This window comes from Quercus robur, chromosome 5 (assembly GCF_932294415.1).
Source record: "Quercus robur chromosome 5, dhQueRobu3.1, whole genome shotgun sequence".
NCBI lineage: Eukaryota > Viridiplantae > Streptophyta > Magnoliopsida > Fagales > Fagaceae > Quercus > Quercus robur.
In genome coordinates this window covers 5591152-5652099 of record NC_065538.1, presented here as the reverse complement: position 1 = coordinate 5652099, position 60948 = coordinate 5591152, and the positions used below count along the sequence as shown (strand labels likewise).

At 34.0% G+C, this 60948-nt stretch overlaps 3 protein-coding genes, 3 long non-coding RNA genes and 1 other non-coding gene across 42 annotated transcripts; 4 read left to right on the top strand and 3 right to left on the bottom strand.

Annotated features, from left to right (window-relative positions):
* The first annotated feature begins 861 nt into the window (after window positions 1-861).
* Window positions 862-4006, top strand: LOC126724918 (zinc finger BED domain-containing protein RICESLEEPER 3-like). 4 transcript variants are annotated; one of them, XR_007655187.1, is made up of 3 exons: window positions 879-1048; window positions 3369-3457; window positions 3618-4006. XR_007655187.1 is itself a non-coding variant. In XM_050429339.1 (3 exons), the coding sequence occupies exons 1-2, from the start codon at window positions 2923-2925 to the stop codon at window positions 3455-3457; spliced, it is 393 nt and encodes a 130-aa protein (XP_050285296.1). In that variant the 5' UTR covers window positions 2664-2922; the 3' UTR covers window positions 3618-4006. The 4 variants fall into 4 exon arrangements, 2 of the variants coding, with proteins under 2 accessions (XP_050285296.1, XP_050285297.1); XM_050429339.1 differs by lacking the exon at window positions 879-1048 and adding an exon at window positions 2664-3226; XM_050429340.1 differs by lacking the exon at window positions 879-1048 and adding an exon at window positions 2665-3226 and having other exon boundaries at window positions 3369-3478.
* A 4921-nt stretch (window positions 4007-8927) lies between these two features.
* Window positions 8928-15945, top strand: LOC126724915 (uncharacterized). 14 transcript variants are annotated; one of them, XR_007655184.1, is made up of 9 exons: window positions 9207-9484; window positions 9792-10468; window positions 10590-10637; window positions 11374-11482; window positions 12048-12097; window positions 13587-13739; window positions 13900-14024; window positions 15086-15299; window positions 15609-15945. It is a non-coding gene; the product is annotated as an uncharacterized LOC126724915 (long non-coding RNA). The 14 variants fall into 14 exon arrangements; XR_007655181.1 differs by having other exon boundaries at window positions 9208-9484; window positions 13608-13739; XR_007655173.1 differs by lacking the exon at window positions 11374-11482 and having other exon boundaries at window positions 9212-9484.
* A 5056-nt stretch (window positions 15946-21001) lies between these two features.
* Window positions 21002-22043, top strand: LOC126724917 (uncharacterized). Its single transcript, XR_007655185.1, has 3 exons — window positions 21002-21116; window positions 21244-21380; window positions 21850-22043. It is a non-coding gene; the product is annotated as an uncharacterized LOC126724917 (long non-coding RNA).
* Window positions 22044-36749: 14706 nt separating this feature from the next.
* Window positions 36750-37853, top strand: LOC126727715 (uncharacterized). Its single transcript, XM_050433640.1, has one exon. The coding sequence runs from the start codon at window positions 36750-36752 to the stop codon at window positions 37851-37853; it is 1104 nt and encodes a 367-aa protein (XP_050289597.1).
* LOC126731988 (small nucleolar RNA R71) lies at window positions 37242-37348 on the bottom strand. The gene has a single exon (XR_007659181.1). It is a non-coding gene; the product is annotated as a small nucleolar RNA R71 (small nucleolar RNA).
* A 5165-nt stretch (window positions 37854-43018) lies between the features above and the next one.
* Window positions 43019-53483, bottom strand: LOC126724913 (uncharacterized). Of its 20 annotated transcripts, XR_007655162.1 has the most exons (8): window positions 53304-53483; window positions 52745-52784; window positions 52430-52504; window positions 52094-52284; window positions 51573-51660; window positions 49295-50365; window positions 45298-48166; window positions 44260-44500 (listed from the first exon to the last, which is right to left on the bottom strand). It is a non-coding gene; the product is annotated as an uncharacterized LOC126724913 (long non-coding RNA). The 20 variants fall into 20 exon arrangements; XR_007655155.1 differs by adding an exon at window positions 49025-49136 and having other exon boundaries at window positions 52430-53483; XR_007655154.1 differs by adding an exon at window positions 49025-49136 and having other exon boundaries at window positions 45298-48161; window positions 52430-53483.
* Window positions 53484-57330: 3847 nt separating this feature from the next.
* Window positions 57331-57867, bottom strand: LOC126727714 (secreted RxLR effector protein 161-like). Its single transcript, XM_050433639.1, has one exon. The coding sequence runs from the start codon at window positions 57865-57867 to the stop codon at window positions 57331-57333; it is 537 nt and encodes a 178-aa protein (XP_050289596.1).
* Window positions 57868-60948: the final 3081 nt, after the last annotated feature.

The following is a 60948-nucleotide window of genomic DNA, read 5'->3' as shown; positions in this document are numbered from 1 at the left end:
AAATTTCACCTATAGTGGCGTTTTTAAGCCTTTCAGTGACGTTTTAAAGCTCTATAGCGGCGTTTTCCTGAAATTTTTTTTTTCTTAAGTACAGATTTATGGAGTCCTATAGTGGCGTTTTTAAGCCCTATAGCGAGGTTTTATAGACCTATAGCGGCGTTTTTATTCAATTTATGGAAATCGAGTCTTTAAAACTCGATTTTCAGCTTAATTTTTTTCCACTTTAAACTAATCCACATACAAATCGAGATTTAAAAACTCGATTTTTATCTTGGAACTCGAGTTTTAGACACTCGAGATGCTAGTTTTCAATATTGTTTTGAAATATGACAATTAACTAAAATTTTTAATATTTATTGTTATTTAGAAAAAAAATTCCTATATCATTACTTTGGCACATTGACATTATGTTGTTAAACTAACAAAAAAGTAAATGTTTTGTTTGTTTTTTTATTTTTTTTTAATTAAAATTAAAATTTCTGTTTTGCCTTTTTTTGTTTTAATTTTGTTTTATTAATTTCAATTTGATGTGGTATTTAAAAATGTCAAATAATTTTTTTAATAATATTTTAATGGTCATGTTAGCGATATGTTAGCAAGCAGAGTACTTCATTTGCCATTAGGGGTGGCAAAATGAGCCCAAACCCATTTGCCCACCCAAACCCACCCACCCAATTATTAGTTGGGTTAAATGAGTATCAACCCAATTAAACCCAGTAATAATTGGGTTTTAACTTAAAGCCCATTCAACCCCATTAAACCCAATATCAATTAACCCAAACTCAACCGGTCAACCCAGCACTCACCTCAGACGTTTTAGGATTAGGTTTTCATTTTACCCCTCATTTTCTCAGCCTCCAATCACGTTTCAGAGTTAGGTTTTCATTTTCCCCCTCACTTTCTCGGCCTCCAATCACTCATCGGTAAGCTTCGAATCTTAGATTTGGACCTTCTGGTTCGACAACCAGTCCAAACCCAAACAAGGTGCGGCGTGGGGCACCTCTCTCCGCAAGGTCTACACCTTCGACACCGTCGAAGATTTCTGGTGGTACCTTTCTAACCTTCCTCAATTCCATGATTTATTCATGTTTTTGTGTCTATTACTATGATTCTTGATCTGGGTTCCTCTTCATCTTTGCCCTCTTTCGTTTTTGTATGTGTTAAGGATAGAAATATAGCTTGCTTTTCGAGGCTTTTCATTTTTTTTTTAAGATCCAGAACAATAGTGGGTTTTGTATTAATTTCGATTGCCTGAACCTTTTTTTTTGGTAATTTAAATCTGTGAAAGTAGTTAGTAGATGTCAAATTTCTTTCACATTTCCAAATTTTATAGATATGTAAATGCATTACAAGGTATGAGTTTGCTTGCTAACATGGTTTAAAATTACAGCGTGTATATACTTAAAAATGGATTAGAAACCTGACTTGCAATGCCAATGTGGGCACCAACCCCATGATATAATAATTAAATTGAAGTTTTCTAACTTGTTTGAAGAGATTTTAACTCATTAGGGTAGTAATGCTACACAGCATTAAGGATATATTTAGTACATGTGTCAAAGGGGGAGTCGAGTAAAGGGAAGAAGACAGTTGTAGTGGGTAGTGGTATGAGGAGGGGGGCGGGGGCCACAGAGTTGGGAAAGTTGGATTTGAATGTGGAGTTTAGTAATGAGGTGGAGGAGCCGATTGCAGCTGGGGTTAGTGAAGGGAATGGGGCGGGGCATGGAGTGGAGGATAACGTTGAAGGGATTGGATTTTTCGAGGGTCTCGATGAGTTTTTGAGTAGCTTGCCTATTCTTAAAGGTTAAGGCGTACTAGTTACTCGATGAAGTAAGACTCGATCCTTTCCTCCTTGTTGTTGTTGTTGTTGTGCTTCAATTTTTGTAATCCTCCATTATTCGTTTCCAATAGTGTCCACGCTAGAGAAAGTTCATAAAAATATTTTAAAATGACTAGTATGGCAATTTGTTACTAGTAGATAAAAGAAAAAAAAAAAGTTACATTAGTGGTTGATTTATATGAGAACTAATAAAAACTTGCCAAATTAACTTATTTAAAAAATTCTGTGAAATTTTATGTCTATAACATTACTCTCCACGATATCATTAGCACACTAGCTTAATCCATTCTACCATTAGCCATCCTAAAATCCTTTATAATGGAGGTAATATTTTATGTAATTGTTGTATACAATCTCTCTCAAAAGGGAGATAGATCTCACAGATGTGAAACCCACTAGGGATATTGCATGTTACTATTACACAAAATAATAAATCCTAGTAGTGCATGCCCCAAATCAAAGTTTTAAAAAAAGGTCAAATGCTACTTATTAGTTATCACCTAGTCCTTTTCATTGCATCATATTGTCCTATTCATAATACACAAACATTCCGGCCTAATTAATGCGTTTAATCCACCAATTCATTTCCAAAGCTCAATTTCCAATAAAAACGTAGGGTCTATCTGGATATCGCTTATTGCTAAAAACTAAAAATTTATTGCTAAAAATACTGTAAAAAAATAATTTTTAAATGTGTAAATAGTGTCGTGAAACCCAGTTTTAAAGAAGAATTTGTTGAATTACGTACTTGCGGATCCCGTGAACAGTACATGGGACCCAACCAAAAAAAGGCAGACGTGCAAAACGCCATTCCTGCCACTATCCAAACTCACACAGTCTCAATTGGAATTACTCCAATTAAACTGGCTTAAAGTAACCCCATCTGCAAGGTTTTGATGGGAAAGAGAGAGCAAAGTGTAAAAAATGTCAAAATTCTTTTGTTGCCGGGTCTAATGGCACTACTTCTTTGTTGCGTCATAGAGCAAAATGCCATGAGGTTGCCAATGAAATTGTGTCTCGTCAGCCTTTAGATCAAGCTACGTATAGGGAAATGGTTGCATTGACAATCATTAGGCACAACAATGAGTCAACTTATTGGCTCAGATTCAAGCAAGCCACAGTTGGATTTATACTTTGAAGAGGCTCGATTTGACTATAAGTTGCACGAGGATTTGAATGTTATGGGGTATTGGAAGTCTCACAGTAATCGTTTCCCAGAACTTTCCTTGATGGCACGTGATATTTTGAGCATTCCCATTACTACTATTGCCTCGGACTCTGCATTCAGCATTGGTGGCCGCATTCTTGATAAGTTTTGCAGTTCTCTTTTGCCACAAACTACAGAAGCTTTGTTATGTGCTCGTGATTGGCTATATGGAGTACCAGGTATATCATATTTTTTAGTTGTTTGTGTAAATGCTTTGCTTTGCTTTTTTAGCTGTACAATTGTTTGGGTAATAAATGCTTTGCTTTGCTTTTTCAGCTATACAATTGTTTGGGTAATAAATGCTTTGCTTTCCTTTTTCAGCTGTACATGATTTTGAGGAAGAAAGCCTTGTGGAGGATTTTGGCAACTTGTGCCTATCTCAATCTAGTTCATATGTTGATGAGGATTAGGTGAAAGGAAGCTATTTTAAGGTAAATTTTTCTGTTGTTTGTGTAATTTTTCTATAGGTTTTGGTAGTGGGAGCTAATTGTTCTTGTTTTAATTATTATGCCTTCTGAGATTTCTTAAATATAGGTCCATTATGTGTGATTTTGTGAATTTTGAATGCAGATGGCCATTGCTTCCATTGTTCACCTCTATGTATTTCCGGCAAAACCTTATGAGCTAATGGGAACTGCTTCACTGAAAATATTTCAGTTCTTGGAGACTATTTTACTGACTGTCCTTTTGAGTTTGATGTGATGTTTAAGTTATTTATTTTTCATAAAGTCAGTGTTAACTAATATCTCTAGTCATATTTGATTTATTCATAGACATTTTTTCTTGTACATTTTCCAGAAATTGGACAGAGAAATTGCTCAGTTTGTTGGCTTAGAGTTTGGTCATTTTTGAGTGTTTGTTTCCAACATTATCTAGAACATGTAAGAATTATGGCAGGACATCTTTTGCTTCATGTTTTGACTTCCGTCATCTAATGAAAATTTTCCTTGGTTTGGTAACTTTGGTTTATTTTTGGGCAGAAAATTTATTTATTTATGGTAATTATGCAGAACATTGATCTGCTCTCTTACCTTTCCTTGTAAAACAGGATCTATAAAATCTTCCTAGTTTGGTCTTATAATTGCTTTTTTTTTTTTCTCGTTAAATTTATTGTATGATTGCAAACCATACATGGTGAGTAATTGAAATTGGGGAATAAAGATTGATAAGCATTATCTAGTGGAATGAATTGATTGCTTGAAAAAGTGATTTTTTTTTTTTTTTTTCCCTTTTGCTTGTGATAGTAGTAGATGTTTCTCAAAACATTTATCTTCATCCCATTTTCCATAAAGCCGAAAGGCCCCTGTAATAGAAAATTATTAGTGACATGCATTACTAGGAAACTTTCTTCTCTCGCTCAAGGCCTTTGTCACTTGAATCTTTTTGTAGAAAGAATCATTTGAGTGGGATCACTTTTATTCAAGTCTCAAACCTCAGAGTTTTGTATACCTTTGGATTGAAATAACAAAGTTATGGGAGTTGGGTCCTGAATATTTTTATGCATGCACTAACCTATGGCAACTAACATTTATTTAGTTTTATTTTTGGGTCTTGGGTTTATTGTTTGTGCACAGATTAGGTCTAGCAGATTAAGGTCATTCCACAGAAGAGTCAGCCCCGACTCACCCCATAAAAGTGGTTTTTCTTTTTCTATTCCAATTGTGGTTTTTTTTTTTTTTTTTTTTAGTATTTAAATTTGGTAACTTGTGTGGCTAGCTCGTAGAACCTTCTTTCATTTTTGTTATTGAATTATTGGATGGACCTGGTAGTCGAACCAGTTTTCGTTTTTCGTTTTTTGAGTTTTGGGGGTATTTTGGTAATTTTTGAGCTTCGGGAGTATTTTGGTCATTTTTTGGGTTTTGGAGGTATTTTGGTCATTTTTTGGGTTTCGGGGGTATTTTGGCCATTTTTGGGTTTCGGGGGTATTTTAGTAATTTTTTGGGTTTTGGGGGGTATTTTGGTCGTTTTTGGGTTTTGGGGGTATTTTGGTCATTTTTGAAGATTTTAGAGTACTTTGGTCATTTTTGGGTTTCGAGGGTATTTTGGTCATTTTTGGGTTTCGGGGGTATTTTGGTCATTTTTTGGGTTCTGGGGTATTTTAGTAATTTTTTGGGTTTTGGGGGGTATTTTGGTCGTTTTCTGGGTTTTAGGGCTATTTTGGTCATTTTTGAAGATTTTAGAGTACTTTGGTCATTTTTGGGTTTTGAGGGTATTTTGGTCATTTTTGGGTTTCGGGGGTATTTTGGTCATTTTTTGGGTTTCGGGAGGTATTTTGGTCATTTTTGAAGATTTTAGAGTACTTTGGTCATTTTCACTTTAGTGGCATTTTAGTAATTTTGATAATTTGGTAATTGGGTGGGTTGGGGCTTACCCATAATAATTGGGTTGGGTTGGATTTGGGTTAGAAGCAATTAGTTAAATGGGTTTTACATGCCCAACCCAATTAGGCCCACTCCAAACCCACCCAAACCCACCCATTTGCCACCCCTATTTGCCATGTAGGAGTTTTCTATTAGAGCATCAGCATCAGGAAATGCTATCTCATCCCATTTTACCATTTCAAAAAGTTACTTTATCAATTATACCATACTATTTTACAACACACCCAACATTCCAAAATTCTATTTTTTTCCCATTTTATTTAAATATTCTATTTTATTCTTTTTTTTAATATTTCTCTCTCTCTCTCTCTCTCTCTCTCTCTTTTCCTTTTCGTCTCTCTCCCTTAACCTCTGGCACAAGAACAGATAAGAAAAAAAAAAAAAAAAAACCCAGCAAGGTTTCTCTAAGTCTAAAACATCACCACCACTGTAACCCCTATGGCAAAACCACACCATAACCCCCACAACAAAACCACCACATTAGCCACCTGCTAATCTAAACAAACCCAATCAGCACCCAGAGCACGCCATGGAGAGATTGGCTCTATCCCAAAGGCTCTGCACGCCACTGAGAGATTGGCTCGTGTCGCTCCAAGCACTAGCGATTTGCACGGACTCAACAGCAGCGATGGACCGAAATCCATGTTTGGTTTTTGGACCTTGCATCGGAGACTCGACATCGGAGATTTCCACACAGACGCTGCGCTCACCGTCCTGATTGTCTCGGCTGAGTTCGTATCTGAGAAAGTGTGAGCTCCAATCCAATGTGAGCTCCGATCTGGTGCATGATGCTCAACGCCATGTAGTCTATGAGAAAGTGTGATAGAGCAGAGGGAGAAAGAGAGGAAAGGGAGTGAGAGACAGAGAAAGATAGAGAGAGATGAGAGATGAGAGAGAAAAGTATGAATAAAATATTAATATTATTTTTGGCATAGTGCTACAGTGCCAAAAAAATTTGCACTTCCCCACTTTTAGCCTTCCAGCTGCTGAGCATATTTTTAGCCTAAATGCCAAATGCTGCTTACATTTGACATTTCCAAGGCCGACTGGGGATGCTCTTAGTAGGTTGATGGTAAGAACCAAAATAGAATTTATTTTATGTTTTTAGAGACTGAAATAGTAGCAAAATTAAAATAAGGACCAGAATAGGACGACTCAAAATGTAGAGATGAAAAGTCATATTTTCCTAATATGAATAGGTGGACATGAATTTGAAATCCAATTGTAATGAGGTGGCCAACGCCAAGTTTTTAATTGAGAACAATTCAGGAGTGTGCGGTTATAGGAATAAAGCACACATGTACCCTCACAGTATGGCAATCGAAGCTGAAGTTTAAATTTGGTAAGTCACCACCCAGATATGTAAGCACGCTGACATTTTTTTTTGTTTTTAATTCGCAAGGAGGACATAATTTCCTACTTCACTTAGCCAAACACTAAACTTTTTTCAATTTCACTGTATCTTATATTAATTATATACTTGGTAAACTTCATAATTAGGTTATCTTATTTTGTTATCTGAATGAATGGTATGTGCAATGCAATGAAATTTCATCTCTTGGTAACAGGAAGAATTTTAAATTTCATTCATTTTATGTCCTAATTACGATGGAAATAAGAAAAAAATCATTAAAAAAAAAAATCTAAATCTACAAAAAGAAAAAAAAATGAATTAAAGAAATGTTTCTTGTAGCACCATCTCCTAAACCTAGCCCTGATTTGGGTGACGTGAAGATGAAGATAGCAGCCGCTCTTTTGGGAGATGCTGAGGAGAGAGAGCCCAGTATCTCAAAGAGAGTTCCCCAAAAATCAAGCATGGATCCTAATTTGTATAAGGCTGTAAAGAGTAAAAATATTGATTTCATCAAAGCTCAAGATACGGAACAGTCTGCTCTCTCCGACAAAACCCCCGAATTAAATACAATCCTGCAAGCTCAGACGATGATCAACAATTTGTACAAGCGACCCTGGAGATCCAACTATGCCAAAAATTTGTCACGGAAAAGAACTCCAATGGGCCATTGGTGGCTCCACATGTAGTTCAAGTTGGTCATAGCTAGCAAAATAATTAATTATTATATATGAATTTTAAAATTTTAGAATTTTATTATCCTTAAAAAATATTTGTGCCCACCCTAAAATTTTTTAGGCCTAACATATTTAATTTTTGGACAAAATTTGGTAACAAACTTTATTGTAGACTAAAATTATAACTCTACTCAATATTTTTTTATTGGACGTGAATTGTGAAAAATTTACCATTGGATTATATTTTTTTCTTATATCCTGGCCTCCATATTTACAAAATTTCAAGAAAATCAAAGATCAATAATTATGTCATCAATCAAATCTTTAAATTTTGAGTTTTTATAGTCTAAAATTACATAAAAATTTAAGTTTATAAATCAAATAATAAATAACATCTGATTAACATAAAATTCGACATGCCTTTTAAGAACATAATGAACACGCAATTAACAGTTAAATTTTCAAAATATATAATCATATTAGTTTGTTTAGTGAGAGTTGTAGTCTTAGGCTACAACTAAGTTTGTAGCCAAATGTTATCTTTAAATTTTGGTTCCTTTAACAATATACTAGGTCCTTACAAACAAAAAGAAAAATCCCAATAAATTTTTTATCTAACTAAATTTTTGAAAGAGATGTAACTATAACATTAAATAATGAGACTATTATACAAAGATTTAAAAAAAGAAAATTCCTATAAGAAAATTGTCAAACTGTACATGCATGTGTGTGTTTTGGTCAATATATAAAGTTCTCTTTTTATTAAATTTTGGTCAATAATGACAACCCTGAAAAATATTTCTAGAGCTGCCCCTGCCAATGGCGACCTTCCTCTTCATGTAGCCGCAAGTGCTAGGAATATGCAAATAGTGGAACATTTAGTCAAGTTGTCTAACGAGCAGTTGAAAGATTACTGCGATTGTGTACCACTAGTGGAGAAATATATGGAGGAGAATACACCTCTGCCCCTAGTCTTGATAAAAAAAAAAAAAATAATAAATAAATAAATAAAATCCAAGTGGGTCGTAATTCGGCTTTGAAAGCCAAGTACAATAAGGTGGCTAAGTTCTTGGTCGAGAAATGTCCAGAAGAGTCCTATTATCCAAATAAGGAACGTGAGTCTCCTTTCTATTTGGCGGCAGAAGGAGAAGATGAGAAACTCATGAAGCTCATGATAACTACAAATCGCCTGCCATATCCCAAATCAATTGTTCACGCTGCCATTTATTAACTCATGACAATTGCCAACCTACCATATGGAAAATCAATTGTTCATACTGCCATTTATGGTTCTTTTACTGCGACAAAAAAAAAAAAAAAAAAAAAAAAAAAAAAAAAAAAAAAAAAAAAAAAAGGTGATTTTCAATTTCAGGTGTCTCAATGGTCGATACACTTACTTCTTTTTCTTTTCCCCTTCAATCTATCTCATACAAGTAAACATTGATTAGGTTATCTGGGTGTGAACATTTACGGCAGCTGTTCAAAGAGGAAAAAAGGTAATTATGAATTTCAGGTTTGTCAATACACATACTTCCTTTTTTTTTTTCACCTTCAATGTGTTCATGCATATACAGGTAAAATTATATATATATATATATATATATCATATCTAATCTAATCTAATCTAATACTATATATAAAAAGCAGAAGCCTTTAAGGAGGTGCTGCCACGTTAGGAAAAGAGGCCACCTAAAAAACAGCCACATATACAGCTTTTAAGTTAAACCAGCCGCACGTTGCAACGTTTGGCTTTTTAAAACTTTGCCACGCTTGCAGTTAAAAAAAGGATAGATTATATTGCTTCGTTAGGTTAACACACCATTTGATAGCAACTTAGTATAAAAGGAAAAATAATCGGTTAAAATACAAGGCTTGCAATTCTCTCAAAGAAAAAATGCAGCATACATAGAGAGTTCTTCGTTCCTTCGCCAGACTTAGAGCACCGCTGCAAGCAGAAAGAAAAATCTATGGGCATCAACACCATTAGGCTGTATATCTGCCACCATTAGATCGTTGGATTCGGTTCCGGTACGTTTTTTTTTTTTTTTTCATTTTTCTAGATTTGGGTATGAAATATTACTTTTTATTGAGTTTTTTTGTTGGATAGGTTTAGATTTGATTTTTTCTTTTTTTTTTGATTCCTTTTTGTTTCAGGCTTTTGGGTTCTCCATGAAAATGTTTGTTTTCTCAATTTTTCGATATATATATATATATATATATATATCGCTAAGCCTTTCCCGGTTCTCTAATATCTGCGTTCATATATATATATATATATATATATATATTTTCCTGGGGTTTTGATTTGGAAAACACCTTTTGATTTGTTTCACAGGGTTATAGCCTTCAGTATAAAAGAAGACAAACCGCTTAAATCAGAAAATTGCAATCAAAAGGAAAGGGGAAAGAGAATAGAGTTCGTCGAAACCATAACCCGATAGCTTAAAAGAGAATTTTCTGGAATCATTGGTTTCCCCACCACTGAAAACAAAACCTGATAGATACTTATTTAGTTGTTATTAATTTTTGGGATTTGGGGGTTTCTAATTAGGGTTTGCTGCAATTGTAGATTTCAATTCCTAATATGTTTTCCTCTCTCTCTCTCTCTTTTCTTCTTTTTTTTCATGGAAACACCATAGATGATCAAATTCCACTTTAAAATCTGCCACGCGTCTAAAAACCCAAAACAATGAAAACGTTAATGCCATCCGCTGTATCCATTGGTCAAATCATATAAATTCAATCCAAACCGCATGTACGTTCACATTCACTGATTCATTTCTTCAAACACCGATAAAGTCCCTCACTCTTGCTTCTCAAAAAAAAAAAAAAAAAAAAAAAAAAAAATCCCTCACTCTCGATTAAAAGTAGTTACCTTCACTGATATGAGTAATCCCTTCAAAATCTCAAAAATCTTCACTCAACCTTGCCTCTAACCATCACCTATTTTCCATTCCCAAAACACTGCCTCTTACGCCGTTTACAAAGTTTAGCCTACCGGACCTACTACTGGTATTTTATTTTTTTTGGGTTATGTTTTAAAATTAGGTCATTAAAAATATGATTTAGGTTTGGGTTTTTTGTTTAGATTCGTTTAGATTTGATTTATATTAGATTCATTTACTCTGTACAGGGTCAAATGGCAGCAAAGAGAGCAGGAAAAGAAATGTAAACAAAGAAGGTACAGGCAATAGAGAGAGGCTTTGGTTGAACTTTGAAGTTCACAGAGAAGATAATAGGGTTTTTTTTTTTTTTTTTTTTTTTTTTTTTTTTTTTTTTTTTTTAATGTGGTATGAAATTTAGTCTCTTTGTCTCTATTTCTTTCCTATTATTTTTTATTGTTCAAAAAATTTATCACGCTCTTTGTTCAGTTCTAATTTTTTGATATCATTTTTTTTCTCTATGCAAATGTTAATGCTTTGTTATTCACTGGAATTGTTTTAGGGACCCATGAAATATCTTTACTCTACAATTCAAATATTACATTTTGGCCAAACTTCTACTTCTCCTATTGTGTTTGCTGTGTTTATATTCAATTGCTATTCTTATTGATTTCTTCTAAAGACAAACCCATATAATATATCTCCTCTTGTTTAAATCAGTTTTGGTTAATTAGTTTGAATGCAATACTGAAAATATTCACCTCAATAGAAGAAACAGGAATATGCAAATATGAAATTTGTCTATAATTTAATGCCAATCTCTCTCTCTCCTTGGAGGACTGACAATTAGGGGTTTTATTTTTTCAGGGCACTATAATTGTTCTCTATCCTAAAAGACTATTTATTGTTTTTGTATTAGAATGAATGCTTGAATGTGTGATGAAACCCAAATAACCAAATATTTATTACAAGTTTGGGTATCTTAATTTTGGAACTCTGTGCATACATCTTAATTTCACTAATTTTTGCATATAGGCTCAGGTTGCTGTTCTTCCTATTAAATAAGTAGTGTTGTACTCAAAGTCGTCGGTTTGCAAGTGAATGGTTTGATTCAAGTTCTAATTTGAAGATTTTACTGAATAAGGTAGATCAAGATGTTTTTTCATATTTAGGTGTGGGTAGACTCAGGTTTGAATTGGTTTTTGTTTTGGATTCAATTGACCTATAACACTATGATTCCATTAATCTTCTTCTGATAGCTAAATAGATAGTTAGAGTTCTCTTTAATTTTTTTCTTTTTTTGTCTACTATGTTTTGTAATCAAGTTGGCTTATTTGTGTGTTTGTGAGGTTTTCCAATTCAGTCTAACTCAATGATCACATTGTCTTGCTTTTAAGGGTTTTGAGTTCTATCAGTGATTATTCTGTAATTGTTGAAAATGCATGATTTATGTTTTACAAAAAAATTTAGTAATTCCCACACATGTATTTTTGGTCTCTTCAATTTCTTTACACTTCCTAAATGAGGATTCCTAGCGAAGAGTTTCCAATTTGTTCATTCAGCATTTATCAAGTACAAATTTAGATTTATTTAACTCTCTCTTGGATTCAATTGTAGAATTCATTTGTCATTGATTGGTTTCAACTTTAAATCTGTGTAATAAAAAATTTAAGGATTTTTCTTTAGCTTTTCTTTTTCTGGGTTTGTAGGTGGAAAAGCAAATCCTTGGAAGCAATCCAAGTCTGAGCAGTACTACCAGGTATAGTTTCCACTTTATTGGAACAAATTTTATTTGAATTTTCTTCAAGATATTTATTTAATTGTATATTGCTATAATCAACATGAAGATTAATTAATTTTTCAAATGCCTCTTAGAAGTAGTGAATCTAATTTTTAATATTAGTGCTTCCCCTCAAAAAGTTTAAACATGTGCACATTCTCATGGATTGATTCCTTAATTTACAACTTTGCACAATTTTGAAACTAACGTATATATGACAAAAACAGGAATACAATAGTTTTTAGTGGTAGATGATTTTTATATAGTTAATATTTTTTTAGTTCCATTGCCACTTATAAATGGCCATTAATATTAGATTGAATTAATTATGAATATAAGAACAAGCACCGTGAAACTAATTTGAATTTTAGTATAAAACTTTGAAATGAATAGTAGAAATTGACAATGAACATTCCACTCGACAATAATCAATGAATATTCCAAGCCTTTATGTATGGTTGGATTCTTTTATTTAAGTTCTCTTATTTAGAACTCCCTTCATGCCATATCATTAAGCATTATGAAATGTTAATCATGGAAAATTTTGGGTGCATTGTTATGTGTTTTCCTTCTCTAAAATGGGATATCCATGAAGTTTTGGAGTTTATGCATGTGCAGAAATAATAATAGCTTAATATGTGTCTTTTAATGAACCAATGCTGTATTCTATTAAAAATGCACCAAATTTTATTTCGTTTTAAAATACATCAAGTAGGCTTTAGGATTGAGGTTCAATTTTTTTTTTCCCATCAATTACTTTTTTTTTTTATAGGTAATGTTTACTATGACTTGAGCTACATTGTCTAAGGAAGTCAAACACTTTAGTTAGAGTTCTGTTTTTTTGTTTATGTGTCCTTTGTATGTTTAATTATTTGGTTGATTTATTAATTGATGTGATATATCAATAATAGGTTGTTGGTTGTTGTATCTTCATCATGATCACAAGGCCTCATCAATATATCTTCAATTATTAGGTTGTTTGTCTCGTATAGCTGTTTTGACATAGAAAAAAAAAATTTAGAACTCCACAATGTTTAAGTTAAAAAGCGAAAGGTTATACAAAACAAACACGTCTAAATAATCAAAGCTAGACACTACATCTCAAAAATGTTAAACCCATTCGTCCAAAGCTAATTGCCATCAAGACTGCCTATTTTCTTCCTCAAATAAACGCATTTGTCGGTATGTTTTTTCCATCCTCTTGTCGAAGCACAAATTCACAAAGATCTTTGATAGATAAGATGGTGGGTATTTTGCAAGAAGATTACAGAATCAAAAGGTTAGGAACTGCCATTGTGAGATTGTCTTACCACAATCTTCAGCCTTACTGCTACTGTTAGACTGCTGGAACCACTGCTGGTATTTATGTTTTTAAAATTAGTTTGCTAAATATGATTTAGGTTTTGATATTTTGGTTAGCTTCATTTATATTTAGGCTTTCGGGTTAGATTTGATTAGTTTATATTAGATTTCCTTTTTACTGTACAAGGGACGTCACAAGGCAGCAAGAGAGAAGAGCAAGAAAACAAACTGCAGACAAAGAAGGTACAGGCAATAGGGGGAGGCTTCAGTTGAACTTTGAAGTTAACAAAGAAGACAGAGATGGGTTTTTCTTAATGTGGTATGAAATTTAGTCTCTCTCTCTCTTTCTCCTTTTTTTTTTTTTTTTTTTTTTTGGTTCAAACAAATTTTCGTGCCTTTTGCTCAGTTCTAAATTTTGATTATCATAGTTTTTTACTGCACAAATGTTAATGTTTTATTATTTATTGGCATTGTTTTAGGTACCCATGAAATATCTTCAACCTACAATTCAATTGCTATCAGGTACTAGATCTCTTGGAGATAGCAAAGGATATCACTTTCTTACCCTTTTTCATAACCATCACAACTCCAAAGTCAAAACAAAGTAATGTTTTCGCCAAACAAACTTCTACTTCTCTTATTGTGTATGTTGTGTTTATATTCAATTGTTACTCCAATCAACTTCTTCTAAAGATAAACACATAAAATATGTCTCCTGTTTTTTTTAGCGGGTCAGGTTAGTATGATTTTGAGAGAAAAAGGAATATGCAAATATGTCTATTTTTTTAATGTCAATCTCTTTCTCTCTCCTTGGAAGATTGACAATTATGGGGTTCTATTTTTTTAAAAGGGCACTATTTGGTTTCTCTATCCTAAAAAACTATATATATTGTTTTTGTATTCAAATAAATGCTTCAACGTGTGACGAAACCCAAATATGTAAATATTTATTAGTAGTTTGGGTATCTTAGTATCTATTTTATTGTTAGTTTCTATCCCTCATATTGTTGAATACTTTGTTTTGTTGAATTATTTTGGAACTTTGCGCACTCATCTTAATTTCAATGAATTTTGCATATAAACTCATGTTGTTGTTGCATATAACCTCATGTTTAAGTTGTTTTTCATATTAAATAATTAGTGTGGTACTCAATTAAGGTAGATCAAGATTTTTTTTTCATTTTTAGGTATGTGGGTAAACTCATTAAATGACTTTGAGTGTTCATATTCTGAATTAGCAACATATGTGCACCTTGACGGCAAGTGTGAACTATAATATGGTGACATTTGCTGGTTGTGTTAATGGTTGAATGATGAAATTTAAGTGGGGACAAACTAGCAATGATGAACAATGGAGTGGAGGATTTTATTTATTTATTTTTAAATGTATTTGAACAATGGTAATATGTAGTAATTGTTTAGCGCACATTTTTCATAACTAGAACTTTTTTTTTTCCTTTCATAGACGCCTGCTTTTCGTTTCCTTTTAAAGGTTGGATGGAATGCCATGTTGTCTTTGGCAAGATGCTATATGGGATGGATGTTGTTTACAAGAGTGAAGTAGAAGGATATCTTCCTTTCAGTTTTATATAGTGCAACTCAATGCATCATTTATGTTTTATGCTAATGCTATTTTTTATGAATATTTTATTTTTATTTTGCTAGGTCTTAATTGCTACTTAGAGCCAGAGAGTAGTTGAAAAAGAGGTAGAGACAAATAAGAAAATGAATATTGGTGAAACTGAGAAAAGTGCAAATATTATCAAGAGTCTAATGAAGTAGGAGTTGATGGAAAAGGACAATGGTAGGAAGCATCAAGAAATTGAAAACCAAATGTACACGGCTCAAGGAAAAAGCAAGACAATGCAAATTTCTATTGGTACCAGTTCTTATCTTCTAATGATTGCTATTGAGAAAATTCTATAATGGAAGACTTGGTTAGGCCTACCATAGCCACTTTCTTTGCACTTACATAGGCTTGGACATTTGATCTTGAGGGACCAATTTTAAGTTTCAATCAGTGCAAGTGCAAAATAAGGATTAGCTTTAAGAGATCTCCTTTTTCTCCCTCCTACCTTAAGATATATATTTTGTTTGACTTTGTATTCTTGGAATTAATTGTCCTCTTTGCAATGTAAGGTTTAGGAGTATTTTTGACATTGGCTGATGATATTTTTGATATGTTTAGCAGATGAAGAAATTATGAGATTAAATGCAATGATCAAAGGCATGGTTGTTGACAACTTTGGACCTACAAGATTTAGAGATGAAGCATGAAGTCGTTAAGCAAGGATTAAAATATTTGAAAGATTTTAATAAGTAGAACTTCTTCTTTTTTCATTTTAATTAATTATTATTTTTGAATAAGTGCATTTCTTTATTTCTATTAATTATATGTATTGTTGTATTATGAGTTTTATATTATTTAAACTAGCAAGAAAACACACTTACTGATTGTTTTATAAACTGTATACTATAATGCATTAGTTAAATAGTATAAATTTTATGTTGACCTTTGGATCTGATGCAAGAAATCTACTTGAGAAAAATAGTTTGTTACCATTGCTTTAAGTTTTTCATTTTTTTTGCAATTTAAGGTTAAAGTATCAACCAATGCTTCATAACTTTTTAATAGTTTTGAAATTAAAGATAGAGAGACAAATTAGAGAAGATGTAATTCTGGATCCAAGTCTATCCAAGTTGCGTTGGCAAATATATCTAATGTAAAGATATAGTTGCATTCCTAACTTATTGTAGAGAAACTTGTTACAATATATATTTACTATGATTGATTGCACCAGTTTCATTTAATAGCTCTTCCCTGTAGTTACTAGGAAACTTTGCCCTAGACAATTTATGTATGCTACCCTGTTTCTTAAATTATGCTCACCTGAATATCCTTACAAAAGAACATGTGGTATTGCTGTATATTCAGTAAGTACTCTCAATCATGTTATGATATTAGAGTCATTATTAGATTAGTCCATGAAAGAATCATCCTTCAATTGTTTTTTAATATGTAAAAATGATCCCGCATATTGCGTGGGTTAAATGCTAGTACTATATATTATAGCAAAAGCCTTTTTCCTACAATTAAGGTCGTGTTTCCATATAGGAAAAAATGCCACTTTAAAAACTAATACGTATACAGCTTTAAGTTAAAAGGCCTGCATAAAATATCGTTTCAATAATCTTAAAATTTTAACTTTTACTTCTACAACACCATTTAAAAGTCTCTCAGTATAAAAATAAATAAATAAATAAAAGACTTAGAACTAAATGTTAGACAAAAGCATCTGCTGTTTCCATTCGTTAAACACAAATGGCCAAAAGAAAAACCCTTCCTTGCTGATCTGCTTTGTAGTTTGCACTATGTTTAATTTCTTCTCTACAATAGAGTGCGAACTTGCCCACTTAGTTTCTATCACCAAGTCAATTTAGACTCACAAGAGAACGATCATTACATCATTTGAAGATTCTTTTAATAATTGTTTGGAATAAGTTGATATAGAATGAGAGAGGACGATAGAGAGACGATAAGTCTAAATAACCAGTTTTGTCATCACCGTTCGGGCCTCCACCCTTAAGTTCTGTTTTTAATTTTACAAATTGGGTTTTTTATTTTTGGAAAATCATTTGGGCATTATTTATGATACGGGTATTTTGGTTTGATCAGTTATGATTTAGGTTTTTCGGTTAGGAGTAGTTTTGTTTAATTTATATAAATAGATGGGTTAGATTTGGTTTTGATTAAGAGATTTTGGTTAGAAAAAAAAGTCTTTTACCAGGAACTCTCAATATCAGACCATTCTTTCTTGGTAATTTTCAACTAATCTCTTACCCTATTGTCTTCAATTAGGTTTGCCGTCAACTTAGGAATTTGAAATCAAGGAAACAACCTAGAAGATCAAATTCTGTAATACATTAAAAATTATTGAAGGAGGCATTAACTTTCACTCAGACATTTTTTAGGTCTATTACCATTCTACAACACTACCTTAATGTATGAATAAACGTAATCTTTCGCCAAGCCAATTGCGGGATTTATTACTTATCCTACCATGTGCATCAAACATGCTAACCTTTGTTGTTTAGCATTTGATATCAGTAATGTGCTTGAAACGTATTTTTTTGGCTTGGGATTATTTAAAATATATGTAACTTAAATCTATCTTAATATATAGAGATAAAAGCAAAAGCCTTTTCTTGCAATTAAGGCCGTTGCAACATGTAGGAAGCATTTAGCAAGGAAAAGTGCTCACTTGGTTTTAAACAAAGCTCTCGCTCAATGCAAGGTGTGTCTTTTTTTTTTTCTTTTCTTTTCTTTTTTTTTTTCTTTTTTTGTCTTTCTTTGTTTTTTGTTGTTGTTTTTTTTTTTTTTTTTTTTTATATATATATAAAATTTTAAAAGAAAAACCAAAATCTTGCGATAACTATGATTTATGTTTTGCAGTTTGGGTATTTGCTTTGTTTTGATTTAGGCATTTTGGTCAGATTTCTATCTCCCTCTCTCTATGCTTTACCATTAGAAATTCTTTGCATTTATCTCATTCCTTTCTTTGTTTAAAGTTTATTTATGGTTATGGGCTCTCTTTCTATGTTTATATATATTTATATATTTATATATATATATATATATATATAAAGAGTGGATCAATGGGTTTTAATGATTAGGAGTGTAGATACTGAAAAATTTAGATGCTAAGGAAAAGCAATTGTGTTAAATTATAGACAATAGAAATAGTATTTGGAGAAGATAAAATATTCAAAAAGGATAATTAACATTGCTATGCTGAAACTTGGGTATATGGTGTTGCAGAGAAGAAACAGAACAAAGAACCCTCCCACCACTGACCTACCGGAATTGCAAACAATAAGTTTTCCTCTTTATTTTTCAATTTGTGCATTAAATATTATCTTTCTTTTTTTTCTATAATAGTTGGATTGGTTTGGATGTGTATCTTTGGGTTATATGTGGCTTTTATTAAGGTATTTGCATTATGATGGTGGTGTATAGGTTAAAACACATAGGAATGGAATTAAAGTCGATGTCATGACTAGCACAAGAAGCAGGTACACTCTGCACCACTTAGTGGTGGCGCATCCTAAGTGGAAACTACATCACATCTCTTTGACTCCCCAAACCCACCCTTTATCAAAGCCTCGCTGACTGCAATGCTGCTTAATAAAAAACATTTTTATCTATAGTCTAGTATTTCTTCTTTTCTTGGTTTGGATGGAATTAGAATTTTTTGGTTGCCTAAGTTTTAGATAACCTAGCTGTTTTTTTTAAAGGAATTACAGACTTTTTTAGACAAAGATACATATATTTATTGAAGTTGGTACGATCTCTAGTTATGGTTGTGACTGCTATTTTGGTAGTTAACTTGGGACTGGTTTCAAGTGACAAGTAGAACATTAACGAATTTGTTATTTGTTCTTTGTGAGATGTATACATGTTGATTGTGATTTTTATGTGGCATAAGCCATTAAGAGTAAGAAAGAATCCTTAAAATTGCTTCTAATATTGCTGCATTTGTATGATTTAAAAGTTATATAGGCATGGCTTTATGCATAAACTTGTGATTTTTTTTTTGCTGCTTTTGCATGTTTGAGCTTTTGACATCTGATTTTTTGAGTGAATGATCATGGGATTTTTCTCCTCAGTCTATGTGTGTGTTTAATTGTAATATATGTGTTCCAATTTTGGTATTATTCAATTCTAATATATGGGTGTTGCATTGTGTTAATCTTATAGGTGTCTAATAGACTAACACTAATCATCTTGAATGCCATTTGTTTTTTTGGTACATGTTAGTCTATTGGTTAAATATTTTCGTATTTTTAGCTTCTATTGAGAGATAATGTCTTTAGGAAATGTCTTTGAAATCCCTATCCACAATCTATCTTTTTTCTGAGTTAGTTATTTTTTAAAGATGATGCTTATTCCTTAATCAGTTTATGATTCTTGATATGCAAATTATTTACAAATAGAATGTGCTATATATATATATATATATATATATATATATTATTCCAAATGCTTGCTGAACATTGAATTTACGTTTTAAATTAGTTTAGTCTTGGTCCCACGAGCATTCAACATTACAGGAATTTTTTTGTACATGCATGTGTTTGCTACACCCATACCTAGTTAGTGACAAATATATTGAATGATTTATGTTAATAATAATCCTTTGAAATTTATAGAGTGCAACATAGTGCACCATTCTCTAATTTATGTTGATGTTACTTTGTTAGGTCTTAATTGCTATTAAGAGCCGAAGAGTAGTTGAGAAACTACTAGAGACATATAAGAAAATGGCTATTAATGAAGTTGAGAAGAGGGCAAAAATTGTCAATATCCTTATGCACCAAGAAATTTATGGAAAATGATTGTGCTAAAAAGCATCAAGTAGATGTACATGGCTTAGGAAATGGATCAGGTAGCTACAGATTTCTCTATGAGATTTCATAAATGTAACTTTGATTTAGTGCTACCATCTTTTACTTTTTTTATAGGGCGGTACAATGATTGGTATTGATAAAACTCTATAATATAACATTTTCAAGAGTTTTGGTTTTTTTTTTCCTGCCCTAAGATATATCTTTTGTCCGGTTTTTTGTATTCTTGAAATTAATTGTCCTTTGTATAGTTTAAATTGGATAGTTGTAGCAAGAATCCTATAATCGTGACAAACATAGTTTGTATATTTGAGGTTCTTTGTATTTTCCTTATTCAGTATGTCTTCATTTGACCATATTTAATGCATAAACAGGCCTTCAATTTTAAGGGAGTTTCTCATCATTTGAAAAATAATAATAATAATAATACTAATAATAATAATAATAAAGAAAAATAAATATAAGAGGGAAGGTTTTTTTTTTTTTTTTCCCTTAAAAAAAATTAGTATACTTCTTTTAATTGTCTATGGAGTTATCATAATATTTTTATGATATCATGATAATGCTTGATTGGCTAATGGAGTTAGCACAAAATTTTTATATCATGATTATGTTATTTGAGTTTGATAGACAATTAGTGAAAGAACTAATATTCTACTAATAGAATTTTATTATGAATTTACATATTTTTATGTGAATAATAAATAAAAGTAGCCTTCGCATTGCGTTGGTCATGCACTAGTAATAACTAATAGTCGAAATGTTTGACTTTTTGTTAATCGCTCCTCATTGCGCCACATGGCTACACAAATTAATGCCATGTATAAATTTTAAAAAAAAAATGAAAAGTTGTGTCTTTTCATTTTTGACATCAAACAATTGTATCTTTTGGCTTTGCCTATTAAGTTTTATTTAAAAAATACACTTCTTCAAAACTATATTTACAAACACAACATTTTGGCTCTTTGGTAGTTATTTTGCACGTTTTATTTCCTTCTGACCAAAATAAAAACACTTCTTGTTTATCTCTCTCTATACACTTTTCTCACTCTCCCCCTCTCTGTAAATATATGGTATAGTCTACCGTCTTAGTTCATATTAAAAACACATCATTTAGAAATAAAATAGCCATAGAGAGAAGGTAAAGTTGAACCCAGAGGCTAGAGACAGATAGAGAGAGACTGAGAGAGGAGCCGTCTGAGTGTCAAACCGCAACCATGTCAAACCATCACCCACCTTCAGCCCAATCTTCTGCCATTGTCATATACCGTCGAAACCATTACCAATACAGGTATTTTAAACAACAAAAATTGGTTTTAAATATGATTCAATTTTTTTTTTTTTTTTGGGTTGATTGTTTCTATTTAGCTATTGGGTTATTGGTTTTGATTAAGGTTGGGTTATTGGTTTTAATTAAGGTTGAATGGTGAGGGAAAACATGGCACGATCAAAGACATCTACAAACCCACTTAGAGAAGTAGCGGAAAAAATGGAGAAATAATAGAAAGGGTTTTTTCGATATTGGTCTCCATCAAAAGTGTGGGACTCTTTACAGGTGAGCGTTCTTAGATTGCAGGATTTCGTATAGATAAAGAAAATTTGGGTTGGGTGCACTGGCAGATCTATTTAAGTTTTTTTTTTTTAATGATTTTTGCTAAATTTGGGTTAGGTGCACTGGCAGATCTATTTAAGTTTTTTCTTCTTTTTTTTAATGAGTTTTGCTTTGTTTCTTTGGGTTACTCCATCAAAAGTGTGGGACTCTTTGCAGGTGAGCGTTCTTAGATTGCAGGATTTTGTATAGATAAAGAAAATTTGGGTTGGGTGCACTGGCAGATCTATTTAAGTTTTTTCTTTTTTCTTTTTTTAATGATTTTTGCTTTGTTTCTTTGGGTTATATATATGGTTTGTCCTTGATAATTGTTAAAAATTTTGTTTCCGCGATTTTTCACATCACCGCTATTTTCTTTTCTTTTTATTTTAGATTTTATTTTAAAAAGCTAACTCTCACCTTGAACAAACACAAGATGTAACGCCGAAATCTGATCCAACATGAACAATGTGAAACCAAAGAGGAGCAAAAGGGACGATGATTGTTGTGAACCTTTGCCATAGTTCGTTGGTGTGAAGAAGTGCTGGGGCTAAGGCTGTCTCTCTCGAAGCCAAGAAGCCAAAGTGAAAGCGAAAGCGATGATTTTTCTAAACCATTGTCATAGTCCCAATGAAAGTTTAATTTATTAGCAAATTTGTAATTATTCTTTTGGCAAATTTGTAATTAAGCATATTCAAATCAGGGTTGGGTTTTTTGTTTCTTTTATCTCTATTTTGTTTTTTCTTTATATATAGATTAGAAAGAATATAGAAATTAAGCATATTTTGATCAGGTTTGGGTTTTTTGTTTTGTTGTGTAGGCAATAATGTACATCTAAATCCATGTAAAAGGCAGAAGATAGCTAAAGTTAAAGAATTGCTAGAGAATATTCTCTCTCAAACCCTAAAACACACAAAGGTTGACGTATTAGAGGGCTTTAGTATCTTTTCTCTCCCTTTTTTTTTACAGATCAAGTATAGATCGTTTCATTAGCTTTCAACCTAGCAATTCAATATGCAAGGTATTTGATGAGGATAATTTCTCCGTTTTATGTACTAAAAACTATGACGGGAATTTTTCTCTCTTCTTAAATGGAAAGATTTACATACACAAATGTTCTTTGTTAACTTAATTTTTTTAAGAGTTTCATCCTCTTTTTACTATTCCGGATTAAAATGATAAAGAAAAAAAATATAATATGCTTTGAGCCATATTATGAATAGAAGGTGAAACATATTCTTTTAATTTGGAGTATGTACATGAAATCTTTTAACTTCATAACCAAACATGCCTATTTATGTGGTATCACAAATACATAGGTACCTACAAAAACCTCATTCCATGTTTTCAATTTTTAGGCACAAAGGAGCCTGTGTAGGCCTTGAGAGAGAAAAAACAAAGGGCTTCTCTACCTTATAACCTGAGCTGTGGTGACCAAGGGGCTTCTTTACCTTGATCTTGATGAAAGGTGTTTGAGGGGATTCTCTACCTTGGAACTTGAGCTGTGGCTACCAAAGGGCTTCTCTACCTCTATCTTGATGGAAGGTGATCAAGGGGCTTCTCTACTTTGGAACTCGAGCTGTGGCGACCAAGGGGCTTCTTTACCTCGGAACCTTGGATGATTGAAAGGCTTCTCTATCTCAATCTTGAATTGTGGCATTGTTCTTGAAGATTTGTTCATGGAGATTTGTCCTTTGAAGATTTGTTCAAAAAGATTTTTCGTTTGAAGATTTGTTTACAAAGATTTGTCTTTTGAAGATTTGTTCACGAAGATTTGTCCTTTGAAGATTTCCTGCAAGAGAAACAAAGGTTGATTTAGTTGATTTGTATAACCCATGAACATCCACTCTTTAATCTTCTCATTTGATGACTTTAATGTTATGGACTTATTCTTGTAGGAACCTGAATAGGGCATAGATGAATGACCCTAGTGTGTAAATTGATGCATGATTTTTTAGGAACTTCGATTGATGATGACTTTTTTTTTTTTTGAAAAGATGATGATCCCTTTTTTTAAAAAAAAATGAATGAGGCATGGCCGAATGCTCCTAGTTTGCAAATTGATGCATGACTTTTGAAAATCTTGACATTTAAAGAAAAATGACCCCCTTTTTTTTTCTTTGAAATTTGAAACTTGAGATTTTGGAATTTAAAATTTGAAAATTTTCCTTTTGGGAAAAGGTATTCTTTGTCCTTGATCATCTCTAAGAATTTGTTTTCCATTGAAGTCACAAAATTTTGAAATTGATGTCATCTATCTTTTGAAAATTTTGAAAAGTTTTCTTCTTCTTTTTTCTTGATTTTATCCCTTTTCTTAAAGAAAAACAAAACAAAACAAAAGAAACCCCCCTTTTTTTGGGAGTCGACTGAGTTTGGCCCCCATTCTTTGTCTTCCCCCCCCCCCCCTTTTTGCGCATTCCTCTCTTCTTTTTTCCTTCTTCCTCCATTGTTACTATTCACTTCCCCATTCCACTTGGATTTTCTCCCTTATTACACCATTTCTTCTCTAAAAAATCACTTTCCTAAGCTTCTCAACCTTCTTTCACTCATCTCCCCCAAAATATTTTTAGACCTTTGTGTTCTTGATCATTTTTGCCACAAACCCATTTTTGAAACCCATCTCCAAACCTCAATTTTTTTTTTGCATTGCTAATGGCATCTCCAATTGGCCTTCCTTTCTCACTTTCAATGGGAAAAAGTACCACCCATCTCTTGAGTGGAATGATGGAGAGGGGCTCTTTCAAGACCCCAAGACCCATGCTCCACATTCCAACATGGATTTTAAGGTGAGCTTGCTTTGCTTATTATTTTTTATTGGGACATTTATTGATTTCATGTTTTATTGCAAGCTTGGTGTTGAGACATTGTCATTTGGTTGTTGTTTGCTTTTGTTAGGACATATGTGACTCACTTGTTAGGAACATATGTCACTATTTTATGTAATTGGCTCATCCTTTGACAAAACTCACTTTACTTGTATTTGGGTAGATCTAGAATGTGTTTAATACTTCAAGAAACCGTGTTTCAAGATCAAGTGTTGAAGACAAGCAAGTCTGTCCAAGAAACAAGCTGAAGAAGTGCTTGTCATTAAAGCTCGATAGCTAGCTCGACAGCTAGCTATCCATCGAGCTTAAGAAGCTGTTCTAGCCCCGTGGCTCGACAGCTGCTCGACAGCATCTCGATAAATAGGTATCCGTTGAGCTTTATGCAAAACAAAATTCTAGTTCTGTTTTGACTCCAATCCGATTTTATGTGTTTAGGCTTTCTTTTCTCACAACTCTAGACATATGAAAGGATTATTTTAAGGGCCGTCAAAGTGTTCACAAGTTGCACAAGTGTTAAGTAAAGTGTGTTCAAGCAAATTGTGACCGGAGACACAGTTTTGCCCTAGTTCATCGTTCTTGTGAAGAAGTTGCTGTGTTTTTGCACTGTAGGGTTTTGTGACCAAGCATCTTCTTGATCTTCATCATTGGGATGAACTGAAGAACTTTGCAGCCAACAACCTTCTCTAGTTGGTGATTAAAGTCGCATACTAGGATCCGTGCAATTGGTTATTCACGTACTAAGAGTCGTGCATCGAAAGGAGAAATTGTCATTACAGAACAAGTCCAATTGGGTATTGGGGTAAGGGTTCAACTGTAGGTTGGTATAAGGTACTGGGATTCCTTTACTTGTAACTGCTTGTTGTGATAATAGTTAAATTTCGGGAGTGGTGACCTTAAAATCACCCGGTGAGGTTTTTGCCGTGTTGGTTTTCCCCATTCGTAAACAAATCACCATGTTATTTATTTTCCGTTGCATACGTAGTTTAATTGGTGATTTATTTGTAAAACCACGCGTTTGCATGTTAATTAACTTAATTAATTCACTAGGCTAAATTAATTGGTTAATTTATCATAAGGGGTCAATTCGTTTTTGGCCTATGAAGTGGTATCAGAGTAGGCACACTCTGATTAGGGTTAATCTTTGTGTGTTGATCCATTGACCCCTGTTTGTCATGGATAGAGGACAGTCATTAATTATACCTTCTTTATTTGATGGCACTAACTATGCATACTGGAAAATACGCATGAGAGCTTTCTTGCAGTCTTTAGATGAGAAAGTGTGGCAAAATGTGGAGATAGGCTGGACTAAGCCTACAGAAGTGTCGACCGATTGGGATGATGCCAAGATCAAGGCGGCAAACTTCAACAGCAGGGCATTGAATGCTTTATTCAGTGCAGTCACAAATGAGGAATTCAAGAAGATATCCTCTATTGGAACTGCTAAGGAGGCATGGACCATCCACCAGACGACCTATGAGGGAACCAAGGTAGTTAAGGATTCAAAGTTACAAAGGCTCACTACAAGCTTCAAAGAGATTACGATGGAGGAGGATGAGTCGTTCGATAAGTTTTATGCCAAACTCAAGGACATAGTGAACTCAACTTTCAATCTTTGGGATACCATTCCTGAACCCAAGATTGTGAGAAAGGTGTTCAAATCTTTACCTGAGAGATTCCATGCCAAGATTACGGTGATCAAGGAATCGAAGGACATTGACAAGATTCCTTTGATAGAGTTTGTTGGTAATCTGCAGACTTACGAGCTAGGGTTAACAAGGATTGGTAAGTTGGGCAAAAGCAAGAGCATGGCCTTGAAGGCCAAGAGCAGTGACATGAATGAGTCTTCGAAAGGTAAGGATTCTAAGATGAAGTCCTACATCACTAGGAAATTCAAGAAGTTCATGAAGAATGCCAATGGGAAGGGCTTCGACAAGGACTGTAGGTAATCTAGTTCTTCTTAGTTTAAGAGCCAAGACAAAGGGAAGAAGGATGCTAGGGATGGTGGTCAATACATTGTTCCCGTAGGACCTAAGAGCTTTGGGTGTCAAGGCTTCAGTCACATGAAATAGGAGTGTCCTACATATCTCAAGAGCATTGGGAAGAGCAAGGCACTCGCTGCTACTTTGAGCAACACTAGCCAGAGGATGATTCCGACAATGAGGATGACAGAATCTTGAATGCTTTCACTGCCACTGTCAATCCTACTGAGGGGATTGTTGAAGATGTGGATGAAGAAGAAGAATTGGTGGAGTCCAAGTTTGAGAAGATGGATGAACAAGGTGACATCCATACAGCCTATGCAAAGTTGTACAAGGTCTCAGAGAAGAATGAGAAGATGTATAGGTTGGCCTCCAAGAAGCTTAGTGATGTTGAGCTTGAGCAAGAAGAGCTTTCCACAAAGGTTGATGAAACCAATCAGACTATTGGGGTATTGAGGTTTGAGAACAATTTCTTGGCTGAGAAGACCAAGAAGCTTGAAGCGGAGCTGTTCCAAGTCAGAGCTCAATTGGAGAGGACTTTAAGTGCTAAGCTTGATGAGATGCTCAATCTTCAGAAATCTGCTTCTGATCGAATAGGCTTAGGGTATGGTATCTCTTCTTCTAATATTGCTTCTACTAGTACTACTGTTTTTGTTCCTCCTAGTAATAATGTTGAAATTGAGAACAATGATGTTAAAATTGATTTAGCTAGTGAGAACATAGACAAGGGTAAATCTATCTTAGGAACACCCCTTAAGCAAGATAAGAAGGAAGCTAAAATCCCTAGGGATAAGAAGACTAACTCTCAAAAGCCTAAACAAAAGAAGTAGCATCTCTGTCATCATTGTGGAGTTGCCAGTCATATTCGACCAAATTGCTATAAGTGGTTAGTGATTCTATCACTTTCTTCTCTCTCTCTTTGTGTTTTTGTTTTTGCATAACTTGTGTGTTTTGCTTTTATTTTGAGTCAGTCTAGTTTTTATACTTTGCTCTATTTAACATGTTTTTGTTTGTTTTCAGTTTTGTTTATTTTGTTTTTAATATTAAAAAAAATTGAAAAATCAGAAAAATACAAAAACAATATGTGTTTTGTGTACATTGGTACTTGTGTACCTTGGATGGCCATTGAAACAAAGTTTTCTAAACTTTGTATCTTTAGACGAGCATCTCTATGCACAACTAAGCAAGTAAGCTTTGTGGCTCTTGTTTGTGATGAGTAAGATTAAGTTATCTCTTGTACTTAACATTCATATCACTCTTTTTCATATGAAGGACTAGAAAATCCTAAGAGAAAAGCATAAATAACCATCTCACCATTGTTGCCCGCCAATCATGAAATGACATCTGTATGCCTCGGCATAGCAAAAGTGTGATGTTAATGACATTTGTGTGCTTCGGCATAGGAAAATTGGAATGTCAAATGCTTAACATAATTGGGTATTTCTTTTCTATCTCTTATATGCCCATGCATGATTTGCTTAAAAAGGAAAAATATGCAAAGAAAAATAAAAAGCAAAATGATCAAAATGCTTTTAATATGATTGCAAGCGTGTATATTAGGAGATGTGAGAGTTATAGGATGTACCTCGAAGGTGATAGTCCCCATCAAACAGTTATGATCATGTGTGAGCTATAGTGATTTTCTCATATCTCAAATCGTCATAACATGTATACATTTATGCAATCTTGCGATGTTTTTCACACACAACACCCAATATTCTTTACTACTCTTGATACATGTGTAGGTACAATGTGATTTGGCCATCACAAGGTTTTACATGTGTTAATGTATACTCACTAAACTGTCTTGACTTATTTTTAAAATATAAAATTGGTTAGACTTGTTTAGTGTGAATGTGTGTTTTTGGGATCCATGTGCTTAAAAATTGTTTTTGAGAGATGATTTTAAAAGTTCAAAATGTTGTTTGGATTTTTGGTTGAGCTGCATGCTTTGTTGCATTCATATCTGTGTTTTTCCCTTCTTGAAAAACTGATTTTAAGCTATCTGGACACCTCCTCGATACCTCCCCGACACCTGGCTATTTGTCGAGGTCCTAAGCTTTTCCTTATCGCAATCTCGACAGATCCTCAATAGCTAGTGGATCGATCGAGAAAGTTCTTGGACCCTTGATAGCTTCTTGATAGCTAGTGGATCGATTGAGCTTTTGTTCTTGTGTCTTTGCTTTGTTCCTCAACACCTTCTCGACAGCTACATCTGTCAACATTGTTTTTCTTAACACCTCCCTCGACAGATGGCTCGAGACCTCTCGACACCTCTATCTGTCAAGAATTACTGAGGATCTATATATATGCTCTTCGCGATCTAGTTCTCATTTCCTTGATCTCTCTCGATCTGTCCGCACCTGTTCATCTCCCAAACACTCTTTCTTTCACATCTAACCTCTTCCTCAAGCAGTTTTCGAGATTAATCAAGTTTTTCTTCACTTGGTAAGCTTTAATTCTCTCATTTTCATGCATTTTATTCTTTGAAACCTAAGTTTTTGGGATTTTGCAAAATTTGGGGTTTTTCAAAATCAAAGAGGTTTTTATGCAAATTTTGGGATGGGTTTTGAAGACTCAATCTTAAAATCTCATACATTGCATTCCATGTGCATTATAACTATATTTTCATGCATTTAGTTGTGTGTTATACATGTTAAACTGGTTGTGTGCTGATAGGATTGGATTGGGTTGAGCCCATGATGCAATTTCCTTTGCATGTCACATGTCCATGCATTCCCCATGCATACGTACTCATTTTCAATATACTTGCTATATTTGAAATGTGTTTGGAGATTTTTTGATTGTCTCTTTCTTCCCCCTCTCTCTCTTGTTTACGTTAGTCGTGTCTATGGCACCAAAACGTAAATCCACTCCGTCCCAGAACCCTCTTCGTTCTGGGGCATCGTCTTCCTCTAATCCTACTCCTTCTCATATCTAGTTCCATGATGAGGATGCTCAAAAGGATTTCTCGTAGAACTTTTCTTGACGAGGTGTTCATTCGAAACACCGAGTCATTTTGGCAGACTTCGCCGACATTGACCTACCCGATGTCATTCACAGTCGGGGTTGGGAGTCACTGTGTAACGTCTCGGTCACTTGTCCTTCCATGCTGATCTAGGAGTTTTACTCCAACATGCATGGAATTGATTCTTCAGTACCTCTCTTTCACACTCACGTTTGAGGTACGCGCATTTGTGTCACACCGCATCTTGTTGTGGATGTGCTTCATGTTCTATGGGTAAAGAATCTTGACTATCCCGGATGTGATTGTCTGAGGACTATGTCCAAAGATGAGATGATCTCTGCTTTCTACGAGCACCCTTCTGATTGGGGTGATCGTCAGTTTACGCCATGTAAGGCCTTTGCTAAAGGTCCTAGATTCATTAACATGGTAATGACTTTTGTTTTAAACCCACTCTCTACTATAACTCTATCACAGAGCCTCGTGCTCGATTTTTGCTTTCTTTATTAGAGAACCTCACTATTGATTTTCTTTCACATTTTATTCTCTCTTATAGATGTGTTTAGGGGTACGGCTACCCGTGATAAGCTCATTTTTCCCTCGGCTATCACGAGGATCTTACGCCATTTTTTTATTCCTTTTCCTTCTTCCACCCATTTTTCTGTCATGTGTGCCATAGACGCCGCTACCATTAAACGTAGCGAGGTGCATTTTAGGTCACGGTAGATGGATTCAGTAGCTCTTCCCTCCCGTTCGGCTCCATCTCGATCTGCTCCATCCACATCTGCTCCCTCCTCTTCTTCGAGCGATGTGTCACTAGGGGACATCATGGTGTAGCTGCAATGCATGGATGCTCTCCTTGATACACTCTTTATAGAGCTGTATCAGGTAAACGTTCGTGTTGGTCGTATTGCACGATGGCAGGCGACCATGGGTGACTTTGCTCCTGAGGCTTCTCCTCCACCTCCTCCTATGGCTTTTGATTCTGAGGATGATGATAATGGCGATGACGATGATGCTTCTGATGATGATGATGAAGGTGCTAGCTCTACCGATGAGATGTCTACTTGACACTCTTACCCTTTGTCACTCGTGACAAAAAGAGGGTGTAGTTTTGGATATGAAAGTAGTCATTCTTAGGGGGAGAGTTAGTATAGGACATTTTTGTTAGGGGGAGTGTTGATATTTTTGAGGGATGTAGTGAGGATTACATGTATCTTTTTCTTTTCTCTACTTTAGATACATTTATTCTTGTACATTGGTCTTGTGACCTTTATTGACATACAATGTACTTATTTTCTTCATGTATTGATGTATGTTTCTTTCACCTACTCTTACATGTGTTGTTTTTTTTTTCTTTCTTTATAAACATGCTTCTTATTATTTGTATGCAATCTATTATTTCTCTTTCACACATAGATGCCTTGATGAGTTTTGTTTAAAGTATTTTAGAAATACAGGTTGCCAAAGTCTACTTGCCATAAACTCTCTTCTTGCAAAGTTTTTCAAGAGTTTGTGTTAGGATAGATTTTATTGTAATCAACAAGTGAATATGAGTTGAGTGATTTATGACTTCTCTCATATCTCATTTGTTTGTTGTGGTTTTGTCACGGATTTCCAAAGGGGGAGATTGTTAGGACATATGTGATTTACTTATTAGGAACATATGTCACTATTTATATGTAATTGGCTAATCCTGTGACAAAACGTACTTTACTTGTATTTGGGTAGATCTAGAATGTGTTTAATACTTCAAGAAATTGTGTTTCAAGATCAAGTGTTGAAGACATGCAAGTCTGTCCAAGAAACAAGCTGAAGAAGTGCCTGTCATTAAAGCTCGATAGCTAGCTATCCATCGAGCTTAAGAAGCTATTCCAGTCCCTTGGCTCGATAGTTGCTCGACAGCATCTCGACAAACAGGTATCTATCGAGCTTTACGAAAAATAGAATTCTAGTTCTGTTTTGACTCCAATCCGGTTTTATGTGTTTAGGCTTTCTTTTCTTACAACCCTAGACATATAAAAGAATTATTTTAAGAGCTGTCAAATTGTTCACAAGTTGCACAAGTGTTGAACAAAGTGTGTTCAAGCAAACTGTGACCGGAGACACAGTTTTGCCGTAGTTCATCATTCTTGTAAAGAAGTTGCTGTGTTTTTGCACTGTAGGGTTTTATGACCAAGCATCTTCTTGATCTTCATCGTTGGGATGAACTGAAGAACTTTGCAGCCAACAACATTTTCTAGTTGGTGATTAAAGTCGTGTACTAGGATCTGCGCAATTAGTTAGTCACGTACTGGGAGCTGTGCATCGAAAGGAGAAATTGTCACTACAGAACAAGTCCAATTGGGTATTAGGGTAAGGGTTCAACTGTAGGTTGGTATAAGGTACTAAGATTCCTTTACTTGTAACCGCTTGTTGTGATAATAGTAGAATTTCGGGAGTGGTGACCTTAAAATCACCTGGTGGGGTTTTTACCGTGTTGATTTTCCCCATTCGTAAACAAATAACTGGGTTATTTCCATGTTAATTAACTCAATTAATTCACTAGGCTAAATTAATCGGTTAATTTATCACAAGGGGTCAATTCGTTTTTGGCCTATCAGCTTGTGTTGGAATTTTGGACATTGTAGGGTTTGGTTGGAAATTCTTGTGATCATGTTGTAATATTTGGTAATGTATGTAACTTGTGGTATTGTTGGATGGATTTTGTCTTGAATTTTAGGGACATTGAAGTTATGAAAATTTGTTGTGTAGGCTTGGTTGAACAAATTCATTTTTGATGGATGCGGAAATTTTTTTGGAATGTATACGTCTTGGCAATGGAAAGAATTTTTTTGTTGGTCATGGAATTTTTGGTCGTGAAAAATTTTTGTTGGTCAAGAGATTTATTTGGTTTTTTTGCCATGGAAAATTTTTGTTAGACATGAGATTTTTGGTTATGTGAAATTTTTGTTGGATATGTGATGATGGGTCATGGGAAATTTTTGTTGGATATGTAATGTTTGGTCATGGGAATTTCTAGTCGGGCATGAGATTTTTGTCATGGAAAATCTTTTTGTCAGGCATGAGATTTTTTTATCATTGAAAATTTTCATTGGGCATGTGATTTTTTTATTATCCTGATGATAGGTCATAGGAAATTTTTGTTGGATATGTAATGATAGGTTGAGCTGTGTTTTGCAGAACCTTAAGAGCCAAGGTAGCCTTCAAATGTTGAAAGGCATATGGGAAACATTTGAACGTTCAATTAGCGTGTAAAACACCTATAAACGTTTAGACCCCCAAATTACAAATTACCAATTCAAGCTTATTATCAAACAATGTATGTACAGAATATGAAAATAAGCTAAAACAGAATTGATAAAACAATCTAAACCATAATTAATCATGACCACAGCAGTAATTAAAAGGCAAAGATTAAGGGAAGAGAGATGCAAACACAAAGACAATACAGCGAAGTGTTATCGAAGAGGAAACCGAAGTCCTTGGCGTCAAACCTCTCCACCACCCTCCTAGTGGTCAATAATACACTAGAGAATGAAGTTAGGATACATGAACAGTAGAATACCCACCAAGCCTAATCTACCCAATGTACCTAAGCCTTCCAAATTTCTTGCTCCAACGAGGTTACGCCAAACCTTTGTCTTCTCTAGCTTACTAGATTCTTATATAGCCCATGGCATGAACCAATATCAATTGGTCCCTTCCTAACTGCTTCCCAAGCACCAAATAACCTTCTCATTGATATGGGTATGGTGAGAAAAGGATTTGGCTAAATGTACCTATCAAGGTTGTAACAATGGAGAGGGTGAGACTAAAGGAGTTTGGAGAGTCGAAGTATAAAGATTGTGGATGAGTCAATGTTGTTTTTCTCTAAGGTTTCTCTCTCAAAATTCTCTCTAGAAGCTCTCCACAATACGTGGGTATAAGGGGTATTAATACTGGTGTGTATTTGGAATGCAAAAGGTCAGGTTTGTAACAAACAGAGTGGTCTGGCGGCTTGGCCTCGCGACTTGACCGAGTCGCAAGTTTGAGCCGCGAGCTAACTGTCTAGCCAAACTAGAAGTTTTGTCCTGTAGTGCTCCAGCTGGCGTGACTCTTCAGCTCCCCTGCATGCTTCACACATGTGCCTCCTTTGGCGACTTGCCTGCCGCGAGCCAGTAGCGAGATCCAGTCGCGAGGTCCTACTGAGTGCACACTCTTGAGCTTTTCTTCACACTCTCTCACACACTACCCTTAGATGATTCCCACCTAAATACAGGGTTTCTAAATGCTGAATTACAAACAAATTGGCACAGAATAAAGCCAACAAAATGGTTGATTAAATTCAACCTTACAATCTCCCCCTTTGGCTATTCCATGACAAAACCCTAAAACAAACTATAGACTTAACATGTGAGTTGAGAACAGTTGAACAAAACTCACTCACACCTAACTCTAGAATTTGTGTAGCTTTTGAACCATAAGTACAAGTATCTCTTGAAAAACAACAACACAATATGATCATTGTATGCAAAAAACTTATAATGAATATGGAGCAAGCATAATGCGATCAAGCAAAATGGAATTAAACAATAAACCATGGCTTGACCAAAAACGAACAATCACTATAAATAGTGACTACAATGCTCACTCACACAGGGAATGAACATCCAAACATGCAAGGTAATAAGCTCAATGCAAAGTATCATTTGCATGTCCAACACTCAACCAATGCAACAACGCAAGGCAATTGCATTAAGGATATAAAATCCAACAAAGGGCATAAGAGTGATGTACTTAAAGAAAATGCATAACATTTAACAATATGTACTAGGCTACAAAGCATGGGTACAAAAAATATTGAATATAAAATAACATAAAGCGAAACACTAAACATGGGCCTTTTCTATCTCCTGCTCTTCAACATTAATACTCCCCCTTTGATCAAGCTCTTCCTCCCCCTATCATCATACTCCTCCTATCATCATCATCTCCCCCTTTTTGTCTCGGAATAGCTAGTCCTCATTTTCCTCTAGCTTCCTTTGAATTCGATCTAATTGGGTTTGGAGAGAAATGAACTTCGTATCACAACAAATGGTGTGATGATGCATGAGAGAGGCGAGGCCAAACATCTTAGTACTTATTTCATGGATGGATGCCATAATGTTGTCTAATTTCTGATCATATGAGGAGGAGCTGGAGTGAGAACCACTATGAGTTGCTGAAGTCTTTGTCTTGATTCCCTTCCGACTATGTCCCATGCTAGCATTGAGTGTACGAATGTTGATTGGACTTGGCTTCGTGTAAGGAGACTCATCATCTAATGAATGAACACCTTTAAGTTTCAATATCCGCAAAATGAGGCAACAAAAAGGAATGCAGGTTCTTGAGTCAGTTCTTGCAACAGTTTTGCGCAAAATATGAAAGATATGAGCGCAAATTACGATCTCTTCATCAGTAATCAGATCATGAAGGAACAAAGCTCTTCCAAGATTCATGTATTCGGTACTGGATAGAGGATATAGATTTTTGAACATGATTATTGTAAGCACCCTTAGTTCTGGAGATAGGGAGGAAACACCGATTGAGTTCCCAGTTTGTGAGAATTCCAAGTTTCTTCCAAGAGTGTCCTTAAGTAAATCCTCATCCAGACTCAAATCGTCATATACCCGTGGATTAGTAAACATTGGCCAATTGATGTGTAGGATTTTTGCCAGATAAGCGGGTGTTATTGAGAAAATCTTTCCTCTAACCCAACATTTGAGCTCCTTTCCCTCAACAATGGCATTAGCATAGAACTCTTTCACCAAATTCTCGTATGCATCATCGAGGTTGGAGAGAAGGAAATTCCAATCCTTGGTGGCAAACCATATAGGGATTTTGGTTTCCTGAAGAGACGGGTGGTCAACAGCCCTTTCGACCAACAAAAAGGCGTCTCTAAAGTAGTTCGCATAGGTCTGAAAAGTAGCATAAGATCTGAACTTGTGAAGATTGATAAGTGTAATTTTTACATGATTTTTATTATCCTCTTATTTATTAAAAATTTTAGTTTTCCTTTATTTCTTTTGATTTGATTTTTATTTATATTTATCTATTCATTTGTGCTTTGAAGGAATGAGAAGATTTCAGATTAATCTACAAGGGCTTTACATGCAAAGTGGGGCTAGGCCAATTGAATCAAGTCAACTTACATCCAGCCAGGCATGAATTCAAGAGAAGACCAACCCAATTAAATTTAAGTCCAACCGGAGCAAGGAATCAAAAGAAATTTGCACCAAATCCAAGTCCAATTCGGATTAGGATTCCAACCTGTGCATCAGTTAGTATTTTCAGCATAACTTTGGGCTCAGATGTCCAATCGAGATGATTCAAGTTGGGCTGGAAATTTAATTTAAAGGGCTACAACTTTGTAGTTTACTAAAAGCCCGAATTCTGAAGTTAAATGGGCCAAAATAGTCGGTTAAGTGAAGCATAAAAATCTGGGATTTTCTCCAAATTTGAATTCAACTTGTAATAGGATTCTTTTACCTATTTAAAGGCTCTTTAGGGAAAAAATTCAGATGGCCGCATTGAAGTATTTTTTTTTTTGGAGTCTTTCTGAAGAGGAGGATCTGAGGACAAAGGCGAGAGCTTCATGTTGATCAACCAATTCAGATGAAAGACATAAGTTTTATTTGTTTTCTTTTCAATTTTATTATGAACTAAATTTTATTTTCTAGAGCGTTGATGTAGTCTAGCAATGAACACACAATTTATATTCTGAATTATTTTATTTTTAATATTTACATGATTGAGTGTTTAATTCTTATTCTTAATGCTTGATATTTCTTTTTACGAATTATTGATTGATCAATTGAATTACAATGAAACCGAGAGGTGATTTGTTATTTTAGTTCTAGAATTAAACACCATTAGTGGAGCTAAAGTAGAGATTCTTTACCGCGATTAGTGTGATTTTTCAAAAAATTCAAAGTACATAATGAGTCTCCAATTAATTAAATTCGCATAGAGATACAGAATTGTTAGTTGAAGATATTTTTGATATTATTCGAGAGAAGATATTGAATACTTAAGGAATTTTTAATCATCAACGGGAGATTATTAGAATTTAATAATTAGGAAGAGTAAATTGTGTGGGATTTGTTAGGTGAAATCAACCGCTCTAGATCCATTATTATCATATAAAAATATATATATTTTTTACGCTTTTAGATTTTTACGTTTTGTATTTGTAGATTTATTTTTATTAAATAGTTTAATTTAATTCAGATAGTAGAACATTCCATTTATTTTTGATTTTCCAAATAGTAATTAATTTAGTGAATTTTGGTATTCAATAACATAGTTAATCCCTGTGGGTTCGACATTCATTTTCTTAAAACACTACTTGTTACGATTCTGTGTGCTTGCAGATTATTTTTCGCGAACAAGTTTTTGGCGCCGTTGCCGGGGATTAACTATTTGTTATTGATATTGATACTAGCTAGACATTTACTACTTTGGATTTTATTTTATTTAATCAAAAAAAAAAAATTAATTTGGTGCATTTGAGTTTGTTTTCTTTCTTTTCAAGAATTAGAAGTGCATGCCCCGATTTAAATTAGAGCAGACACTCTTTGATCCTGAAATTGAAAGAACCCTATGTCAGCTCAAGAAAGAAAAGAAGAAAGAGGCCAACACATCTCTATCTAATATGGCCGATCAAGAGCAAAAGGCGTTAAGAGATTATGCTATGCCCTCGGTAAATGGAGCTACATCGAGCATAAGGAGGCTAGCCATACAAGCCAATAATTTTGAGATCAAGCCGGCCATCATTCAGATGATACAACAGACTGTCCAATTTAGGGGGCTGTCACAAGAGGATCCTAATGTCCATATTGCAAATTTCTTGGAGATTTGTGATACTTTTAAACATAATAGAGTGACAGATGATGCGATTCAATTAAGGCTTTTTCCCTTCTCACTTTGGGATAAAGCAAAAGTTTGGTTGAATTCTTTGCCACATGGCATCATTACTACATGGGAGGAGTTGGCACAAAAATTTTTAGCAAAATATTTCCCTCCCGCAAAGACAGCAAAGTTAAGGAATGATATCACCACGTTCATCCAATTTGAGGGTGAATCATTATATGAAGCATGGGAGAGGTACAAAGAATTATTGCGAAGGTGTCCTCATCATGACCTTCCAGCATGGCTTCAAGTGCAAACATTCTACAATGGTCTAGGAACTACAAACAGGTCTATGGTTGATGTAGCAGCTGGTGGAGCTTTAATGAGTAAAACTCATGAGGCAGCCTATGAACTTCTGGAAGAATTGGCATCCAACAACTATCAATGGCCTACAGAAAGAGCAATGCCAAGTAAGACAGCTGGAGTTTTAGAACTTGATTCTATTACCTCATTGGCGGTACAAATGGCAACTTTGTCTCAACAACTAGGTAAAATGAATGTTAATGCTATTCAAACTAATGTTGTTTGTGATCATTGTGTAGGAAATCATTCAAGTGTCGACTGCCAAATGGGAAATCCTTTTTCCCAATCGAGTTATGGACAAGCAAATTACGTGTCAAATTTTCAACGTCAAAATAATCCATACTCGAACACGTACAATCCTGGATGGAGGAATCACCCCAACTTCTCATGGAGCAATAACCAAGGGCTGGCTAAACCACCTCAGCAATTTGCATAGCAAGAGAAGAAGCCAACACTTGAGGACATGTTCATGCAGTACATACAGAAGACAGACGTGGCAATCCAAAACAACTCAGCTTCAATTCGTAATCTTGAGGTGCAGATCGGTCAGCTCTCAAGCACAAGCAAATTACGTGTCAAATTTTCAACGTCAAAATAATCCATACTCGAACACGTACAATCCTGGATGGAGGAATCACCCCAACTTCTCATGGAGCAATAACCAAGGGCTGGCTAAACCACCTCAGCAATTTGCATAGCAAGAGAAGAAGCCAACACTTGAGGACATGTTCATGCAGTACATACAGAAGACAGACGTGGCAATCCAAAACAACTCAGCTTCAATTCGTAATCTTGAGGTGCAGATCGGTCAGCTCTCAAGCATGCTCACAGAGAGGACTGCAGGAACTTTTCCGAGCAACATTGTCACCAATCTGAAAGAACATGCAAAGGCAATATCATTGAGAAGTGGGCGAACATATGAGGAGCCAAAAGTAACAAATGCCAAACAAGATGAAGCTGTGGATAATGAGGAGTCAAAGATGAAGGAAGCCAAGTCAGAGATGAAAGAAGTGGAGCAAGCTGAGAAGACTAAGGAGAATGAAAAAGCTTCAAAATCCAAAAGATCCAGGGAAGTTACTTTTGAGACTTATTCTCCTTCAATTTATGATCCACCAATTCCTTTTCCGCAAAGATTAACAAAAAATAATGCAGATGATCAGTTTTCTAAATTTCTAAGTATATTTAAGCAATTGCATATTAATATTCCTCTCATTGAAGCTTTGGAACAAATGCCTAAATTTGCTAAATTTTTGAAGGATATTATATCAAAGAAGCAGAAATTGGAGGAGCATGAAACAGTAATGCTGATAGAGGAGAGTAGTGCAATCTTACAAAAGAAGCTACCGCCTAAGTTGAAAGATCCGGGGAGTTTCACTATCCCTTGCACTATAGGAAAATCTTATTTTGATAGAGCTTTATGTGATTTAGGGGCAAGTATTAATCTAATGCCTCTCTCTGTTTTCAGGAAATTGGGTCTTGGAGAAGTAAAGTCAACCACTATCTCTTTACAATTGGCGGATAGATCTATTAAATATCCAAGGGGAGTCATTAAGGACGTATTAGTAAAAGTTGACAAGTTCATCTTCCCGGCTGACTTCATTGTCCTTGATATGGATGAGGACGAGGAGATCCCTTTGATATTGGGTCGACCTTTCCTTGTGACGGGGAGAACCTTAATTGATGTCCAGCAAGGAAAACTTGTTTTGAGGGTTGGAGAGGATGAGGTCACTTTTGATGTATTTAAGCCTATGAAATTTCCTTTCGAGACACATTCTTGTTTTCAAATAAGTGACCGAGACGTGATCATGGCCGATGAGACTTGTGCAATTGATTTTCTAAAGTTACCACTTGAGGTATGTCTTACTCGCTCTACACTTGTTAAATTCAAAGATGAAGAGGTTAAAGAGTGTGAAAGATATTTTGAGGCTACACCACTCTTTCCTTCTTCAATGCAACCAAAAGTAGAAGACTTAAAATCATGTCAGCCAACATCTCCACCAGAGGAACCACCTAAACTTGAGCTCAACCACTTCCATCAAATTTAAGGTACGCTTTCTTAGGCCAAGACTCTACTTTTCCAGTTATTATTAACAGTAGAGGAGGAAAAGTTGCTGAGAATCTCGCGAGAACACAAAATGGCATTGGGTTGGACCATCTCTGACATCAAAGGAATTAGTCCTTCAATTTGCACACACAAGATTTTAATGGAGGATAAATATAAGCCGATTGTCCAACCCCAGAGAAGATTGAATCCATCAATGCAAGAAGTGGTGCATAAAGAAGTGCTGAAGCTATTAGATGTCGGAATTATTTATCCTATCTCGGACAGCGCATGGGTAAGTCCAGTACAAGTCGTCCCAAAGAAAGGTGGAATAACCATGATCAAAAATGATAATAATGAACTTATACCAACAAGGACGGTCATGGGATGGCGAATGTGCATAGATTACAGAAGACTTAATGATGCAACTCGGAAAGATCATTTTCCTTTACCTTTTATTGATCAAATGCTAGAAAGACTTGCAGGGCATGCTTACTACTGTTTTTTGGATGGATACTCTGGTTATAACCAAATAGCCATCGCGCCTGAAGATCAAAAGAAGACCACTTTTACTTGTCCATATGGAACAGTTGCATATAGGCGGATGCCTTTTGGCCTTTGCAATGCGCCAGCCACATTTCAAAGATGCATGATGTCCATCTTCTCAGACATGGTGGAAAATTTTTTAGAAGTCTTCATGGATGACTTCTCTGTCTTTGGATATTATTTTGATAATTGTTTGTCTAACTTATCTTCAGTTTTGCAGAGATGCGAGGAGACAAATTTAGTATTGAACTGGGAAAAATGCCATTTCTTGGTAGAGGAAGGGATAGTGCTGGGCCACCGAATTTCCTCTTAGGGAATTGAAGTTGACAAAGCAAAAATAGAAGTGATCGAAAAACTCCCACCACCAGCCAATGTGAAGGGAGTGAGAAGTTTCTTGGGACACGCCAGATTCTACAGACGGTTTATTAAGGATTTTTCCCAAATTACTAAACCTCTTTACAATTTGTTGATTAAAGACACTCGATTTGAATTTTTTGATGAATGCTTGCATGCTTTTGAAACACTAAAAAAGAAATTAATTTCAACACCTATAATTGTGTCACCGGATTGGAATTTACCATTTGAATTAATGTGTGATGCCAGTGATTATGCTATAGGGGCTGTTTTAGGGCAGAGAAAAGAAAAAAAATTTCATGTTATTTATTATGCAAGTAGGACTTAACAGAAGCTCAACTGAATTATGCCACTACTGAAAAAGAATTATTAGTAGTTGTTTTTGGTTTTGACAAATTTCGTTCTTACTTGATAGGTTCGAAGGTGATTGTCTACACCGATCACTCTGCTCTGAAGTACTTGCTTGCAAAGAAGGATGCTAAACCAAGATTGCTTCGATGGATTTTGCTTCTACAAGAATTCGATTTGGAGATTAAGGACAAGAAGGGTATTGAAAATTTGGTAGCAGATCACTTATCTCGGATGGAGCTTCAAGGTACGAATGATGAGCAGCAATTTCAAATAAAAGAAGCATTCCCGGATGAGCATGTGATGGCTATCCAAGTTGTTCCATGGTACGCTGACACAGTCAACTACTTGGTGTCGCAAATTCTACCTCCTAGGATGACATATCAACAAAAGAAGAAGTTCTTCTCCGACTTGAAATATTATTTTTGGGAAGAACCTTTTTTATACCGGCACTGTGTGGACCAGATAATCAAAAGATGTGTACCCGAGGAGGAGATGGAGAACATACTCAGACATTGTCATTCATTGGAAGTTGGCGGCCACTTTGGTGGTGCAAAAACAGCATCAAAAATTCTACAATCCGGGTTTTATTGGCCATCTATTTTTAAAGATGCATTTAAATTTGTTAATTTGTGTGATCATTGTCAAAGAGTTGGAAATATTTCTAGGAAACATGAGATGCCTTTAAACAATATTTTAGTTATTGAATTATTTGTTGTTTGGGGTATAGATTTCATGGGTCTTTTCCATCCTCATACTTTAACAAATTTATTTTGGTGGCTATAGATTATGTCTCCAAATGGGTGGAAGCAGTCGCCTTGCCGACTAATGATGCGAGAGTCGTAGTGAATTTTCTACGAAAGAATATCTTCTCCCGATTCGGCACTCCAAGGGCAATAATCAGTGATGGCAGAAAGCATTTTTGCAATCACCAATTTGAAGCACTACTGGCTAAGTATGGAGTTACACATCACGTGGTGACACCATACCATCCTCAAACGAGCAGACAAGTCGAGGTATCTAATCAAGAGCTGAAGTGTATATTGGAAAAGACCGTGAATATCTCTCGTACAAACTAGGCGAGAAAATTAGATGATGCTTTATGGGCCTATAGAACAGCATTCAAAACACTGATCGGGATGTCACCATACCGGCTTGTTTATGGAAAAGCATGCCATCTACCGGTGGAGCTAGAACACAAAGCCTATTGGGTGACAAGGATACTGGACTTTGATCTACATGTAGCTGGCGAGAAGAGAATATTGCAAATCAATGAGATGGATGAGTTTCGCAATGATGCTTATGAGAATGCTCAAATTTACAATGATAAAACTAAGAGATGGCATGATAAGCATATTCTAAGTAGGGAATTCGAAGTTGGGAAAAAAGTTCTATTATTTAACTCAAGACTTCGACTTTTTCCAGGAAAGTTGTGCTCTCGGTGGTCAGGACCATTTGTGGTAACCCAAGTTTTCCCCTATGGGGCGATTGAAGTCCATCGTGAAGAAAAAGGGACATTTAAAGTAAATGGACAGAGATTAAAACCCTATATGGATGGAGACTTTAACTCAAAAAAATGCTCCATCGATCTCATGAGTAAAAAAAAATGAGAGGATCACGTCTAGCTACAGACGTTAAATAAAGCGCTTTTAGGAGGCAACCCAAGTTTTTTTTTTTTTTTTTTTTTTTACTTTTATTTTTTTTTCTTTTACCTTATTGTTTTTCTTTCACTTTGTAGGAATAAAGAGACCAAAGAAATCTTCAATGGGTACATGGCTGCACCTCAAGGAAAAATATTCAATAAAAAAAAAAAAAAAAAAAAATCAGGGGAGCATCTCTTCTCCTTTCTCATTCTTTTATTTAGTTTGTCTTCCTTTTCCCATTGAGGACAATGTGAAATTTAAGTTTGGGGGAAGGGATTTTATTTTTAATATTTTTTTAAAAAATGCCTATGATAAGAATATGGTTGAAATTCTTATAATTTTTAGGAATCATTCTCATTGCTTAAGTCCAGTTGTTAATTCTTTACTGATCTTGTTTAAATTGATATGATCATTAATCATTGTGCATACCTAGAGAAATTTTATGTGAATTTTGTAAATTTGGATGGCCTCTACTTATTCTAGAACTTGTTGAATTATACAGAATATTACTTGGGAAGTGATTTAGGCATTCTTTGAAATGATTGAGCCTTTCAAGCTTACCACTTTATTATCTTTATCCCTAGTTATCCAACTGATCTATTCTTACACTGGGTTGAAGAAAAGAGAAGATATATGAGTGTTTGAAAAGAATAAAAGAAGAAGAAGAAGAAGAAGAAGAAAATTGTACAAATTTCCATTTACTCCAATGTTTTGAGTTGCTTAGTAACTAGGGGTATTCAATACCAATGTTTACTCTTACATCAAATTGTAACTTGAAATATGAGTATGCAAAAGCACTTCAAGTTTGTGACTTGTTGAGTAACTGGGTGCATCCATCACAAATGCCTGCATTCACGTCAAAAGATAAGTGACGACTAGAAGTAAGTAAAAAAAAAAAAAATTGATGAAGAGAGGTATTTTGAGATATTCAAAGGATTGAGAAAAATTATATTTTAGAAGTGAGAGTGCTCTATTTGCTTAAAACCTTATCTTTTCTTTATAGCCCTCACCATAGCCATACATCACAAGCCTAATAAGACCTATTGATCTTGGGTAATATTTTGTTGTATATTAGTGGGGAGTGATTTAAAAAGCAAGCTTTTGGAGTTTTTAGAGATCCGTACTTATTTACTTGTTTGCATAAAACTATCCAGGAAGCTAATGATGAAGTGAGAATGATAATGCGATGGAGTTGAGTTTTGAATTAACTTTTGGACTTGATTAATTTGGAATGATTCCTTTGAATTATAAGCTTTCTACAGATATTTGAGGCAAGAAGAAAAAAAATTTTAAATTTATGAAGCAAAGCTTGTTTAAGTTGTTCTTTTTTTTTTTTTTCTTTCTTTGCTCGAGGACTAGCAAAGTTTAAGTTTGGGGGAATTTGATAAGTGTAATTTTTACATGATTTTTATTATCCTCTTATTTATTAAAATTGTTAGTTTTCCTTTATTTCTTTTGATTTGATTTGATTTTTATTTATACTAGCTTATAACCCGCGCAATGTGCGGGATACTTTTATTTATTACAAAAGACATGGTAACTAAAAATATAAACATTTTTTCTTTAAGATAATACCAAAAAAAAAAAAAAATTCAAATAATTACTTGCAAGAAAAAGACGTGAATCCTGAGAGCATTTCATAGACTTCCAAAATAAAATCTTGAAATTTCGTGGTCGGTCAACAAAATTTTATATAGACCTTTTTGAAATAGATTTAGAAAATTTGTATTCCTCTACCACCTATGCACTCAAGCAAAAAGAAAGTGTTTTTTTTTTTCTTTTTATGTGTTTTTTACTCCAATAATTTATTATTCAAAACATGTTCCAAAGGTACAAAAGATTACCAAAATAAAATTATGGCGGTCCAATAGAGATTATAATTGTCTTTGTTTTTTGTAGAAGCAAATATAGGTGACTTCCACAAACAATAATTAATAATTAAAATATTATGATACTCAAATCCTGTAGTATTAATCCATGAAATGCATCAAACTACAGTAGTAAATAGTCTCACAAAATTCTACACCAAAGGAAAATGTAGAACAACAAACAGAAATACAGGATAAAAAAAATCATTGAGTTTCGCTTAAATGCAGACCATTGATCCAAGAAATTTAAGAATGTTGTCAGATTGTCTAAGAAAAACTTTCCCTATAATGTAATAAAGAAACACATTAGAGCACAATTAGTTGTAATCGGGGATCCAAATTAAAACTAATATTCAGGATATATATTCTAAATACAATGAAATTCTAGCAATAGCATAATACAATTTAATTGAGTGTTGAAATCAACCAACTTCAAACTTTAATTGTATAAACATTATATCATAACAATTCTAAAATATTTTATAGAAAACTTTCAAAGGTTTGTGTCATTTGTATTTTCTAAATGTTGATGGACCTTTTTGTTTCCTGCAATGATTGATGCTTTAATTTACTGGCGCCTCAAGAAATAGCATAATATGTGCATATTGGCCATTCCTTTAGAGCAACTAAATCAAACATAAGTATAAATGAAACTCTAGTAGAAGATGGTTCCAATTGTTCCCATGACCATTCTCCTGTTTTTCCTAGCTAGTGTTGGACCATTTCTAATACACAGTTTGGAAATTATTTCGTCTTCCATGCCATTTTGTTTTGGTTCTCTTCTCAAACATTATCATCCACCTTCTTTCTCATGCTACCATTGCATTATATATAATCTTTGGCATGCTACTATTGCATTATATATATATATATATTCTTTTTTCTATGATAACATTGTAAAGGATCAAAAGTAATTTTAATAGTTTTTTTTTTTTTTTTGGTTACAAAGTACGTGTGAAAATCTGCATATGCTGTTTCTGGTTTTTTTTTTTTTTTTTTTTTAATTATCAAGCATTAACAAATGAGAAAGAAATTCATTTAAAAATAAAAGCAACAAAGGGAAAATTATGCTATCCTGACCTTTCAATTTAATTTAGTAACTCTTCTTGAACAACAACCAATGATCTTATCTGCTTCTGTGCTACCACAAAAACACGTGAAAAAAATAAAAAGAAAAAAAAAGATATTGAAAATACATAAATCTAATAAACATCAATGTAAAACAGGTTCTACAAAATACAAACCGAGTTCCTATACACATTCCATCCACAAAAAATGTAGAAGTAAATTTGGTCACATATGCAAAAAGATGTAAAGAATAATTAAGATGGTAGTGACCTGCGTCATGGAGAACAGGCAACCTATGCTACTAAGGTGGTACTACATTGTCAGTAAAATCACTTGGAGTACAAATATAATAGTAATACTATTAACCACTATTCAATTGGCAAAACTGATCCACATATCTTAAGAAATAGGATTGGATGATTTGCAAGTTTTGGCAAGTAACAAAATTTTTTTTTGGTCCTTTGGGAATTTTAATCGAACAATCTGGATTCAAAACAGAGTCTACCAATTAGGAACAGCTACCAAGTTAAATTCAGATCCAAATCCCATTGACCAAATGTTACCTATTTACTAAGACACAAAAAAATATATATAAATACATGCTTACTAATTTCTTCTTCATCAACTGCTTTCGTTATATATTTTTTGTAACATAGACTTTTATCTATAATGAAAACATATAAACTTTTAAAATACCAAGACAAAGGAAAAGGTACAAAGGAATTAAAAAGTGAAGTTCCAGACTTTAAGAAAAATAAGCCAGACAATACTTTTACAGGTCAATTTACTGAAGAAAAAAAATTTAATTGAAACCAAATACTTCAAAAACAATTCTGACTATATTGTGCAGGGAAAAAACTAATTCAAACCCAAAGACATCAAATGAAAAAAACGTAACCCCAAAAAAAGATAGAAACAAAAGGAAAATCATGCTAACCTAAACCTTTCAATATGATTCGGTATCTCTTCTTGCAAAATACCAAACCATCGTATCTGGTAGAGAACTGTGTAAATCTGTGCTTCGACAAAAGGACAGGCAAAAGAAGGATTTTTTTAAATACAGTGAATAAGAAGAAAGAGAGACTACAAAAGAAACTATAGATGTATGCAAAGTTTCGCAAATGTTTTAATCTGGATTTATTCAAAAAAAAAAATGTAAGATTAATCACACATAACAAATTTTTTTTTTAAATAAAAAGCTTTTTCTAAAGATTAACAAACTAATCTAAACATTAATGTGTACACCACACAACAATCTTTAGTAAATAATCCCTAAATATTCAACCACATAATTTTAAGCAATATGTTGGCTATTTAATTTACCCAAAATTAAAATAAATAAATAAAAGCGTTAATCAAATTCAATAAAAAATAAAAATAAAAAAAAAACATAATTTACTGCCAAAAAATATTCATTCATTCCTTTAAATAAATATACAATCAAACGGAAAACAGCACAATCATTAAAGGGGTTTTAGACTTTTTAGTTTCAGATAGTAGATGCTCAGCAACCATTATTCAAGGGTAAACATGTTTTTTTCTACACATATTCAAGAGCTAAACCCCATGATGCCACCAAAAAAAAAACTGGATTATGATAAATCAGGAAGAAAGCATCAAAATAAAGAGTATAACACATCAAGTAACAAAATGCTAACCTTGGATGTAGGTGCTGCAGAAAAGAAGCGAAACAGAGTGGGTGTCAAATTGAAAATTGGGAGGAAGAGATTTTATTTTGCCGTTTTTTCTTTTACCGAATGAAGGGGATTCATCTTTTCTTAGAGGTGGGTGCCGTTTGATTAAGGGTGTGGCAATTCAGGAGTTTTATTAAATGGCGTGAAACGGTTTAAGTTGTTAAAAAATCAGTCCACGTTATACCATAAAAACCATGTTGTTGGGCACATCCAACAATCACCATAAAAACCTTTTCCCTTCATGGCCTGTGTTTGTTCCACTACCTTTCTCTTCTTATCTAATAACCCTTCTTCTTCTCTAATGACCCAGATAGCAAGCCAGAAAAACAGGAACAAAACAAAATATGAAACTGAAATTCATGAAAGCAAAGGAACAAAACCCCAAAAATGAAAATTCCTAATAACAATTCAATTAGAATTTGATCTTCTAGGTTGTTTCCCTTATTTCAATGAAATCCCAAAATTGACAACAAACCTAATTGAAGACGATAGGATAAGAGATTAATTAGAAGTCCAACTATTAAAACAATCTAAATATCGTAACCTTTGAATTATAAGTCTGGAGTACCCTAAAAAAATGAATCCAAATATTCCAAGAGAAAAAAATGAAAAAAATTGAAGATTTTGGTAATCTAACAATCACATCATATGTAAAATTCAAGGTGCAATCAATTAAGATAAAACAATCTTTGCATCTAACAATCACATCATATGTAAAATTCAAGGTGCAATCAATTAAGATAAAACAATCTTTGTAAAAAAAATTTAAGATAAACAATATACATAAACCATATCAGTTGTGAGATCAATGCATGTCACTATTTAAAACTAATCTTCAGTAACATATAATTAATAAGCACCAGAAAACTAATCTTCATGTTGTTCATGGCAATATACACTAAAAAATGGCATAAAAAATTATTTTAAAATAAGATTAGTGTGAAGAGGTATTTAACAGAAGCAATGGAAGTCCTAAAAACAAATAGAAAGAAGTACAAAGTGTCTCATATAAGAAAGGTGAAGAAGAAATACAACCTGTGTTAGTGATAGATTGTTTTAAAGAAAGTGAAGGGGTATTCCGTCAACTCCAAATCTCCAACCAATCATGGTGAAATTACATCCTTTGTTGGACATGCTTTTGATTCTCTCTTGACCTTTTCTACTCTTGACCTTTTCTACTTTCTGTTCTATACACAGATAGAAAAATCAGTCCTACAGACAAATAGGAAAATTACCAAATGTCTCATATAATAAAGGAGAAGAAGAATTTCAACATGTTTAGCAGCAAATGCTATGGGGTCTACCAAGCACTCTAACCAACCAAAAATTAATTAAACCTCTCTAGGTAGATTGAAAAATTAATACCAAATAAACATAAAAAATACTAAAATCAAAGCATCAGTTATAGGAGGAAAAAGATTAATCAAGCATATTTAAATTTCAAAAATTAGGAAAGAAAAAACTTGGGAAATATTAAGAGAAACAAACTACTTCCTATCTTCCCAAATAGCACTTGAATTTACATATCCAGTAATTGAGTTTTATTAAATAAAAGAGAAATACATAAAAATATTTTAAAACTGACATTTAAAAATTAATTATTTCATTCATAATTTTATATAGCAAAACACAACAATATCCAACAATTTTGTTTTTCAATTTTTTGGGGTTATACCTGTTGGCAATATTATAAGAATTGTGGATTTGAAAAAAAAAATATATATATATATTTTCCTTTCTTTGCCTGTGTTTGCTCCACCGCCTTTCTCTTCTTCTTATCTAGTTATGATTGTGACCGTTGATCAAAACCAATTTTAAAGCAAGACCTTAATAAGAAAACAAATCTCTCTTATTCCTTTAAACGGTGTTTAGTGCAAACCCTTAATATAGTTGATCAAACTTTAAAGTTTAAAAAATGCAATTGCGTGAATAATTATGTTGGTCAGGGGGTATGTCACGTGAAATAACAAAAGGAAATTGAAATATTGTCTTCTACCCAGATCTAAGAAAAAGAAGAAAAAAAATAAAAAATAAAAAACCTTTACCGGACTGTATCTATTTCTCTGTATCTGTATCTGTCTCTGTCTCTCTCTATCTCCATATCTCTCAATTCCTCAATTGAACTTTCGTTCGTATTTAATTTTAACCATTTTTAACCTAAATCATATAAAACCCAAATTTCAAAAAATCAAATCAAAGCCTAATGTTACCCAAATACCTAAATAAAAATCAATCCAACCAAATTTCTCAAAACTAATTCATATTTCATACCCATACCCAGATCTAAGAAAGAATGAAAAAGACGAAAAGCTTACCAGTGGTAGTCCTCTCAATGTTTGTCTCCTTCTCATCTCTGTGTAGTAGGAAAAATGGAAGGCGCCCTTACAGTGATGGCAGGAGATCTGGGCGGCGCCCTTCTCTCTATCTCTGCCTCTCTATTTCTCTGTCTCTCTTTTTTGTCGATCTCTCTTTCTCCTTTCTCCATGTAGCAATCTTTCTGAGAAGACAGAGGAGTTATGGGTTTTAATTTCAGTTTTTAGAAGAGAATTGGGTTTTGTTTTGCGGTAAACAAAACAGAGGTGTTTTGGGTCGGCAAAATCGTTTTTTGAAGCTTTTTGATTTCATCGCCTCTCTCTTCTTCTGTTAGTCTCCGTGCCCTCATTGCTCCTCTCTATTTCTATCTCTCAGCTTCTGCTATTATATATACTAGCCTTTAACCCGCGCAATGCGCGGGGTATTCCTAACAAAGCAACTTCTATTATAGAGGCTTTTTTTTTGGGTTGTTTTTCTTTTTTCTTTTTCTTTTTTTTTTAATTAAAAAGTCAATACTTTCTATTCAACCCCATTCAAGTCTGATGTGTTTTCTAGTTACATTACATTTTATTAAAATATCAAATTTTCTTTATTTTTTTAATTATTTCTCTTTCTTCATACACAACAACCATCATTTACTTTCTTCCTTCATCCTCAAGATACGTAAAGAAAAAAAAAATAAATGTAAAATAAATAGTATTGGTGTGAATTTAAAGGTTTGCTTTAAATTTACACGATCACTATATAGCAAACCTATAAATTTACACGGTTATATATGGATTAATGTGGGTCATTTTTGTGCAAAACTGTGTAAATTTTACACATTTTTCCATTATACACTCATTGATGTGAGTGCTTTAACAATGGAAAAAGAAATACCCTTTCTTTATCTCATATATAGGCTTCTTATAACCTTCTTTTTCCTCTATCTACAACATCAACAGCACCACCATTGCAAATAGTTGGATGTCCCGGTTATTGGCTTCTTAGCTTTAGGAGCATCATAATTATAGAATGTTTTCTATCCCAACATAGCTAGCTCCTAATATTCCATCCAAACCTTTCATATCAACCTGGAATGAAGGGCTTCTGTTATTAGTTTTTGCATAAGAAGATGAACAAAACTTTAATATCGAAAAACACAAATTGAATGAAATTATAGAGAGATATTTGAGAGAGACAGACATGGAAGTTAAGTATAGTACCATGTAACTGTATCTTTTTGGTTCTTTGATTTGATAGGGTCAAACTCCCAACTCTTTAAAATCACCATTTCTCATCAACAATAATTTTCTCAAAGAAAAAATGCAATCATATTTGCAATTGACATATACATTCAAATTTACATAAATAAACCCACACTCATACTCAAATTAATAACCAACCACCTGTTCTCCTCCAAAAAAATCACACACAAATAGTGCTTCAATGGAAATTAATGACCAAAGCCTTAATTATATTTTGCATCCAATTCAAAACCAAAGCCTTAATCATATGTTAGCAGCAAATTTAGAAATAAAATTTAAAACTTTAACAATAATATTTTGAAAGTTAAGATGGTGGCTTTAAGTTGTAAATCAGGGAGACACTGGTTTGACAGTAGTAAATTTCCTTAAGATTTCTCTCTCTCTCTCAAGGAATTTTAAGAATCTTGATTAAACCCTATAATCAACAAAATAAGAAATAGAGAAAGTAGAAAGGTAAAGGAAACATTAGAGAAAGACATTTCAGTTAAACATTTAAAAAAACCACAAAATAAATTAGAAAACAAATAAAAAGCCAAAGGTTATATACGCCAAAGGAAAGCATCCAAAGAAGGAGCATAACCCCATCAATTAACTATGCAATCAAAGTAACAGTATTTGAATAGGAAAAGCAATTGTGGGAAAACAATGAACTGGGAATTGCATAAACTACTAGCAGAAACAATATTTGAAGAAGGGAAAAAATTATGTTATGGCCTTGGGTATATATTGTTGATGAAAATTCAAATAAGATATATGTAAAGAAACATCTAGAAGAAGTCCTATAAACAAATAGAAAAAAGAGCAGAATAACTCATATAAAAAATGTGTAAAAGAATAACTCATACGCAGCATCCAGCAACGTAAAATGTGTAAAATTAATCACATAACAGCCCTGAACCATTTCAATCCTAAAATCCAAAACAAAAACAAATAAACAAAAATGAATTTCTCTAACCCAAATACCTAAATCAATCAATCCAACCAAATATCCAAACATAAAGCATATTTAACACTCAATTAAAAAGAAAATTACCGGTGATGGTTCAAATAAAGTGGAAACTATACTTGGTAGTGCTGTTTCTACTCAGACTTGGATTGTGTCCAAGGATTTGCCTTTTCACCTGCAAACCAAGAAAAGAAAAGTTAAAGAAAAACCCTTTAATTTTTTACTACACATATTTGGAATAGAAATCAATCAATGACAAATGAAATTTACAATTGAATCCAAGAGAGAGTTAAATAAATAAACACTGAGTGGAACGATTGGAAACTCTTCGCAAGGAATACTCATTCAAGAAGTGTAAAAGAAATTGAAAAGATCAAAAATACTCTGCTCTCTATGCGATTGAAAAATTACCCAAAACAATTTTAACTTGAAAATCTAAAACCAAACCAAACCAACACAAACACCTTAACCATAAACCAAATCTAATCCAATAAACTTAATCAAAATCAAATCTAGCCCAAATGCCTAAATCGAACCTATAGTACCAAACACCCAAACATAAATCATAGTTACCACATAATTTTAAAAAGAATAAAGAAAACCTTTACCAGTAACAGTTCCAACTTCATGATGATGGTGGCTGCCCTGAGATTTATCTCTCTTTCAATCTGTGTTTTTCTTCTATGTTTAAATAGTGTATCATTCTTAACGGGTTCATCATCTCAACTGAAGGCTCTTTTCTTCCTTTTCTTCTTTAAAAATATGGCAGCCATTGGTGAGAGAGACACAAAGACCTAAACTGAAACCAATCCAAACAAATATAAAAAAACTTGATCATATTTAATGCACAAACTGAAAAGACCTAAATCGAAACCACTCCAAATAAAATATCAAATTATGATCATATTTAATGAACAAACTGAAAAATGAAGAGAGTAACTTACAGGTAGCGATTCTGACATGATGATGGTGGGAGGATTGTCATTATTGGGAAGTCTGCCTAATACTGACTCTGTTCTCTGATTTATTTATTTATTTATTTATTTTTGGGTTTAGTAATCACTAATCAGGCAGTAACAAACAAAAAGGAAATTCATTTAAAAATAAATGCAATAGAAGATGTTAATTGACAATTGCAACTCTTTATCGATCCAACATGAGATCATAACATGCATAAAAGGAAATAACAATAATACACAAAGAAACAACATAGCAGTAATTACATGACAAATAGACAAATTCCAACTCTTTTTGCGCACCTACTCACTATCTCTCTCTCTGTCTTTGCCCTCTTCAGACCTAAATTATATTTGACACCAAATATAAATCAACAAAAAAATAGAGCCTGTACATGTTGACGCAGAGGCTAAATTGAAGTAGTTGGATAGCAGATTTCTCAAAAGAATTTCGCCCTCCATGCCTTTCTCTTTAACGGACTGTCTCAGTTTGGGTTTTCAAATTGTTTTTTTTTTTTTGAATCTCTTATAACTGTGAAACTGTGTTAAGTAAACAGTTAACACCAAACCGGTGTAGTGTCTACTAACCCTGTGAAACAGATCAAAAGGTGTTTTCCAAATCAAATCCCCAAAAAATAAAAAAAAATAAAAAACTACGAACGCAGATTTTAGAAAACAGTGAAAGGCTTAGTGATATCAAAATAAATCGAAAAGTTGAGAAAACAAACATTTTCATGGAGGACCCAAAAGCCCGAAACAAAAAGGAATCAAAACCAAAATCAAATCTAAACCTATCCAACGAAAAAACTCAATAAAAAGTAATATTTCATACCCAAATCTAAAAAAATAGAGAAAAACGTACCGGAGCCGGTTCCGACAATCTGATAGTGGCAGATATATAGCCTAACGGTGTTGATGCAGTGATGCCCATAGATTTTTCTTTCTGCTTGCGGCGGTGCTCTAAGTCTGGCAAGGGAACTCTCTCCTTCTCTCTCTGTATCTGCGTTTTTTTTTTTTTTTTTTTGAGTCTTTCCTTCTCTCTGTATCTGCGTTTTTATTTTTTAAAAGAAGCTTTTAATTGAATTTTAACCGGTTATTTTTATTTTTATTTTTATTTTTTTTTAGGGAGAGGCTTTTAAATGGTGTTATAACATTGCCAAACAATATAATGTATCGCTTTTTTAAGTTATACGTGTCTGAATTTTAGGTAGGCACTTTTCCTATTTGTCATTACCTCCTTAATTCTAGGAACTTACTCTCTCTCAGCTTCTGCTATTATATATAATATATAGATATATATATATATATATATATATAATATAGATATAGATTTATCTATTCATTTGTGCTTTTTAAGGAATGAGAAGATTTCAGATTAATCTACAAGAACTTTACATGCAAAGTGGGGCTAGGCCAATTGAATCAAGTCAACTTACATCCAACCAGGCATGAATTCAAGAGAAGACCAACCCAATTAAATTTAAGTTCAACTGGAGCAAGGAATTAAAGGAAATTTGCACCAAATCTAAGTCCAATTCCGATTAGGATTCCAGCCTGTGCATCAGTTAGTATTTTCAGCATAACTTTGGGCTCAGATTTCCAATTGAGATGATTCAAGTTGGAATGGAAAGTTAATTTAAAGGGCTACAACTTTGTAGTTTACCAAAATCCCGAATTCTGAAGTTAAATGGGCCAAAATAGTCGGTTAACTGAATCCTAAAAATCTGGGATTTTCTCCAAATTTGAATTCAACTTGTAATAGGATTCCTTTACCTATTTAAAGGCTCTTTAGGGAAAAAATTCAGACGGCCGCATTGAAGTATTTTTTTTGGGAGTCTTTCTGAAGAGGAGGATCTAAGGACAAAGGCAAGAGCTTCATGTTGATCAACCAATTCAGATGAAAGACATAAGTTTTATTTGTTTTCTTTTCAATTTTATTATGAACTAAATTTTATTTTCTAGAGCGTTGATGTAGTCTAGCAATGAACAAACAATTTATATTCTGAGTTATTTTATTTTTAATATTTCCATGATCGAGTGTTTAATTCTTATTCTTAATGCTTGATATTTCTTTTTACGAATTATTGATTGATCAATTGAATTACAATGAAACCGAGAGGTGATTTGTTATTTTAGTTCTAGAATTAAACACCATTAGTTGAGCTAAAGTAGAGATGCTTTACCATGATTAGTGTGATTTTTCAGAAAATTCAAAGTACATAATGAGTCTCCAATTAATTAAATTCGCATAGAGATATGGAATTGTTAGTTGAAGATATTTTTGATATTATTCGAGAGAAGATATTGAATACTTAAGGAATTTTTAATCATCAACGGGAGATTATTAGAATTTAATAATTAGGAAGAGTAAATTGTGTGGGATTTGTTAGGTAAAATCAACCGCTCTAGATCCATTCTTATCATATATATATATATATATATATTACGTTTTTAGATTTTTACGTTTTGTATTCGTAGATTTATTTTTATTAAATAGTTTAATTTAATTAAGATAGTAGAACATTCCATTTATTTTCAATTTTCCAAATAGTAATTACTTTAGTGAATTTTGGTATTCAATAACATAGTTAATCCCTGTGGGTTCGACATTCGTTTTCTAAAAACACTTTACTACTTGTTACAATTCTGTGCGCTTGCAAATTATTTTTCATGAACAAAGATCATACACTACTGTTGGGAATCAGGTCCTCTTTGTTTTTGTAGTAAGATCATCAACATCAATCATGGGCTCTTTCCCTTTGCTGCTGCCTCCCTTCACAGCTGATCTTTTGAACGGAGACATTTTCACACTACATCATGTTACACCAAAGACCAACAAAGACCACACAAGACAACAAACTCTATTAGCACAGGAATATTATGGAAAACCCTAAAATCATGAGATTATGGTCACAATCATGTCACAGAATGTGTGTGTGCTACAAATAACACATTGTGTAGCCAAAGACAGAGTGTAAAAACACATAACCAACAACAATCACACAATAATTTCACCAAAAGAACAAATACCCATATTCAAGCATTAGAGATACAAATATCAACCGAAACACACAATCAAAGAGATATATGGCAAGAAGTGTGAAATATATTGAGAAAGAAACAACATCCATACCTGTTCTTGAAGATTGGTGAAGAGGTGAGGGAGAATATGGAGATTTTATGTGTGAACACGGTGATTTTGAAAGAGAGAAAGAGGAACAGGAATATGAATAGTTAAGTGATGTGAAGGAAAATGAAAAGTTTTTGAAACCTGTCTTGAAAAAGACCCTTATTGTGCAAAACACGCAATTTTCGCGATTGAACCAAGTCACAAACAAGTTGCCAAACACCTTAGAGACAAAAATTTTTGAAAATTTTTCTAAGTGTTTTTCGCAACTAGAAGGTCCACCTGCAAGTAAGTCACGAAAGGAGCTGTGAAAATTTTTGTATAACCTCGCGACTGGAGCTTCCACTCATGAACAAGTTGCCAAACTGAGTCACGAGAACTTTAAAAACCTAGAATTTTGAAAAAAATTCTAAGTCTTTTTCGTAACTAGGATATTTACCCATCAGTGAGTCGCGAAAACCATTTGAGCCAGCTCGCGACTGAGGGCATGTGACTGGATTGACCCGCGATCAAGTCGCTAAAACAAGGCAACACTATTTTTGAAATTTTTGATATTTTTGCAAAAACAAAAGACTTTCCTAAAACAATTAAAACACTCAAAAATCTTTTTGTGTTTGATCAACAAAAATTGAGTATGTGAATCACATTTAATCAAGTACAATCACACAAATGAATATGGCATTCATTGAACATAGACATGTGTGATGTGTGTGAGTATCAAAATTGAGATAGTCCTTAGTCTAATGTGAAGTTTCAATGATCAATTCAACCAAGTCATACATAATTAGCACGAGGAAAAGTGACCCATCTCAATTATAGAAATATGCATATATGACCTCCCACATAAACTTGATAACATAGTTTTGAAACTTTTCATTTGGCTCCATTCACATCATAATAGTTGATCTTTTTGAATCAATACATCTCATTTTGAGATCGATGCCTGAAATTTTAAATATTTCAATTTGATGAGCAAGCCTTTGGCTTTTTGGGCATCATACATTTTTATAAAAGCCGCTTTTCCTTTTTCCTAGTCAAATACTAGTATGTGCGACGGCTTTTGCAGCTCATTATCTCTTTTCATTTTGAGATTTACATTTGTTGAGCTCTTAAAGCAATAAATAAATAAATAAAATAAACAAGTGGTAAGATATATAGGCACAAGTCTATGCATGTCTCAAGATCAACAAAACCATTGACTAATCTTTCATGACAAATTTGAAGATCTATTTACAACAATCACATAGACCTCAAGATTTCTCCCACAATGATATGAGTGCATAGGGAACAAGCTATGCTTGTAAATGCACAAAGCCATAAGTACAAAGATACAAGGCAAAACATGCATATGACAATACACAATAATGTCGATCAAACTTTTTGGATTTTTTACTTTTTATGTGTTTTTGGATTTTTGACACAAAAGCAAGAAAAGATTGATAAAAAACAATGTAAAAACATTTAATGTAAATACAAACAGACAGAACACGCTATACAAATAGCCAACAAGGTAATGTGTGCCCTACAAAAGATAAATTAAAGCAAGATAGAGAGGTAGATTACACATCACACATGAGATTAAAGGGATTGTACCAACACCAATGGTCTTACGGAGTGATTCAAACCGTGGACCATCGAGAGGCTTGGTGAAGATGTCCGCCTTTTGATTGTTTGTGTGTATGAATTCAAGACATACAACTTTATCTTCCACCAAATCCTAGATGAAGTGGTAACGTATCTCTATGTGTTTTGACTTTGAATGCTAAACCGGGTTCTTAAAGAGATTTATAGCACTAGTGTTATCACAGAAGACACACATTGTATCTTGAGGAATCCCGTAGTCATGGAGTAGCTTCTTCATCCAAAGGAGTTGTGTGCAGCAACTTCTAGCGGCTATGTATTCAGCTTCTGCCGTAGAGAGAGATATGGAGTTTTGTTTCTTGCTCATCCAAGAGACAAGATTGTTACCAAGGTAGAAGCAGCCACCTGAAGCACTCTTTCGATCATCCATACTTCCAACCCAGTCTGCATCTATATAACCGGTAAGGCAAGCATTAGAGTCCTTTGAATACCACAACCCATAATCTGGAGTTCTATTTATATATCGTATGATTTGCTTCACCATAGTCAGGTGGGATTCCTTTGGAGCAAGTTGATATCTAGCACAAACACCCACGCTAAATGCAATATTTGGTCTACTAGCTGTAAGATAGAGTAAACTCCTAATGATACTCCTATACAAGGTTGGACTCACTTCTACCCTGGAAGAATCAACATTCAACTTTGTAGATGAACTCATAGGAGTAGAGGCATGCTTTTTGGAATCTAATCCAAACTTCTTGACAATATTTCTAGCATATTTTTCTTGGGAAATGAATATGCCTTCCTTTTTTTGTTTGACTTGAAGGCCCAAGAAAAATATAAACTCCCCCACCATACTCATCTCAGATTCTTTCTTCATCTCCTCAAAGAACTCTATAGCCTGAGCATTAATGGTAGCTCCAAATACTATGTCATCAACATATACTTGAGCCACGAGAAGATAATCTTCATCATTCTTGACAAATAAAGTCTGGTCGGCATACCCTCTTTTGAATCCTTTATCCAGGAGGTAATGGGTAAGCCGATCATACCAAGCTCTAGGAGCTTGTTTCTAGCCATAAAAGGCTTTCTTCAATCTCAACACATGGTTCGGGAAGTGAGGATCTTCAAAGCTTTTGGCTCGTTCAACAAACACTTCTTCATTCAGGTATCCATTTAGAAATGCACATTTCACATCCATTTGATAGAGTTTGAAGTTCAGGTGCATGCAATTGACATAAGAATTCGAATAGACTCAAGTCTTGCCACAGGAGCGAAGGATTCATCAAAATCTACTCCTTCTACTTGAGTGTATCCTTGAGCCACTAGCCGAGATTCATTCTAGATAATCTCTCCATTTTCATCAGTCTTGTTTTTGAAGATCCATTTGGTACCGATGACATGAACATTTTCAGGCCTAGGAGCAAGTTCCTATACATCATTTCTCACAAATTGATTCAGCTCTTCATGCATTGACTCAACCCAATTTTTATCTTGAAGAGCTTCTTCTACCCTTTTTGGCTCAAATTGGGCAAGGTAGCAATGGTATGTTACATGATTGGCTAGAAGAATGTTTCCTTTTCTAAGTTAGAGACCTTCATCTAAAGACCCAATGATGTTACTGTTCGGATTGTTTTTAATCACTCTTGATGATGGATTCTTTGATGTGGACACTTCATCATTTCGAGAGATAGGAGGATGAACTTCCGGAGGAGTGAGAGGACTTACTATTCTAAACATCGATCTTGTTTCCATTCTTGAGTTTAGGAGTTGATTCCTTTTCTGGTGCAGGTCCTTCAACTTCTATATCAAAAGCTTCGACCTCAATTGTGGGTTCTTTGGTGCTTGGTCCTTCTCCATCATCAACCATCTCTACCTTTGTTATGGCATCATCAATTTCTACATTGATGAATTCCATTACCGTCTTTGTTCTCTTGTTGAAAACTCTATATGCCCGGCTAGGAGTAGAATACCCAAGGAAAATGCCTTCATCACTTTTTTCATCAAATTTTCCAAGGTTCTCCCAATCATTTAGAATGTAACACTTGCTTCCAAACGCTCAAAAGTACTTCACTCTCGGCTTCTTTCCATACCGAAATTTCATAAGCGGTCTTCTTTGTTCCCGTTCAGAAGAATATTCTATTACCAATGTGACATGAGGTGTTTACGGCTTCTCTCCAAAACTTTTAAGGAATTTGCTTGTTGAGTAGCATAACTCTTGTCATTTCTTGAATCATCCAATTCTTCCTCTTAACCACTCCATTTTGTTGAGGAATTTTGGGGGCTGAAAATTCCTTTTTGATTTCATTCTTCTCACAAAATGACTTAAATCTTGCATTCTCAAACTCCTTGCCATGATCACTCCTTATCTTGACAATAGGAGCCCCTTTATTGTTTTGCAGTCTCTTGTAAAGAATTTCCAATTTCTCAAATGCTTATGATTTTTCTCTAAGAAATTCAACCTAAGTGTATCTTGAGAAATCATCAACAATGACCATAATGTACCTCTTTCCTCCTAGACTTTCAGTTCTTGTAGGCCCCATTAGATCAACGTGGAGAAGCTCTAAACAACGTGAGGTAGCAATCACATTCACCTTGTGATGACTTGCCTTTGTTTGCTTTCCCATTTGGCATGCACCACAAATAGTCTTCTCCACCTTTCCAAACTTTGGAAGTCCCTCAACTGCTTCAAGTTTAGATACTTTAGCTACTTGTTTGAAATTTGCATGCCCAAATCTGTGATTCCAAAGTTCCAACATGTCAACACGAGCACTTCTACACGAAATGGGTGCCGTAGGAACTACTCTGTAGCAATTGTCGGTAGTCTTATTTCCCTCCAAGACTTGAATCCCTTCTTCATCAATGATTATGCACCCCTTCTTTGAGAATTGAACAAGGACGTCCTCATCACATATTTGAGTGATGCTTAAGATATTCGCCTTCAGCCCTTTGATGTATAAGACATCTTTCAATAGAGGTAATCCCAGTATCTCAACAGTCCCTTTGCCAAGAACTTGAGCATGACTTTCATCGCCAAATGTCACATAGTCACCAACCTTCTCTTTGAGAGACTTAAACAATGGTTTATCCCCTATCATGTGATGAGAACAACCACTATCAAGATACCATAAACATGAATTGAAAACCTTTAAAGAAGTGTGCACAAACAAGCAAGCATGAGATAAGCACTTTTGACCTTCAAACAAAAACTTGTCTTCATTTTCCATGCTCTTGTTAGAATGATTTTTCTTTTTAATATTCTCAACCTTATCACGCAATATTCTATTTCTTCTTTTATACTTCTTAATCAAAGAATTAGACTCACATAGACTATTGTGTAAGATGTGATTCGCATTTTCAAAATATTTCAGCATGTGAACAAACATCCTAGCATGTTTCTTTGTTTTTAATATCTCTAGGAGTTCATTGTTAGGACACCCTTCAAACATACTCATAGAGTGATTATCACAAATATTTAAGCCACAATTCAACATAGCCTTTTCTATAGCTTCATCCATAGCAAAGGGGTCAAGGATCACACTAAGGTAATTAAACCACAGCAAGTGCACCTGCTCTAATACCAATTGAATGTTCAATTAGCATGTAAAACAACTATGAACGTTTAGACCCCCAAATTATAAATTACCAATTTAAGCTTATTATCAAACAATGTATGTGCGGAATATGAAAATAAGCTAAAACAGAATTGATTAAACAATCTAAACCATAATTAATCACAACCACAGTAGTAATTAAAAGGCAAAGATTAAGGGAAGAGAGATGCAAACACGAAGACAAC

Coding starts and splice junctions, on each gene's coding strand:
- LOC126724918 (XM_050429339.1), top strand. CDS start 2,923: ATGAGTCAACTTATTGGCTCAGATTCAAGCAAGCCACAGTTGGATTTA. Junction 3,227..3,368: donor TTGGCTATATGGAGTACCAG/GTATATCATATT, acceptor TTCCTTTTTCAG/CTGTACATGATTTTGAGGAA.
- LOC126727715 (XM_050433640.1), top strand. CDS start 36,750: ATGCCCCGATTTAAATTAGAGCAGACACTCTTTGATCCTGAAATTGAA.
- LOC126727714 (XM_050433639.1), bottom strand. CDS start 57,867: ATGAGTTCATCTACAAAGTTGAATGTTGATTCTTCCAGGGTAGAAGTG.